Source organism: Balaenoptera ricei, chromosome 16 (genome assembly GCF_028023285.1).
Source record: "Balaenoptera ricei isolate mBalRic1 chromosome 16, mBalRic1.hap2, whole genome shotgun sequence".
Taxonomy (NCBI): domain Eukaryota; kingdom Metazoa; phylum Chordata; class Mammalia; order Artiodactyla; family Balaenopteridae; genus Balaenoptera; species Balaenoptera ricei.
The window spans coordinates 13,071,203-13,143,291 of record NC_082654.1 but is presented as its reverse complement, the minus strand read 5'-3'; the positions used below and the strand labels follow the sequence as shown (position 1 = coordinate 13,143,291).

The 72,089-nt window shown below is 39.0% G+C and overlaps 1 protein-coding gene across 3 annotated transcripts; it reads right to left on the bottom strand.

Annotated features, from left to right (window-relative positions):
• Positions 1-29,127: 29,127 nt before the first annotated feature.
• Positions 29,128-69,309, bottom strand: RAB11FIP2 (RAB11 family interacting protein 2). 3 transcript variants are annotated; one of them, XM_059900025.1, is made up of 5 exons: positions 68,290-69,227; positions 62,431-62,873; positions 61,252-61,720; positions 37,889-37,934; positions 29,128-32,106 (listed from the first exon to the last, which is right to left on the bottom strand). In XM_059900025.1, the coding sequence occupies exons 1-5, from the start codon at positions 68,640-68,642 to the stop codon at positions 31,879-31,881; spliced, it is 1,539 nt and encodes a 512-aa protein (XP_059756008.1). In that variant the 5' UTR covers positions 68,643-69,227; the 3' UTR covers positions 29,128-31,878. The 3 variants fall into 3 exon arrangements, with proteins under 3 accessions (XP_059756008.1, XP_059756009.1, XP_059756010.1); XM_059900026.1 differs by lacking the exon at positions 29,128-32,106 and adding an exon at positions 57,826-57,896 and having other exon boundaries at positions 37,900-37,934; positions 68,290-69,309; XM_059900027.1 differs by lacking the exons at positions 29,128-32,106; positions 37,889-37,934 and adding exons at positions 56,574-56,840; positions 57,826-57,896 and having other exon boundaries at positions 68,290-69,309.
• Between the last annotated feature and the right edge of the window lie 2,780 nt (positions 69,310-72,089).

Genomic DNA, 72,089 nt, shown 5'->3' with positions numbered 1-72,089 from the left:
AGAGTGGGCAGGTGGACGTGGGCCAGATCACGTGGTTCCCCTTCCACGTTGCGTAAGCTCTGCTTACCCAGCACATGGGTCTAAGAGACAAGTCAGCTCCTTCCTCCTGTTCTTGCCAGGTGACTTGGGCCACCATCAGAGGACCAATGCTCTGTTTAGACTTAGAGGGGCTCACTGGCCCGTCCTTTCCAGGCTGTGCTGCAGGAGGCTCACGCCCAGGACACGCTGACTTCCAGGCTGATGGAGACGGCCTCCTGAGTGGTCCTGTCAGCCCATTCCCAGACCAAGGGCACCCCGTAGCCTTCTAGAAATGTAATCTGGGAGCTGCTATTTAGGAAAGGTGGGTAGGTAGGCTAATCCCCATAGTCAGCAGTCCCCCCAGCTCCTAACTGCCCATCATCAATTCCTCCTTATGGGAACTGAGTCATCCTAAAGCATCCCATCATCTCAGGCCATTCAAGTAGCCTTGCTCTTCATAAAACCCAAAGGAGGCCCAGCCCAACCGCTAATCCATATGGCCAGCTGAGGATTAGATAATTCTGAGAATGCAGAGCTGTGAACAGAGGGAAATCAAAGGGTCTGTCTGGCTCACAGGGCAGATGGAGAAAGCAATGCTTTTCCAGTCACACACAGCCCCCCTCCTGTTCTCTGGGCCTGTGGCTAAAATCCAACAGTCAAACGATGGTGGATGAAGGGCACAAAAGCTAAAAGTTCTCTATGAGAACTTTATAAATGCTTAATGGCAGCTTTGACTTTTCTACTATGTTTTTTCATTATATATAAAACATATATATATATATATCTCATGCCATGAAATAACATGTAGAAGATTTTAAACCACCTGTAATTTCACTACTTCAACATAAATATTTTCTTCTTTATATAGTTACTTCTAGTCTTTGCCCTTAAACTTTTTTACATAGTTGTAGTCATATATGTACATACTTGTGGTTTTAAATTTTATATTGTACCATAAACACTTTTCCATATTCCTTCCACCCTTTGTAGCTTACATTTTAATAACTACATTATTATATTACCAAGTAAATGGACTATAATTTATCTAATCAATACCTTTCTTTTGGAGATTTATGTGATTTTAGTATTTTGCAATCATGAATAACCATGTATTGATATTTTCATGCGTATAACTTTTTTATTTCAAATTTTGTTGGAAATATGATATTATTAATTTTAAAAATACATTTGTTCATGTATATATTACCATATCTTCTTTTCAACTGTCCATTATTTTTCCTAAAGATACTCCCAAATGAAAGCAATTTGGTGTGAAGCTGCCTTTTGGTGAAAAATTGTCTCTCATAATGACCTGTGATACTAAAGATTCAGATGTTGCTTTGGTCAATTTCCCATTCAGACTCAATTCAGGATGTCCTGTGCTTTTTCTTCGTGGAAGAGAATTTGGGGCAGAGGTCTTATCTAGTCTCAGTTCTTGCAACAACTTTTCCCCTCTTAGATCTACATATACAGCTTCACAGAATAAAGAAGTCCCCCTCCCTTGGGAGAGGGGAGAGGACAAAGGGGCCTGTCCTTAGATAACAGTGGCCCATCACCAGGAAAGGAGCTCTAAGCCAGAGAAGAGTGATGCCCCACGCAAGTCAGAAGTCCCTCCAGCAGGGATGGTGTAGCCTTCCCTGCGAACATCTTACACTCCTTCTTTCTTAATCTGCTGAGTTAGAGGCATTCTCCCTTCAGTGTGATTCTGACACTGCTGAGCAAACTTCCCAACTTTCAAATCTGTGTTTAACTAAATCCTTAGCACTTGCAAACGAGGGCACCAAACATAGAAGTATTCTCTTAATGGGGTTGCTTAGGGAAGAATTTTCTCTGAAGATTTTTTTTTTGTTTTTCTTGTGAAGGAAAGTGTTAAAAAAGGAGGTGGGAAGGAGGTTAATGGGCAGAAAGTTTCCCTTTGACAATTCTGTTAAGATTACCTAATCCTATTTTTAGCTCTCCTAAACAGATGGGGCAAGAAGTTACAGCTGTGGCAACTTTGATAAATCTAAAGAGGGACATTTCTGAGACTGACTTTTATCAAACTATCCATAATTATCAATGGAGAATTCATGTTACTATAAAATAAAAAATGCCATGGAATTCACTTCTTTACTGTCAAATTGAGATTTGATGGAAGAAACAGCCAGGCAATTAATTATATTTAGGAACCATGCATCTTGGCTTTGAAGTTAAATGTATTTCCCTGTGGCTTTATATCGAGAACAGCTTTTATTAAATTCAATTATGTTTCCCTCTGGTCCGCTCCATAAAGATGCACTCGTAGAGAAGGATGGTTCTTAACGGAATTATTTCCACTGGAAAAGGTGATGATCGAGTGGGGTTGGTCATTAAAAAAAGCTGGTCCTTTATAAGTAAAATAACAGATGATAGGCTGTGTTCCTAGTGGTCTTCAAGTTCAACTGCTTTCTCATTAGCCAACAAAGCAAAGAAAGAAAAGAAGAAACGGGAGGGTCTCCTTATTTTCCATTTTGCTTCTTTCTTGCCTATATCACCACCTAACGCCTTACCATTTCGCAGAAGAGATCAACTCAACTCATCTATGAACCCGTGGACCATAAGATTCCTCTCAAGATGCTCCCGGCATTAGAACATTGTTGGATTTGGAATGAGCCAAGAACACACAGTCTGGAAAGATCAGTGGAATGCAAGTCATCAATTCTAGACCCACCTCTGTCTCTAGCCACATAAGACTTAATCATTTCTGTTCCATGAACATTATTTTCTTCATCTGACCAGTAGGCACAGTGACTCTTGCCCTCCCCATCCCATATGGTCATTATGAGGATCAAGTGAGATGGGTGAGATAACAAGTGATAGTTGCAAAGCTTTAGCACCATTGTTAATAATAATGCATGAACTAGCAAATTTCTGTTTCAATGCCGTTTAAAATAAACTGTGGCTTTGTTGAGTAATTTTCTTGTCCAAGTGTGCTCAGTTCTATCTTACTATATCTAAAGAATGATTTTTCTCTCCCTAAGCCACACAAGCAAAGATGTTTTAAAAACCTGATATATTATCTGCTTAGAAAGTGACTGCAAAAAATGACTGCATCATTGACCAGTCACAAGGCAGCTCCCAAGGAGGGCATTTTCTAACCAAAAGAATAATGCATTTCTGTAATAAAATGACCAACTTTACAAGTCCCAGGCATTGCTTTAAAAATGGTTATATTAGGATCAAAAGCTTCAGGGCCACCTGGGACCAATAAGTGGTCTGTTTCCTTCAGAAACATCATCTACTTTAGCCCCAATCCTATGGTTCTGGCTCAGTGAAATTAAGAAGCATGAAAAACACAAGGTAAGCCCAAAGAGTTCGTAGAAGAATTATGTAGGTAAAATTCAATATTATGGGTAGGGAATTTTCCTCCAAGTTTGTCACAGAAAGGAGCCCAGGTTATAGCTACAATCAGCGTGCCTTCTACCAGCGACACACTTCCAAAGCTGGATTCAAACGCTTAGCAGCAAAATCTACAAGTGGCCTGGCTAAACGCCACTGAACTTGGTTGTTCAGTCATGCTGTCCTCCCTCATTTTTCATTGCTGATACTGTTGGGGACATGAGTTCCAAGCAGTGTCCATTTCACCAGGCGTATCATTACCACCACTTAGGGAAAACCTCCTTAATGACAAAAGATAATTAAACTGCCACATCAGGACATCAGGTGGATGGAACGTATCTCCTGGCACTTTCTTTGGGTACACTGGGCTCGGCTGTTCTGTTGGCTTTAAAAGAAATGAAAAACTTAGACGTCCAGATGTGCTGACATCACAGCACAGTGATTAAATCTCTGAGAAGTTTTATGCGTGGTTTAGTCAATGGGATCAAGGTGGGACACTGGAGATGGTTCTGAGCTTAATGTGCTTGGAACATAGTATGATCACCATGGAAGGGTAAGCAGTAACACAGGTGGTGTATCCTCATTACCAAACTATCATGTTGATTGTCTACCATATGCAATGAGTTTATCTAGGGTCCTGGGGAAAGACGCAAGAAAGCTGCTGGCTTGCAAGCTGCATTAGGCAAAGACCGTGTCAGTCTCGTTAACTTATTTATCCATAGGGAGAAACATAGGGCCCAAAATGTACTGTTTTCAATGAATGCTTTATAAATAGAAGAATGAACAAACGACTGATGTTTAAGATATTAGGGGTAGGCCTCCAATAAGATGATGGAGTAAGTACAGATGTCTAACCACACTCTCCCAAATCCAATCATCAAAAAACACGGAAAGAAGTAAACTTACTTCTGGAAGCTAAGAAGGGTGCCATTTCCTTACCAAACATTTCGAGGTCCCTTTCACATAGATAATTTTGTCTTTGCAAGAAGACTCTGTAAATGTGTTCATTCAGTATGTAACCTTTCGAGATTGGCTTTTTTCACTCAGTATAATTATCTGGAGATTTCTTCAGGTTGTTGTGTGTATCAATAATCCATTCCTTTTATTGCTGAGCAGTGGTCCATTGTATGGATACACCAGCATTTTTTAACCATTCACCTGTTAAAGGACATCACAGTTGTTTCCAGTTTGGGAAATTACAAATAAAGCTGCTATAAACATCCATGTACAGGTTTTTATGCAAACATACACTTTTATTTCACTTATTTTTTTATCCTAGAACCAAAGACTTGAGATTACCTTATGCAACCAGCTTAGGCACATGCCTTCTTTAGAACCAGTCACTGTGGGGAGAGTAGAAGGAGAAGAAAATAAGTGCTGATTGGCTTCACCTGCATCAGGAGCTCCACCTTGGGGTAGGAGGCTGGGGTCAGCTTCCCTAGAATCATAGGAAACCCCAAACTGCATATGGATGGTCAGGAAGACGGCAACATGGAGAACTGACCATGGTAACATCACTCAGTGTGGATTCTATGCTGTGAGCAGCTCACTCTCCCTGTGAAGGTCTAATCTCAACTTCAACCTTTGCTCCAAATTTCTGCACATGAAATTTGAGAGCACGTGGAGACCAGTCCCCTCTTGTTCTCCTTCTCCTCCTTCCCACGACTACCTTCCTCAGCACACACCGAACTGTCCTTGATCCTTCATTCCTGTCCCATAACCTGTGTTCAATGGTCCATCAGGGTGAACCTGCTCCCACCCCATCTCCTTCTGCTTCCCACCCCAGACACTATCCTTTCTTCTCTGCATGACTGCATACTCCATCATCTGCAGGGGCAGACTGTTCCAGAGGGCTGCCAGCCTCTGCCTTGTGGATCTCAAGGTGCATTTCCTTAGAGAAAGAAGGAGCAAGAAGGAATGGGGAAAACCAGACCATCACCAATAGAAACTCTACTAAGAGCCCTGCCCCAGGCTTCTTGGGGACAACAGCCCATCCTTAACTTACTCTGACTCAGTCTCCATTCCTCCTGCCTCCCATCAACCTGGTCCCTTCCATACCAGCAGCTGACATTTACCAAGACTACATCTCATGCCCTTTTCTAGGTGTATCACGTATATTTCATTCTCACAATGACCAATTGCTCCACTTTAAAGATGAGGAAACTGAAGCTCTGAGAAACTCACCGACTGCTCCAGGCCACACAGCTAGGAAGCATCAGAGTCAGGATTCAAACCCAGGCCATCCAGCTCCAGAGCTCATGTTCTTAACCACTATGCTGGCTTCTCCATCATTCGGAGTTACCATGGCTCATCACTTTCACTCAGATTTTTGGGAGCTAACCAACTCAATAACTTCCCTCAGTAATGCAATTAATGATGAAAGAAGATAACAAAAGCCAGCAGTCATGGAGCACATACTCTGTGCGATAGGCTCTACACTAAGCACGTTGACTATAAAGCTGCTCGTGTCACACAGAAATACTGTGGGGAAATGAGGCTTAGAGAATGTAAGTAACAAGTTCAAGGTCAATTCAACTAGTTAGTAGGGGAGCCTGGGCTTGAACCCAGGTCCTTTGATGCCAGACCCCATAACCTTGGCCACTGGCCTGTGGAGGGGCTACACTTCGGTCCCTTGGTCAGGCTTAGGTCCAGGGGGATCAGAGTTTCTCTCTCAGGAGGATTTTCATTACCCACAACCCCAGGAGTTCATGACACCAAAGCAGGGCCCTGGTTGCTCAACACTTCCCCAAACGGACACACCAAGTGGCTGATTTATTTGAAGTCCAGTGTTTTAGATGGCACCACCAAACAGACTGGATTAATTCTGAGCTCAGCTCCTTAAGAGCAGGGCTCATGTTTATTTTATTCATTAGTTTATGCTCAATTATTACCACAGTGCCTAGCATATAATAGCAGCTCAATAAATACTCAACAAATGAATAAATGAGTATTATTATAGCCAAAGGGTTAGCATTCTCTTTTTTTAAAAAAAAAAACTTCTTCCCAGGTTATGTGGCAGGTTTGCACCTTGCTGAAAATACATGTCACAGACCAAAGCAGGAGAGTATGGAGTCATAATCCATTTAGCTCAGTGATTAGACCTTAACGTGACTAAATTCAGCTGATGGAGACTAGGTGTTTAGTAACACTAACGCTACCTTGATGCTTTTGCAAATGATGAAACCACTGAGAAAAATAAAATAGGAGGAAAGCCAAGGAGAAAGAGATGCATACAGGAGAACCCGCAAGAGCAGAAAATTCAGGTCAGAAGTTCAAGAGGAAAGAAAAGTAAAGACTAAGACCAATAAAACAGAAAACACAGAGTAATCCCAGGCAAGGGGGTATCCCGAAGAAGCTCACAATGCTGGGGCCAAAGTAAAGATTACAGAGAAACTTTGGAAAAGCAAAACGTCAGAAGAAAAGCAAAAGTCAAATAAATAAAGAAACCTGCATGAATAAAACCTGGGCTGGGGCCCTGATAAATGTAACTTGTCACATACAAAGGAAAGGTTAGCAAAGGAGGGTGCTAAGGAGATAGCAGAGACAACCTGGGGAAGAGTTTTGCTTTCAGGATTTGATTTGCTTACTCATTTTTAAAAGGAAGGTGAGCACAGATGTTCAGTGACATCAATTCCCCAGGAGTGGCTGGCTCCTGTTTGCATACCCACAAATAAAAATAAAGAAAACTCGCTACATTCCTGGCCTATTTTACTGTGGTTTTTAAGACGGAGCAAAAGATGGGCTTTCACTGAGTATTGATGCCTTAGAAGGTCCCATCAAACACGTTGATATTTGCCTTTGAAATACTCGTACCTGTTCTCTGATGGATGTGGGGTTGTCAGGGTTGTCTCTGTGGTCCAGAAATGGGTTCCGTGAAACCCATACAGGGGCCTGGCTACTGTGCATTGATGACAACTTATCTCTAAGAAGGAATTTGGCCAAGGTCACCTGGAGGGTTCACTGCAAGATGTGGCCCATCTTGCCCCCCACCAAGCAGGCTGGCACAATCAAACCTCATGTCTTCACTGCCTTTGGGGTTGCTTTGCTTCATTGATAAGCAACCAACAACACTGTGTTGTAGCGCCATCTGAAAAAAGCATCTGTCGTTTTAAGGGGTATTTTTCAAAGGAGGATATTCCCTAGGAAGGTGTGGGGTTAAGTCAAACCCCACTATCCACTCAAACCACACCTTTCCCCTCTTCCCGCTGGGATTACCCTGATAAGATCCAGCCATAAGAAGACCAAGAATGACTTTGAGTAACAAATGCAGTTACCAATGGCAACCTGGGATGAAAGGTGTGGGTGTGAGCTCCTTCTCTCCAAATGGCTGTCTTTCTGAGTCTCCACCAATCGCCTTCACCCTAGCCAAAGCACTGAATGAGAAGATTCGTCAAACTCTTTTTCTGCCCTTCACCTTCACACGTGCTGTTCCGTCCGCCCTTCCCCCGTCACTGGGCTCAGTCTTCCGTCTTAGGACCCACATAGAGGTCACCGCCCCAGGGAAGCCCTGTCAGGTTCCTGGTCTTAAGTAGATTCCCTGACTTTACAGACTCACAGAGGTCCATTCTTTCCTTCCCAGACGTACTACTACTTGTAATCGCGAGCTGGGTTATCTGATTGTGTGTTCAGTGCCAGCCCCGGCGTCCCCCGGACTGGAGGCCCCATGAGAACAAGGGCTTTGCGCTCATCTCTACCACTGGATCCTCAGAGCCCAGCAGCATGCCTGGAGCATGTAGTGGGCCCATCGCACATAGTGGGTCTCCAGACACTTGCTTCACAAATGCTTGCACAATCCTAGAAGTGACACTACTCACAGATGTATCCGTGACTCTGTGAAGCATTCATAAAGCTGACAAAGCAAAGCAGCTTTCAATTAAGAAAATTGTAAGGTTAAAATATAGAAAACTACACATTCACTCTAAAGAACAAATTCATCAAGAATTTACTATCAAGGATCTATAACAACATCTTATGCAACCATTTTGTACTTGTTTATAAAGTACTTGTAATAATGCCCAGCTCACACAGCCATCGAGGGGCAGAACTGGTTTTGAACCCAGTAGTGTGGCTCCAAGACCCACTAATCTAAGATTCATAGAGTAATCCTAATTAAAGCATTCAGTCTGGATTTAACCTAAAATTGTGGTACACCTGTATTTTGAGGTTGGGAGGGAGGGCAGGAGGAGAATGGAAGTAAGTGTAAGATAAAATTGACCTCATCCTGCACAAGAGAAAAGTAATCGAAAATGCCTAAAAATCATGATCTGATGGAGTGCACTATACATTTAATAGAGAGAAATGGAGATCCATGTCGGAAGAAATAGAAGAGGCCTCTAGCTAAAGTAGGATTCGACAGTGGGCAAAGAGGGCATGGAACTATTATTTTTAACTTTTTCCCTTTTAGTAATTTTTGACATTTTAAAATTATTTGCGGGCTTCCCTGGTGGCGCAGTGGTTGAGAGTCTGCCTGCCGATGCAGGGGACACGGGTTCGAGCCCTGGTCTGGGAAGATCCGACATGCCGCGGAGCAACTAGGCCCGTGAGCCACAATTACTGAGCCTGCGCGTCTGGAGCCTGTGCTCCGCAACAAGAGAGGCCGCGACAGTGAGAGGCCCGCGCACCGCGATGAGGAGTGGCCCCCACTTGCCGCAACTAGAGAAAGTCCTCGCACAGAAACGAAGACCCAACACAGCCATAAATAAATAAATAAGTAAATAAATAAATAAATAAACCCAAAGTTTAAAAAAAAAAAAAAAAAAGCAAGAGCAGCCATTTGAGAAGATAACATACCCAGATTTAGGGGTTTGGAACACAAGATTAAAAAAAAAAAAAATTATTTGCATTTATTACTTTGACAAAAATGCATTTGAGGGAAGAAAAAAAAAAAACTTGCACCAGCAATAAAAGACATGTTGAGTGACCTGGTTCTTAGTTTGCTGAGAATAAAACAAAGAATAATTTTGTTATTATGTGCTGTGTTTGTTTGTTTACTTGTTTGTTTATTTATTTAAAGGAATTGGCTCAAGAGTCTGTAGAGGCAGACGTCTGCTGTTGGCAAGCTGGAGACCCAGGAGTGCTGGAGGTGTAGCCCAAATCCAAGTCTGAAGGCCTGGGAACAAGGGGCGCTGATGGTGTAAATTCTAATCTGTGGGCAGGACCAATGTCCCGGCTCAGATAGTCAGGCAGGTGAAGTTCCCTCTTACTCAGCACTTTTGTTCTATTCAGGCCTTCAATGAAGTGGTTGATGTCCACCCGCATTAGGGAAGGGGCAATCTGCTTTACTAAGTCTACCCCTTCAAATGTTCATCTCATCCAGAAACACCCTCACCAACAGACCCAGAATAATGTTTGAACAAATATCTGGGCCTCCCGTGGCCCAGTGAAACTGACACATAAAATTAACCATCACACATGCCATTAAGAGTTTACATCTACTTTATACATAGATTGCTGTAGTTGAACTACTATACAGATTTCCAATATTCCCAACTTCATCTGCACTTTCACTAAAACTGCTCAGTATCATATTTATTTTTAAAAATCTTTTTAAAAATCATAAAAATAAAAGAACATTAGAGATCGTTACAGTTCTGTGGCTCCCCTCCCCTGCCCCACTCTCCCTGGTCCCTCTCAAAAGGCTGTGCCTCATAGATTCATGAAAAAATACGTTGCATTGTTTTGCATATTCTTTTCAATAAACATGAATATTCTTTTCAATAGTCATAAACAGTACCATACTACACAGGCCATTCTGCAGCATGCATTTTGCACTTAACGTGATTTTTTTGAGCTCTATCCAATTGACTATTGCTCTAGGAAAAATATAAAAGTATGCTGCCAGGGAATTCTCCTAAATTTTCATATTTCATTCACATTCCCCCTCTCAACAGAGATTATTTCATACCTCCTTGTTTTCTTTTTTTAAACCTCCCTCCCCCTCTCTATTTCTGCACTTTCCTTGGGTCATCTCATCCAGTCCCAGAACTTTAAATACCACATTTCTGTTGATGGTGCCCATTCGTTTTCCTCCAACTTTGACCTCTCACCTCTCCCTAGAACTCCCCATTCACACAGCCACTGTTTATTTAACTGTGCCCATCTGGATTTCCTAAGGGCATCTGAAACATCTCCTGATGAAAAGCGGTGGGGGGGGCTCTTGAATTTCCCCTCAAGCCTGATCCTAACTTGGTCTCCTTCATTTCAGGGAAAGGCCCACACCCGCCCAGCATGCTTTAACCAGTTTTAGGAGTTATCCCTGTTCCTCCCTTTCCTTCACTTGGTCTGGTTGAACCAAACCTCTGAGAGGATATGGCAGGAAAAAGGACGTGGAAGGCAGCTGACATCTATGTCAGGCAGCACCAGCTCAAGGCCAGGCAGGAAACAGAACGGGAGAAGCGTCTGGTTTAGCACATAATGCAAAGGTGATTGGGAGCTGACCCTCATCCTCTGTCAGGGATGCGGTGGGGTGAGGGCTGTGATGGCCTGGAGACTGCAAGCTTATTTTAGATGGGGCAGTTTCCGGGCACAACTGGGAACTGAGACCCTCAGCCCAAGCTGGCTGGATCTTTTAAGAGTAGTTGAAAAGCTGGATTTTAAGTCTTAGTAACTAATCCAAACCATTTTTATGTATTGCATAGGCCAAACGAAATATATCCGAGGCCGTGATTTGGCCCACACGTCACCACCGGGCAATCCTGTGTGTGTGTGTGTGAGAGAGAGGGAGTTGGCGGAGAGGCGGGACTTGAAATGCAGAGGTCTGAGCTCATCATCCTCAGCTCATAGTACACCATTACACCATACGGTATTTATTGTTCCATGCGTGACCCCCTTTTTCGTATTTTTTAATTACACTGTTTATTTATTCTTTATTCCCTACTCCTACTGCCCACCCCTACCATATGGAATCACTCCAATTGACTCGAAACTTTTGTTTGTATGTGTTCTTGTAACATGAATACTGTTTTGCATGTATTTTTAATTTACATAAGTAGTGCTGTTATATAGATCTTACTCTGTTTCTTGATTTCGTCAGGACTATGTTTCCAAGTTGACCCATGTTGCATTGTAGATATCTATTCTGTTACTTCCAATTGCTGCAGGGCATCTGTGGTATGCCTCTCCTCCTCTCCACCCCCCCACCTCCCACCATGCCCACTCTTCCCAGCTGCTTCCAAGTCCCACTATGAGAAACAATGCTGCAATGAACGTCCTTGTACCAGTCCTGGAGAAACCTGTATGAGCATCTGCTTGGGACATACCTTGAAAGGCAGAATTGCTGAGTCATAAGGCACTCATGCTTACTGTGCACGGCACTGCCTTCTGGTCTCACAGGTGGGGTAGGAAGATGCAGAGATTCCTACATCCTCACCAACACTTGGCATCATCCAACTTTCTTCTTCCCAGCCTAGTGGAAAGTGATACTTCGTTGCTCTGAGTCCAATGAGTACTTGCAGAATTAACACAATCATTTTTCTTGGGGACCTCAACAGACTTTAAAAACTCTTTGTGTTCATCCTCAGACCTGAAAGGTAGGTGATTCTCCCCATTTGATAGTTGACTCACTACACACCAAAAGGCAAAGCCAAAATCTTATTATACCTCTTAAATTGTGAATTCCACCTACTGGCAAGGTGGGATGGGTGAGAACTGCCTTTCTAGCCATTGTATTCCTCCATCTATTCAGCTCAGTATTCCAATCACTAGAATGTACTTTCTACTATGATGTGTTTTCAAATTCAAAGAAAAATGAGTTACATAAGTGTTGAGTTGGCCAAAAAGTGCCTTCGGTTTTTAAGTAAAAATAAAAAGAGACGTTTTTCATTTTCACCAAGAACTTTATTTAACAACGTATTCACCCTTTTGTTCCACTACCTTGGGCCATTTTCAGGCAACTTCATAATTCCATCTTCCCAAAACTTTTTATCTTTTTGAGCAAAGAACTGTTCCAGGTGCCTTTTACAGTATTCCAGGGAATTGAATTTTTTTCCATTAAGAGAATCTTGTAAAGACCGAAATAAATGGAAATCCGAAGGTGCAATGTCTGGTGAATACGGCGGATGAATCAGAACTTCCCAGCCAAGCTGTAACAGTTTTTGCCTGGTCATCAAAGAAACATGCGGTCTTGCGTTATCCTGATGGAAGGTTATGTGTTTTCTGTTGACTAATTCTGGAGGCTTTTCGTCGAGTGCCACTTTCAGTTGGTCTAATTGGGAGCAGTACTTGTTGGAATTGATCGTTTGGTTTTCTGGAAGGAGCTCATAATCAATGACTCCCTTCCAATCCCACCATATACACAACATCACCTTCTTTCACTGAAGACCGGCCTTTGGTGTGGTTGGTGGGGGTTCATTTCGCTTGCCCCACGATCTCTTCCATTCCACATTATTGTACAGTATCCACTTTTCATTGCCTGTCAAAATTTGTTTTAAAAACGGAATGTTTTCATTACGTTTCAGTAGAGAATCACATGCGGAAATACGGTCAAGAAGGTTTTTTTCATTTAACTTATGTGGAACCCAAACACCAAAGCAATTAACATAACCAAGCTGGTGCAAATAATTTTCAGCACTTGATTTGGATATTTTGAGTATGTCAGCTATCTCACGCGTGGTATAACGTTGATTGTTCTCAATTATTGTTTCGATTTGATCGCTATCGACTTCAACTGGTCTACCCAACCGTAGAGCATCGTCCAGAGAGAAATCTCCAGCACGAAACTTTGCACACCACTTTTGACACGTTTGATCAGTCACAGCACCTTCTCCATACACTGCACAAATCTTTTTTTGCGTTTCAGTTGCAAAACGCAGTTGCAACTTTTTCAGTTCCGTTTTTACCTTTCTTGAAATAATAAAGCATAATATGCCAAAAATGTTGATTTTTTTCTTCCATCTTCAATTTTTTAAAATGGCTACACAAAACTTCACCAATTTTGATGTCTCTTTTTAAATGCACGCTGATATGACAGCTGTCACATACAATCTAACAGAATTGTTTCAAATGAAGTTAAAGACAACTAAGTGCTACTAGAGCCATCTTACGGAAAAAAACGAACAAACCTTTTGGCCAACCCAATAGAAATCCAAAGCATAGTCTGTAAAGTGAACTTTTTCAAGTGACTTAAAAGAAAAAGTCACAGTCCCAATTTGAGGTGAAATACACCCTGGACACAGAGAGGTTACTCTAATAAGAGCATATTATGATTATCTGGTCCAGAGTCTTTACTGATGTTGCCTTGTCATTACAGAAGTTGTTTTTTTCCTATTCAGTATGGCATAATATAATCCCCCAATACTTAGAACTTAAAAAATGTTTTCCCTAAAGCAGCAGGGGTGATTATCATGAATGACCAGTAAATTTGTCAGCATTAACACACCAAAGTAACTTGCATCAATCTACATGAGACTTGTCAGAAGGCTGGAAGGGCATTGCTGACACACAGGCTGTCAGCGCTGGAGCAGGGCTGCTTGGGTGTGTGCTGTGTTTTGTTTTCCATTCTGCCATTGCAAGAATATTATGGGTAATTTAATATTTTCTAAAATATTGAAAATCCTTTTAATTGAATAAATTTACTGAAAAGCTTCATAGATTTAAATGGTCTTATGAGTCATTTACTAGGAAAGATTGATTTCTTTAAGAGGATCCAGCTGTAACTCGCCTGGAGCATTGTACAAATTCTTTAGGGGAACTGACGACTTTTTTCTTGTCAGTCTAGTTGAAAATGATGCTCAATAGTTCTATTTATCAGTGGGGAAAACTTGTTTAAACACATTCAGAATGCTGCTCCTGTTTTTACTGAATCTAATCCTTCTGTTTCCCTCATTAAGAACATTTAAATATAAACACAATCAAATTTGTTCTCTGTGAGCTGTTAAAACCCAAGTGTAATACAAAGAGGACCAAAATAGCTCTGCCGTAATTCACATTAGAAACGCAACGCCGTTTACTTATTTATAGGACACAATGATAACACCCAAAGAGATAAAAAAAAAAAAAAAAAAAAAAAAGAGTGAGGAAGAACCCCATCCACAATAAACCTAATGAAATTGAATTTCATAATCCTAGACTGCAGATTTCTCAGGACAAAGACCAAGTGTTAGCCTTCTGTATAGACTCAGTTCCTGGAAATGAACCTGGGTCCCTGTAGGTACCTATTGAAATTGCAGCGACCACAATAAATAACACCCCCTTCTTCCCTGCCTGAGATACACAGAGGAGTCAGACAACTGGAGACCAAAAAATCAGCTTTATTCAAGATAAAGCTAAATTAGAGGGCATGGCGGCACTGTGAATACAGAGCGGGCTTCTGAATCCTTCACCCTGAATTAGATGGAGTTGGCCCCCCAGTCATAAGCAGCTCTGGCCAACTGGAAGTCCCCCTACAGATGTGAGTCTGTGAGCTCACTGCGTGACCGAACGCCCCAGAAGGCAGGCAGCCTGCGGCCAAGCTGCCTCGGAGCCAAGGACGCGCACCTCCCTTCCCAAACCTGTCAATCAGGTAAGCCACGCCCCCTCTTGGCGGGGGACGGGGGCGGAGAGAAGCTGGAAGCTTCCAAAGGCTTTTCCTTCTGGAAGCAGAGTGGGAATTGTTGCCTTTCTATAGAGACATACACCCGTGGAGGTGAATGCTTAGTAAAATAGAGGGAATGTGGTGTTAAAATGATACCGGCTTCACTAGGGCTAGAATTCTCAACTCTCTTCTTATTGTGGTAACCAGAATATGTGTTAGCAAATACCCCTCCAGATTTCAAATTCACCTCATTCCTTAGATCCATGTTTTAAATCTGCCTTCTATTTAGATTAAATTATGTAATTGTCAGAGGAATTACTTGGTCATACTTTTCTTTCTACCTTTTCATTTTACTTCTGCTCTGTTTCATGACTTAGTATACTCTTTCTGTAACCTGTTGCTGGGGAAACTCAGTAGTTCTAAGCATAGGCAGCTATTTGAATCAGGACAGTGCTCCTTAATGACCTTAACAGACTAGAAAGAAAACTCCTTGTTATACTGCTTTCTGTTTTGGGTTTTAGAATTTCCGGATGTGTGACAATTTTAAACAAACGATCACTCTGATTTGGGATTTCGGGCTTAGATCAAAGTCACCATCGTCAAACACTTAGGGAGAGGTGATGAAACCAGGCAGGGCTCTGTGGTGTAGAATGCAGACACACAGGCATGAGGGTCCAAGGGTGTTTGCAGAGTCGCTCCCCTGAGCTTCCCATCAATAAGGAAGACACCTGGGTGTCGATGCTCTGCAGGTTTCTCCCACACACTGTGGTCTTTGATTTTCACAGGGTTCCTTTTGTATCATCTTAGCCCTGGGTTCAGATCAGGGTTGACTGCTCAAAACTGAGCTTCTCAAATTACAAAAAACAGTAAGACCTCCTCTCCGAGTTTAAAAGGCACTTTGTAAAAAATAGAGGGGAAGAATGTAAAACTCCAGACGTGGACTTTTAAATCTGGGGGAGACTTTGGAGATCATCAAATCTACCAGCCCTCCAACCCACTTCCTCTTTTTATGACATGGGGAAACAGAAGAAATCAAGTTTAGGAACTTGAACAAAATTGCAAAGCTCATCAGTGGCCAGGTCAGGGCTAGAACTCAGTTTTTCGGATCCTCCATCCATCTTTATTCATCTCTGCTTCTCAACTGTTGGAAACTTTAAGGAAGAATATCCAAGAGTCAAGAGAAGAAGGCAGTGTGACTGCTACCTCGTTACCTGTAGCTGTGTTTACTGCTCATTTGCTTAAGTATTTCACTAAGGTCAGCAATAAGTTGTAGATTGCACGTTCTGGCCCAAAGCATGACTGTCTCTTGGTCCCCATAATTTTCCAGCCTTCATTTCTCTTCACAATACACTTTATACTATAGTCACCGTACTAAGGGTCCAACCCCATCGGCCAGATCACAGCTCAAATCTGGGAAATCCAGGTAAGAATTGATCCATGAGTTGGCTTCCTTGCTTGAATGGACCCAGAATGTAAATCATTAAATTAGCCTTGACTGTTTAAGATTTATTTGTTTTGGGTGTTGTTTTGGGGGTCCTGGGGATTCCAGTGGAATGACAGGAAAGCTTTTGGCATTAAATTTCAAAGTGTGAAAGTGAAAAGGTCAACACCAGGGTGAGAAGGGGCAGGAGGGCCCCCAGGGAGGAAGAGACAAAGGCACCCCTTCCAGCCACATAGGCTGACACACACACACACACACACACACACACACACACACATACACACGTGCCCCAGCTCGAGCAGTCAACCTAACGGGCACCCATGTTTGGAATCTGTGTCTGCAAAGGCGTGGAGGCTGTCCCAATCGGGTCTTCCTGGTTTCTGAAAAGGCCATCAGCAATTTCCATCACAGCTAAGAACCAGACACCTGGGGCAGCCACAGGGCCAGCTTGCGGGGAAAGGAGGGCAGGAAAGGCCAAAGATGCTGACAAGAAATTCATGACAGCCCCAGAGGGGGAAAAAGGGAAAACGCACCCAAAGAGGCCCAGGAAGGAAGACTTGGCCAGGTGGCACCACTTCAGTTTAATTAGACAAAGGCAGGAGGAGGGGCCGAGGTCTGAAAGAAGAGACACCTGGGGAGCCGAGGGGGTCGGGGGCAAAGGTTGAGAAAAACAAGCCACCTGGGACCCTGATAGAAACACTCTCCACTGGGATGAGGTGTAAAGGAGGCAAGTCAAGGAGCCTGGCAGAAACCAGAGTGCAGAAATGGAGGCCGCGGAGGGGCGGGGGCTGCCCATTAGGCAGAACAGGCCAAAGGAACTAGGAGTGGCAGGGACGTTACCAAGAGAACGTCCTCACCTGGTAACAATAAGGGATAAATGTCAAATCAGGAGGATGGCACAAAGAAGCCTAACCTAAAAAAGTCTTTTTTCTTCTTTTATTTTTTTTGTTTTGCTATAACTGTTTACGAACAGTGTGATTTTTTTAAATTGAAGTATAGTTGATTTACAATGTTGTGTTAATTTCACAGCAAAATGACTTAGTTTTATATATACACATTCTTTTTTATACTTTTTTCCATTACGGTTTATCACAGGGTATATTGAATACAGTTCCCTGTGCTATGCAGTAGGACTTGTTGTTTACCCATTCTATATATATAATAGTTTGCATCTGCTACCCCCAAGCTCCCACTCCATCCCTCCCCAACCTGTCCTCCCCCTTGGCAACCACTAGTCTGTTCTCGAGTCTGTTTCTTGAACGGTATGATTTTATGAGTCAAATTAGATTTTTTTCTCTCCACTTTTTTCATTTAAAAATTTCAAACTTTCTTAGAAGAGTTGAAGGAAAAATACAGTTTACACCCATATATCCTTCATCTAGATTTACAAATTGTCAACATTTTGTTAACATTTGCTGTAGCTTTCTAGCTGTAACCTTTCCCCCGAGCCATTTGAAAACAAGTTGCAAACACCAAAATGCTTCATTTCTAAATATTTTAACATGCATTTCCTAATAATAAGGCCATAACCATCACATACCTGGGAAAATTAATATTAATTTTATTTAATAATATATAGTTCATATTTAATTTTCTCAATTGTCCCCCAAATATCTTTTTCTGGCCTCTTGTTCCTAATCCAGAATCTAATATTTGGGCAATAATATTGACCAATACATTTGGTTGTATCTCAGGAAACTATTTTAATTTGTAGCAACCTTTTTTTGTTGTTGTCTATTGTTTTTCATGGCACTGAGGTTTTATAAGATAACTGACTGGAATAAACTAGGTTCTAGATTTGTCTGATTGCTTTCTCATGATTAGATTCAAATTAATTTATCTTTGGCAAGAATACTATGCAGGAGATACTGTCTTTCCTAGAAGGAAAACATACCTTAAAGGTTTCATCTCACCTACAGGACAGAAGAGGTTCTAGTCAGAGTAGCATTAAACCTGTTCTTTTCTTTACAATTTACACTGATGTCATGGTTTCTCCAAAAAAAGATTTTCAATAAATACCTTGGTCATAAGCAGATCATTAAAATAGTTATCAAAAAGCCAGTTATGAATTGAACACTGATTTTGATGCTAAGATTCTAGGCAAAGAAAGCAATGTGGTAAAGAAAGTCAATTCTAGAACTTCACTGTCCAACTCCTATAGAAAATTACAAAAGAAATTCCTGGGCTGAATTCTACCAGAAATGTATCATAAGAAACATGATGGGCAGCACCTTCCACTGTGGTTCTCCAGCAGAAGCAGCATCAATCTTCATGGAGAGCCTGGGTCATGGGGATTCTGTTTTCTAACGGGAAGGGCCCCACGTGTTCTGGATGCCAGATGTGTGAGTGGGAAAGCTGGCGGTTTTGCAAATGGAGGAGCCTGGCTCGTCTTCTTGACCACATGGTGAACCACTCACCTCAGCAGGGCAGTGGTTTACCTGAGGCTCTGATACAGACCCCCAAATCATATAAGGGTGGCTGAAGTCTAAAATCAGGCTAAAAGTCAAATATTCCTAAATTAATCAAAAGATGTGTCTTATTTAATTCTGAAAATGGCACAAGAACATGATGAAAGACTAAAACAAACCAAAAGGAATTTATGAGAAACTATTTGTCTCCTCTGCAAACCCAGCATATTCTTCAGAAATAACCACCATCTCAGTATTCTTCCAGCAATGTTCCTACAAATGCATACATACCCATACGCATTTTAAAATGCAAATTACTGGGGCTTCCCTGGTGGCGCAGTGGTTGGGAATCTGCCTGCCAATGCAGGCGACATGGGTTCGAGCCCTGGTCTGGGAGGATCCCACGTGCCGCGGAGCAACTGGGCCCGTGAGCCACAACTACTGAGCCTGCGCGTCTGGAGCCTGTGCTCCGCAACAAGAGAGGCCGCGATAGTGAGAGGCCCACGCACCGCGATGAAGAGTGGCCCCCACTTGCTACAACTAGAGAAAGCCCTCGCACAGAAACGAAGACCCAACACAGCCATAAATAAATAAATAAATAAAATTTTAAAAATAAAATAAAATGCAAATTACTAGAGCACTCTATCTGTATTTTTCTGTTGCCTTTTTCTACCCCCTTAACAAAGTAATTGGGTATTTTGGCATACCAGCTTATGCATGGATCTTGTGCTTTTTACTTGCTTCATACTATTCCATTAGACAACATAAAGTGTTTGACTAGAGGCCAGTTTCTAGTATTTTGTTACTATCAACAGTGTTGCAGTCAACATCCTGACAAATACATGTTTGTATACACTTTCCAGAATATTTGTAAGATAAATTCCTGGAATAAAATCGCTGGATCAAAAGGGATGCACATTTAAGATATTCATAGATATTATAAAATTGCCCTCCAAAGAACTTGCTTCAAGTTACACCCCAAATGACCTAGTATCCGTGTCCCCTTTTGCTGGCAAGCCTGTGCTTTAACACAGCTGAGCAACCTGATAGGTAAAACATGGCATCTTCTTTGTCTATTCTAATTTGCAGATGTTCATAAGGCTATTTGGATTTTTCTTCTGTCTACCTTCTGAGTATTTTCCTAGTGGTCTTTTTCTTATGGGTATATGAGGGCTTTTTATATTATAGAGAAATCAGACCTTGTCTGTCATTTGTGCTGCTATCTATTCCCCTTTTTGCCATTTGCCTTTTGATTTTGTTTATTGGATTTTTGGGTGGTGTTCAAATGTTTTAAAAGTTGTCTGTGGTCAAATATATCTATCTTTTCCTTTATAGCTTTAGGTTTTGTGACTTGAATAGAGAGGTCTTCTCTGCTGTAAACCAAACAAAACAGAACAAAACTCCCACATTGTTTTGATACATCTCATATTTTATGTTTAAAATTTTAATCCATATAGAATTAATTTCAGTATAAAGAGTGAGGTGTGGATTTGAACTTGTATATTTTTCCAAATGGAATTCAGTTGCCTTAAGTCTATTTATTGACTGACCCACCTCTTCCCCATTGCTTTGATGTTTGTTTTTCGTCTTTTGAAGGTAATTACTCTCAATTAAAAAGCTAAATCAGACTCATTAGATCCTGGGTATGAAAAATTTTCAGTTAGTTTATTTGATTTAGAAGCTACTGGCAAAAAACATCCTTTTAAATACAATTCTAAATCCATTCAGCAGCTGGTACTTATTTTTCTCCAAACCAAAAACTCACGTGTCATAAATGTTGATGAAGTTTTCTTAAATACAATTTACTTTCATTCATCTTTCATTTCTCAGTGATACGGCTGCAACCCAAGTGGTGAATGAAAATGAGTTCTCTGCAATGCAGAAAAGGATAACATAGACCATTTGCATCATTACCTTTAATTATCCAAGAAGTGTCCCTATACTGGAGATAATTCTGTGGTTTTTTTGTTTGTTCCAATCTTGCTTGGAACACCTCTCAGGTTTCAACTATATTTTTAAAAAAAATTAAACTCATGGGTTAACAAAGAGAATCATGGAAAAATTGCATATGAGCTCATCATTAGTTCTTCATGCTACCAGATACATCTACCATTACCTCATTGTCTAGGATCAGTATTTGTCAGATGACATGAAGTTCTACCCTCACAAGAAGGTAACACTCAAGTGCAATCAGTTGGTGCTGCTATGATTAACTTGAGAGTACTTTACTGGTTACTTCAACTTGAATAGGCCTTAAAAGATTCAAAAATGCTCCTTAAAAAATGGGGCAGGGCATGGACTTCATGAACACTTGGTAGACATCACTGATGGATCAGGGCCCTGTTTCCGTTTGTCCATCTTGCTCAACTCTATCATTAGCATTTAGAACAGTGCTTTGCACATAGCATGTATTCAGTTTGTTGAGCTGAAGGATGGAAAGAAGGATGGATCAATGGGGTGGCTGGGAGAGCCCAGAGGAGGCTTCACCAACTTCCTTGACACAGCAGCTGTTGATTGAGCAGTTAAACACTCAAGATGAAATCTATTTACAGCGCTGCACTAAGGCTTTATTCTGGACTCATTTTTCCTGACTATTCAACGAAAGACATGTATATTAAAGAAAGCACTTCAATTAGAAAAGCCTATCTTGCTTGGTGTTCTTATCGAAATGATTTATTTATTTTTGTATCATGATATAATTAAGAAAACTGTTTTTATATCTAAACTTTCCATAAGACTCCTAAACAAAAGTGGATCAATGTATTCTCTGTTTTCAATTAGGGACCACTCAAGGTTTCTTTCTTTCTCATTAATGACAAATATAAGCCAAATTAGAATGAGAACTCCTCCCTTCATCAAGGACAATGGAAAGTGTTTTTATAATAGCCATGGTTGCAATATTTTAAAGTACAGATAATTAAAATCTCAGCATGCTGCCAACCAAATCACATACAACGAAAAAGTACAACCTTCTTACACCATATTTCAAAGCACCAGCCACTGAAGTCCTCCCCCCTCTCCATCCTCTAACAGGCATTTACTGAGGACCTGGAATGTGACACGTGAACTCTAAATGGGAGGGCAGCAAAGGTGACCAGCTAGCTGGTTCTGTTGGGCTTGCATACAAATGAGCAGGGCGTGTAGACAAGTGAACAAACATGAAGAGTTGCAGGTGACCAGCCCCCACTAAAGTAAAGGAAGGAGTGAAGTTGACTAAGCATGCTTCTTAAACTCTGGTAGACGGCCTATAATTTAAGACGAACATTTATTTCTGCCTGTTCCCAGTTTACACTGCCAAGGTTTTGGTAGCAATCATGTCTCCTCTAGATCCAACTTCCACTGCTTGTTAAAAACCTTTATTTTTATTCATTTCAAAGGGGCTGGCTCCCTTAGAAGATAACATCACTGTTGATAACAGATGTTCGTAACAATAATATGGATTTTAATAAAAAATAATCTGATCACTCATTCAACAAATGTTATTGAGTACCAACTAAATACCAGGCACTGCGCTACGCATCGATGTTGGGGATACAATGACTAAAGGCTCAAAGTCTTTGCCAGGAATTCTTTGTATATAGTTTTTAAATAACTAGTAGACTCAAAAACAAGGACAAATAAATGTACAAGACGGTGGTTTGCTGGAGGTCAGCAAAGATCAGTTGGGGCACTTTGCACGCAGTGGAATGAGAAGGATTGGAAGAAACGCCAAATAAAAAATTTATTCATACGATGCCCCATCCCACAGAAGAGCTGAGGTGATTTACAAACATACATACAATTCAAAACGATGAAATAAATGAGTCAGGACAAAGAGAAATATGGGTATAAAAATAATAAAGGTAGGAGTAAGTTTACTATGCATACTGAAATGCATTCAGCTACTAGATAGTGCCGAACACTACTGACTGCCAAATGGAAGAGAAACTTAGGTGAAGCTTGTTCAACTGGTTGATTCCCTCCACAAATAGGAAGAACTCAGCACAAAGACAACTGAAAGGCACTTATAAAATGATTGGCCACTCTGTGGAAATCAACAGAAGGAACAGTCCCAAATTATTTTAGGTGGATAATGATAAATACCTAGGGTGTCTGTGATAAAAAGAGTAAGGATCACACAAAAGGTTGAAATAATATGCTAATATCCCCAAATAGTGAGTTCTATGCAATAGTCAATCAGAAATTAAGATGTGGTACATAGCTGTGGTCTTATTAAGGCTTTTGACAGATGTGCCTTTGGGGTTTGAGGTCCACCCAATGAGTGAGGTTACTCCTGCTATTGTGAGATCAAAAGGTTAACAATCACTAAACAAAGAGAAGGTTTGATTCCGAGGACATCTGGTTTAGGCATCAGAACACAAGAGTTGAAAGCAGTTAGAGAAGGCACCGCTAAAGGGTGAGTACCAGGCTTAAGACTTACCGTTGGCCAGACGTTCCCGTGGCCTGGTGGGAACTAAATTTTGTCCCACGTATATACCATTCTGGCCCATTCTTAGAGGCAGGAGGCATCATGACAGGTGTCTAGGCTACAAGCTCATCAGGTGGTGTGACCCTTAAGTGACAACAAGCCTCCTGGGAGTGAGCGAGGCTCCTTAGAATCACTCCCAACTAACAGGTGGGTGGACTAATAATCCAGGTGTCTACATGCAGCTGAGTGACTTAGGAAACCTTTCAATCTTTCACAACAAGGTCCCTTGCTCTGGGGAGACCCACCCAGGGCGCCAACCTGCCCCCATCCTCCACCAGTTCAAAGGAAAGAAAGAAATAGCTTCAACCTCCAACAGGATTAAAGTACCCTCCAAGGCCTAGGATTTCGCTGAACCCAGCTCAGTGTTTCCAAGACTACCAAATTCAACCTGATGCTCCCCCCAAATCCGTCCTCCAGGGATGACCCCGAGGCACCCAGGTGTCCTAGTCCCAGCCTCCCTCTTGGGCCCGCTTCACAAAACAGCCTGCTTATCCTGGTTCCCATGCAGCTGCCGCCGTTACTCTGCAGTAACTTCTCACACTTAATGAGGGATGTTCAGAAGGACAATTCTAAGCAGTACTAATGCCAATATTTTTATTTACGATCTATTCACTTAAAGTCAAAGTGACATCTTAAGGCCACTCAGCAGAGCAATTTGCCCAGAATAAGAAAAGAGCTTCAGTTTTGGAAAGACTTCCTGCTAGATTTCAGACCACATTTTTTTTTTTTTAATTAGAATGCAAGGATTGTCTTCACAAACTCTTCCTGAATATTTCATGTGTTTTCTGCTTTATTTGCTGTACATATCTTCACAGTGTGCATATTATTCAAGTATTCCTAACAGATGGTCTCAAGTGCTACATATTATATAGCATTAAGTGAATAGCTTGGTAAAAAAATGAGTCAAGGATTAAAATATTTTATAGCTTATAAGTCATGAAAGATGTTCAGTAACAGTATATTAATAAAAAATCTTTAAATGTAAACATAAAAACACTAAATACTGCTATTGGATCAGTCAACTGTTTATGACAAATGACTTATTTCTTAAAAGTGCTTGTCCTATATGGTTTCAGATTATAACCTAAATTAATCTGAGGTTGGCAACTAGTTTTCCTGTGAGCCTGGCCCACTGCCGCCTTCCCCACCCAATTCCCCAGGCTTTTCCTGCCATTTCCCCCTCATTAATGCCTCCTTCATAACTAGGAAAGGAAATGAAATTCATAAGCCAATGTTGTTACTCTTTGTCTAACTTTAGTAAAATTTTGCTGAAAGAGGCTGAAAGCACAGGGTCAAGTTGAGGATTCAGAATCAGCCGTGATTTTAATGACCTGTGCTCTCTAGTTCCCTTTCTGCGAGAGGCTAATCTAATGTTTGGCACTGAAGTTTCCACTGAGGGTTTGAGAGTGATGATTGAAACAAACAAGACAAGAAAACCCAACAATTTTGCCAGTGTTCAGATGTCTCTGAATCCATGTTACACTGTTAATGTTCTAGCCATTTTTCCACCGAGGAATAAAAACCAATAAAATACTCTGCTATCGGATGTTCCTCTCTCATACCACCCTTATTTTAAATTATGTTATTTTTAACCTAATGCATAATGGTCTTTTCCTAGTCATCCAGTGTTTCTAGTATCTGATGCAAGATCTAACAAGACTCTTACATTTCATTCTAGATTTCCCTAGAAACGAGAACTCGACTCAGTTTTGATTGTGAAAATAATGTAAGATTTTTATGAACTATTTGACAAAATGATTGTAACTAGCAAAGTTACAAAGTGCCTGTTAAACAGAACCTCTCACTTCAAGTCACAAGTTGGCTTCACTTGTTATATTAAGGTTCATTGCCCAATTTCACACATACATTCAAAAACTTTATTCTACCGCATTCCATATGTGGCTGCATTTTCTGTTTCCTTTCTACACTAATATCTTTTACCTCAGTTTTCAAGGCCTCTGTGAGGCTGAGAAAGACGCCCTCCTTAATCAAGCTTGGCCACCACATCAGAACAAAGGAAGACATTCTGGCAGTTTCGCATTAAGGCCCATGTGCATTTTTGCCTTCCCCATCACAACAGCAAATCTTACTGCACAAACAAAACATCATATCAAAGAATCAACGGTATTAACTATGTATCTACTCTGCATAACGCATTGTGCATTATCTTACAAGCATTCTATCTATATGAAGTTTCATCAGACTTAAGTTTCTTTAAAACACAAAATATTCATTTTATCAAAAAACTAAAAAAACAGGTTCATAAATAAATTCAGGACTGGCAAGGAAAATTACATTAAGTTAAAAAAAAATTCTCTAAAGTACATTAAACTAAGAAAAAAGGGGGGGTGGGTCTCTATCTCAATGGTAGTCAGATTTGAATGTGCATTTGAAACACCGGGAGGGCTGGTTAATAGAGCTCTCTGGGTCCAACCCCCAGAGGTTCTAATGCAGTAGGTCTGGAGTAGGGCCTGAGAGTTTGCATTCATTCTCCCAAGTTCCCAGGTGATACTGCCATTGCTGCTCTGGGGACAACACTTTGACAACCAGTGATCTAACCATCCAGCTTTCCTGATCTGACTGGCGTCCAAAAGTACAGTAGACTTTTAAATGGTGGATGTACAAAATCAAAGAAACTACGGAATCCATGACCATTATATTTCAATTGAAATATGTATTTTATACCCTAAAAACACACACACACACACACACACACACACACACACCACCACCACATTGACTTTAGATGACTGGAAGTTGTCACATACCATACGTGATGTGACCTTAACACAGGACAGTATTAAGTGCTAAACTGATCTTTGGGACACTAATAGTTTTTATACAGTTTTTTACCAAAAGGCAAGACCGTCATAAATAAGATACTGAAAAATCATAATTACCACAAAAGGGTATGTATCAGATACTAGATAACATTCTAAAAGGCTCTAAACACCAGAGCGGTGGCCCTCGGGCTGTAACTCAGATTCACTGTGCTGTTCTCCCTCTGAAAAGCATCTAGACTGCCAGGCTCAGGTGCAGGCCTACCTGGGAAAGGCTTTTTCTTTACTGCTGTCAGAACATTTCAAACGAGCTCTACCCTCGTAACAGATTTTTACATGCACAATACAGTATCATTAACTGTAGGCACCATGTTGCACAGCAGACCTCTAGAACTTATTCATCTTACATAACTGAAACTCTATAGAGTCACTGAATACTTACTCCCTATCCTCTCCCCCCTCCCTCCCAGGAGTCTTGAGCTGTAATTCCGTCTTACACATCACACATGCCCCGCACACCCCTTGGCCAAGTCAGGTTTTGATTAAACACAAGATCGTCTGTGGGGGAAGTAAACAACTACACTCTGCACTGTTCTGATGATGATGACGATGATGGTACATGAGAAACACTGACTAAGGAAAAGACTGCGCACTAGTGGCCTGCGGTTTTGTGGGTTTTTTGTTTGTTTGTTTTTTTAAAGAATCAGTTGCTAACACGTGGAAATCATATTTCACATAAAATCTATATTTTCAGTCTCTGAGATGATCGGGTTTAGCAACCCTGGCCTCGCTTTCATTTCCATCTGGCCTTTCTGAGAGAGGCACGGCATTAGAACAAACCTATGTGGAAAACAGCCACTTTAACAGAATAATAACTCTCTACTCTCAAATTACCTCAAATATCTCTGTCTCAGTAGACTAAGAAAAAATAAACGTGTGTGCTGCAGATAGGCAGAAAGGGGAACAATCCAGCGAAATACCAGGGGAAGTAAAAAGACACAATAAATGGGCCTCTAAAATTGAGGGCAATTAAGGACCAGGAAGGTGTTCTGGCCTGCAGAGAACTCCCTTGTTCCAAGAGTGTATGACTTACCTTCAGGACCACTACGTGTGGATCACGTCTCATCATCTAGAATAATGCAACTGCTTAACACTCTGCCACACCCACACCCACACCCACACCCACACCATCGTCCCAGGCCCTTAGATTCCCGCTTCCCTCAGACAGCATCTGGGATGGACAGGCATATACCTGGACTGCAGGCTCAGAGGGCTGGAAGTGGCATGAATTAGTGGTCTCTGCCATGAGCTGGACACTAACAAGTAGTGAGAAATGCCATGGCTTTGCCAACTCTACCCTACTCTTGAGTTCCACAAATAGCTGTTTTGTTAGCTGTCTTCAATTTCCTCTGAAAGCTTGTACAGTCCTTACCGTAGAGGGCTGTTGTGAAGAATAAATGAAATAACACATAAAGAGAAAGCACTCAGCATAGGTCTTAGCCTCTGTATAAATACGCAGATGTAATTTGCTACCAAACAGTAAGTTCTGTCCCTGTGAGGGGACATCTTATACACAAAGGGCTGCTAAACAGTGTCCACGCTAAACCTTACTTCCCAAAACTATTTTCATAGTAAAGTGAGTCTGTAGGTCTTACAGAATACTTGCTGCCATATATCAAATAATAAGAGGCATCCTACTGTATTTTTAAAAGACAAGGAGGGCTCATGTACAAATGAATATTCATGCTGTTTTATCTGTGATAAGAAATTATGACAACCAAATTAAGATTAAACATTTTAATCAACTATAATAAACCAATAATCATATATAAAAATTCTGATTCATGCATCCATCAGATTACATAAATTATACAACTGTCATGTTACATAATGCTTACATACTTTGGAGTTTGTACCTGCAAAAATGTATACAAGTTACTAGAGCATTTTACTAAGTGTAATACTCTTCAGTTATAAATAACGCTTGTATCTTTCAAATACCTGCTAAATATATACATTTCTAGATCTGCAGCATTTTTTTTTGTACCTCAAAATCAAACCACCCCTAAGATCGAAGATTGACAGGCCCAAATGTATCATTTGTTACAGACTTCAATTCCATTGTAAGAGTGTATTTTTTGACATGGAAAATAAATGAAATAAAATGTCAACTCCAGTTTAATGCTTGAAGAGCTTCTATACTTCTTATTAAATACACCAGAAAACCCTTCTTATGCAGATTAATTAGTTAAGATGCTACCTATTGCATATTAAATACCTCTAATGATTGCATCTGGATTATTAAACTTACAAATCTGTGAGAATGGGGGCTTTCAGTGTGTGCTGACAGACCCTTCCAGGTACAATCATGAACCAGCAGCACTGCGATCCTTTCCCTTTTACTTCAAAGAGATCGAGGGAATGAGCATGCTTCATATTTCATTTACACACACACAAGTGACACCAACCATATCTATAAGACATATGGGCACACAGACATCAGAAAGTTTCACCTTGTTTTACAAATCCAAGGTAGGCTGCTTTTCCTAAAAACCTAAGAGGAAAAAAAAGTTCTAGTGTAACAATTTCTAGATATATTAAAGACAGCAATTCTTTTTTTTTTTTTTGAGATTCTCCTTGCTAAAGAATAAGCACCCTTATGGGGGTGGTAGGCAGTGGGGTGTGAGGGTGGAGGAGTTGGTGAAGGATGTGAGGAAAGCAAGTCTGTCACTAGCGAGCTGAGTCTTACTTAGGTTTCCATTCATGAAACCCTTTAAATACAGGCAACATTTTCACAGCCGGAAAATTACAACGAAATCTTCACTTACTGCTAAAAGCAATAGATGTAGTTATGTATAATCTATGGATAATACTACGTTCATGGGAGGATGGCAAAACTAGGCTCAATGCAGAATACAGTAGCAAAAAGCAATACTTAAATATTTTTCGTGAATGGGTGACACATCATTTTATATACAATTCTAAGATTTATTCCCTGGTATTTAATAAATGAACTTGAAGCCTAAGTGGTAGGACAGTCATGTTCAATACTTTGAAGCTGAATTTTAGAACTGGGAGGGGAGCTGGTTGTAAAACTATACTGTTTTAAAAATATTGGCAGAAATATTTTTAATTATGTAACAGAAGTATGTTAGCTTAAGACAGGTTTGAGACTATTATAAACTCTGCAATTTAAAAAAATCCTCTTATTGGTGGAAATATTTTTGAGCATGCCTTTTTTAAGCGTAAAAGCAAAAGTAAACTCTGTCTATAAGTCTATTGTGCTGCACTTTATTTAATGAGTACATATGTTTTATTTCCTTGTCTAAGTTACTAACGAAATATACCATTAGAATACTTAAAAGTTCTAGTTTGCAAAAATAAACTAATGTGATCTTTTGGCCTTTTTTTCTACAACGCTAAAAATTAAAACTACTCTATTTGCACTTCTGCCCACAAACACAGGAAACACTGTTATGTTTACTTAGGAACTCATTTTTACTTTTTGTTTTTAGTTCCTTATATTGACCGATTGATTATGAAAATATATATATAGTCAGTTTGATTCCAGGTCACGAGTGAAAGAAAGTTCATAAACATCGGAACAGAACATTTCGGGCAGTGATAAATGCAGATTCAGTTTTCAATACAATTCTTGTCTCAGAATTAAAGATAAAAATACTGATGCAGTTATAACCAAATCATTAACGTATGGATAAGCCTAATCCTTAATAGTTTTTATACAGGCAAAGAATCCTCCTTAAAAATGAATTTCCTCATAAAAAGAACGGCAGTCCCTTAACCATACTTTTTCATGAGCTCTATTTACATAAAACATATCCCCAGTACAACACTGGCATCGTGGTTCATTCTATAACGAGTAAATTTGGCCAAAGCATATTAAAATATCTGCAGATAATGTCATAATACTGCAAACACATGGACTTTAGTACTTTTAAAAGTATAAGAAGAGCCTCAGTTATACTAACAACAGAAAAAAACAAATACTATGAACTGTGCAACATTTAATAAATGTTAACTAAAAATGGCACCATATTAAAAAGAACTACCAAGACCTCAAATGGGAAAATAAAATTCTATACCAGATTGTGAGGTTTATTACAGAAATTTAGAAGTGGAGGAAAAAGTTGGTGAAAGCTATTTTTCCTTGTCTCCTATTAAAAATTATTTAATTTTTTGTATTTCAGAAGAATTTTCAGAATTTCAAAATTTATGCTCTCATAGAAAAACTGAAGAAACTCAGAAAAATACAAATAATACGGGATTTTAGCTTGTGAATATAAGCCTGGCCAAGTATTATCTGATTCAAAATATTAAACTGAGCAAAACTATTATATGTGCTTTGTATTTAACTCTCAATGAAGTCTTAGTAGAGATAAACATTAGACAGAAATGCATTTGGTAAAAGATTGGGGAATATATGTCTCCATATACAGGTGAATTTTTCATCTTAAATTTCCTTTAGAAAACACAGATTCAGTATTTCATAGTATGTATTTCAGACTTTTAAAGTTAAAAAATCAGCAGATGATTAGTAATATTTTTATATCATTTTCACTTTAAAGACTAATTTTGTACAAATATATAAAGAAAATTCATGAGAGTAGTCAACATTTTTGGGGAGCAGACTTAAAAACAAAGCTGACACAATTTTGTGATATTGATTTATTCTTCCAGGGTGGCTGTAGAATAGTGTAAAATGTCGTGCTAGTAAAGATCTATTCTAAAAACTCACCCCTCCTTTAGTAACTCTTATTTTGGTTCAGAAACCAAATGCAACCATCTGTTCCATTATTTATGCAACTTGAAACCAAGCCTAATTCTTCATTCCTAGAATTTGTTCATTGCTTTGGATTATCAGGCATCAGAATGATCACCTACTTTCCGCCCCCCTCCAAATTATCTTCAGATATAACTCCCTAATATTTTCTTTGCTAGTACTGAATATTTTAAAGACATTCAGAATCTCAACAAATCACGTTTGCTTATCTTCTGCTTATAGCTCAAACAAAACTCAAATATTAAGATAAAAAATTAATTCAAGAAATTCATGCTGTTGCAAAGTTAATGAAGTTTCCTAAAATACATCGTTCTTTAAAAAGGGGCTTTAGATCATTACTTTTGGAAAAAGAGAAAAGATTTGATGCTGGAATAATATATAGTAGCAGCTTATTTTGAAACCAAGGTTCACATAGTCAAGAGTGATTTGAAGCAGCTTCTGTGTAACAAACCATCATAGTAGCAATGATGATTTGTTTTGCATTGATAGAGCACACATATATTTTCAAATTAAGAAATCCTAATTGGTATCCTAATTTTAGAGGCAACCAGTTCTCTAAAAACACATGTATATATGAGGTATATGCATGTATTTTATATACAAAGATACATGAACAGATTATTCATGTACATATATGTATATAAAATATGAACTTTTTTTTTAGTAGTGTTTATAATGAGCAGTATTCCTGCAGCTTAATCTGTACAAATTGACTTCTGAGAAACCAACCACAGTATCAGTTCTGCTTGATGAGAAACCTGTTCCTGAGGAATAAGTCATGTACTTCTGAAGATACTTCTAGGCCTATGGCAGATTAGTGGGCCGGCACCAGCACCTAAGTGAATCCTAAGGAACTGCTTGTTCACGAGAATCTGGCCCATTTTCACTTGAAAGGTTTAAATTATTTAGCTCACTTCAAAGGTCACTCTTGATAGTCCCTGATAATATTTACAGGTGAAACAATTCTTCACAATGAAGGAGAGTATGTAACAAAACCTGATAGTGTGGTCTCTCTCAGTAACAAGCTTTTCTTCTATTTTTTCTCTCTTTCTTCCTTTCTTTTTTCCCCAATTATAAATGCAGTACCATTGGCTTATTAACTATTGGAGAATTTGCCAGCTTTCCTGGATGGTTCGTATGGCACTCTGAGAATACTGGGCGTTTCCTCCATTACCCTTACAAGGAGGTTGTCGATGTAGTCCTCCAGCTCCCGGATGTGGGAGTCTTTCCTCCTAAGGAGCTCTTTGTGTTTTACCAGCTCCTGTAGTACCTCCTCGTAGGTCAGACTACGATAGCCTGCAGTGGCATCAAAAGGGTTGCTGTCCTAGAATAGGATAAAGACGGTCACTTTAATAGATAGCACATCAGGGGCAAATTATGAGTTATTCTGAAGTTCAACTGTTTCAAACCCTCATCCAACTTTTCTCTATCCTTGGCTAGAACCAATGTGACAGTTCACAGAATGGCTAGCCAGTTCTGAGGAAGGGACTAAAGCAGATGCACCAAAGCCTTGATCACAACTCTAAATTCTTAAATATAAGAAATTGACCATGTAATTTAAGATTAAGTTAAGAGATAAAATGTTCAATAATAAACATAATTAAAATAGACAAAATCAAAAGATCTGCAAGAATTAACTTTAGGAAATATTAGAAGCTACTGAAAACTATACATTTGGATATTAGTCTAGTCCTCGTGGAATTGCTCCCTCTGAACTATAGTTTAATGTTATGCCTTTGCCTTTTTATTGAAGATGGTAACAAGAAACAGCAATATCAACTCTGCCTCTCCAGTTTGCTATGAAATGTTGATGGCATTCAGAATTAAATCCATGAGCATCCCTTATAAGAAGCTCCATGGGAGTAACTACTCTTTTAACTTATAGGCAAATAGAACCTTTTCTCCTCTGAGTAACTAGTCTATTTTCTCCTCCTAGTACTAATACCTATACAATTTATTTTATTTCCCTTTTTGCCTTGGTTGTCAGGAAACTCAAGAGTTCAACTACAGTCATGCTAACACTTAAGATTAGTATATCTGCATTCTCTCCCATTTCACTTACTTTATTTTGTTTAACCTTATTCTATTGGTGAAAATTCTCTTAACACAAAGGTACAAACATAAACCAAAAAAAAGGCATTGACTCAATTCATTTTCATTACAAAGCATTCTAATATTAAAAGAAAAATATTTCTCAGAAATTTAATCAAAAAGGCACTGTAACATCATCTATTTAAAGTGCATATTTAGATGTTTCATTATATAAAATATAATGCCAAAATATAAAGTAGCAATCTTTATGCCTTCTTATATATAGTTCTATCACTACATTCAACAACTTAAAATGGTTTTCATCACTTTCTTTCCAAACATTTCCACTTGGCTTTAAAGAAAATATACTAAAATACTGAGGAAATTGGCCTTGCTCTTAAGGACTAACAGTATCTAATCTATTCAGAGGAGGACGGAGAACGAGGACTGGTGAACGTAGAAAGGTCTTTTTTTTCCTTTTTTGTCATAAGAATTAAATTTGTCTGTATTCATTTTCAGGATCTATTTTAATTTGCTATGCATCCAGGAGTTTTCATCAGTAAAGCCAAAGTGTAACTTTTTATCCCCTCCTCCCCAGGCCCCATGACTCTGCTGCACCAGAGAAACAAGCTAGAGCACAGATACCAATTTGATGTTTGTGTTACCCAAGCACACTCCCTTCTCTAGGATAAAGGCAAAACAATATTCCTGGCTGAAAACTTCTCCAATCCATAGAATCTCTCAGGTTTTGCACAGAAGATATAGCTTGCACTAGGCCTTCAAAGATTTTGCCAGGCAGAAATGCGTAATGGGCATCTCAAGCAGTGGCTCTGCTTGTTCAAAGGAGGAAGCAAGGCTCAAGGCACAGTGGCCAATAAAGGTGATCAGTGGAGTACGGCTGGGAAATAAGGTTCAGGGCAGGGCACAGAGAGAGAGGCTGAAACAGTGGGTTCCAAACAGACCATCAAGGATGTCTGATGCTATCACACTTAGTGTTATGGGAAACAGAAAGCCCACTGAAGGTTTCTAAACAGAGGAAAGATGATTAAAGCTAAGCTTTAGGAAAATGGCAGCAGTGGGTAAGATCATTTAGAGGGACCGCGATTAGTTACAAAGCTATTTAAATAGTAAAGACAAAAGTTAGGAGGAGCCTCTACTAGATTAACAGAATAGAGAGGATGCTAAAAGGAAGTTTAAAAATGACTTATTTTACCATTAGAAACTGGGTATAGATACAAACAACTTTATGAATTAGATTACCTTGTCCCCCAAAACATTTCAGAATATTGCTTTACGACAACTAAAGGACAATTCTGGAGATATGTGTTGGTTTACTTTTTATTCTCTTCTCTTTCAGATCAATTAACTTTTTGTTAGAATAAATATACACACCTATTTACTAGTTTAATTGGTCATAAGTAGTCTAGAGATACAAAACTTAGATTTTCCTAAACACATTCCTATTGACATTTATTATACTCAGCAGATTTCTGTAGAAAAGATAAGACATACCATAGAGCTAAGTACATTTTAAACATCAATTAAAAATAAGCTAAAGTTTCTTACTTTAACCTAAGTAACTCTGCACAAATTTGAGACAGAAACCCACCTAAGTCTCACTTTCCTTCTCTGATAAATGAGATGTTCTCTAAGGTCCCTTTCAACTCTAACATTTCCTGGTCTGCAAAGAGGTTTTTCAGAACTGCATTCTAAAAAAGTGATTATGTCCAACTAACGTGATTTCATTTTTCTAATACAATATTTACTGAAAAATAGCAGTTCTTGTGAGAACTGCAGGGATTAATGAAATTAAACTAAATGGTATTCATTACCAATTGATTGTTTTACTTTTTTTCTTAATTTAACATAATAATAGCATCAGACTGGGCCTCTCTTAATCAAATTATACATATATGAACTGATTTCTCCAAACTAATTAAGTGATAATATGCAGTTAGAAAATCATTTATATTGTTACATTTAACACTATACCAGTGCTACCACAGAATGCAGTTAAAATAATTTTTTAACATTTCTCTACAGACAATGAGGATGGAAGACATGTCAAAAAATTCTTATTTTGACATAAGGGGTTTAAATTAATGCCATGATACAAATCAATCTAAAATTTAATCTCTCAAAATAATCAATTATTATCCCACAATATTGTTCAACACTTAAGATATAAGCCATAATCTAGAATATACAAATCCATTATTTGGCTTATTTTTCCCCCTCACAACCGTCTAATACTTATGGATAAACAGATTTCTTGGAAATACAGTTCTGACCTTTTCAATAAATTTTCCATTTGTCCTTTTATGTGAAAAATTTACCCCAAATTTCTGCATCGAGTTTTTATGCAAAAAAACATCTTAGAAACACATGTACTATAAACTATATTCTGGAAAAGAATATAAAATAATTAAAAACAGTTTTATGCTTAGTTCCAGATTTTATCCCATATTTGAAAATCATGTAAACCTTCTAATTTTAGGCATAAGATTCTTAAATTGACTAATATACTCAATAAATACATCTATCCTTCTGTTTGTTGATATAATTCCAAATAAAATAAAGATTAATATTAACTAATACAGTAGGAAATTAAAATATTTTCTAGTTACAAAAATTATTTTGCTTAAAGAGGAAAACTCTCAGGCAAATATAAAAATGAATTATTTTTTCAAAAGATCCTTTTAATACTATTCTTGGAAAAACTAAAATTGAGAAATCTCCAAACTGGTAAAGACTCAAATAACCTAACATGGGACTCCTAAGTACTCAATAGTTTTTCCTCTAGCACTTGATATAGATGGCACATATGTTTTTAAGATGTCTTCTTATATTGAAATTTAATGTAAATTTTTCTTCTCTCTTCCCCTTTCATAACCAATCCTTTTTCATTCCTACCCAAACTCTGTTAAAAATTTCCATATGCAGATATAAGAAAATAAGAGTTGGGTGAGTGAACAGAATTATTACATTAAGTTGTCTAACTGGAATTTTAAATAACAGTTGTGCAAAATACTTTGAGAATTACTAGTGATCTATTTTTACTTTACTCACAGTCTAGCCTTTTAAACTAGGAAATGTGTATTTTTTACAATATTTAAATTTCAACAAAAGCAAATTATCAAGACTCAAAATAACTGAAGATTTAAAGAAAGGTTGTCCTGGTAACCAAATATTGGTGGGGTACTAACTGACATCCAAGGCAACTAGAGGAGAGAGAGAGAGATAAGATGAAGGCTTGGCATTCTCTGATCATCTCATTATTGTTCTAATGAGGAACTTTGCTCTGGGAATATCATCTCAGCTACTTTCACATCTTTTGTGCTACTCCCTTCATCTCCCTTTCAGTTCTTAATTAGGCCTTAAAGAGCTCACGCTGCCCTTTCAACTGGCTACTGCTCCTGTTTAAACACTGCTTTCACAGACAGGTGTTGGCACTAGCATATAAGACATACAAACTTAATTACAAAATACTATGTTCAGAAGGGGAAAAAAATATAACTTGGTGGACAGCTATTATTGAAGAACTTAACGTAAATTACTTCAAACATCTTATAATCTTCAACATAAAACTTGTTCAAATACTGTTTTTCAATAGCGATCAGTATGAGGATGAGCTTTCTCCTCTTAATTGTATCTTGCAGTAAATTAACAACACCTAGTAATCCTTTAACTGTCATTTAGAATAGTTAGTATTCCAGAGAAAAATAATCACACATCAAGGATTCTTTTATCACCTTTAAATCCCTTAACTAAAACAATTTTCACATTTTATTTCTTTAAAGAATTCTAAGGATGCTTTTACAGCAATAAATTACAAGATTTGGAAAAGTACATTTACAAGCACATAGAAATTGTAATTAAGGTTACTTAATAAACAATAGCTGCACATTAAATCGATTTTTTGATGTCGCATTTTGTTTGAGATTAAGTAACCGCCTGATAGAATTCATTTTATTATCTGATCAAAGGCTGACTTCATATATTCTGACGTTTCTCGCCAGTCTGCCATAATATAAAGACTTGAGTATTTATGAAACATCAAAACGTACACACCACGTACATTAAAACAGCAAAAACACAGTACAAAGTCCTCTGCCTCTTAATGTTTTCTACCATTTTGAAGACAAACGACTGCATTTAGAACGGTTTACACAACACCATGGTTTCTTCTCAGCCTATCACACCACAGAAGACTGTGATATGTTATTGCTTTGAAAAATTCTTATTATACATCTGGATCACACACATTAAGGACAGATGGTTCAAACAGCAACCACCAGCCTCTTGGAATAAAGGCTCTATTTCTGTTATTCAGTGAGAATTTAGTTTCCTACCAAGACATGTGACCATATTTTTGTAAAGCAACTTATTCTCTCTAGGCTTAGTATAGTATTTAGAATAGACTGAAGATGTACTGAAACTCGGAACAGAGGTCGAAAACCGGACTTCAAATAACAATGAAATGAAGTTAAGATATCTGAATAATCCTTGCAAAATATGTGAGTTAATTTAGCTGGTCGCTACAAAGCCTGTTAATATATTTGGTTTTGTTCTGACTTGGAAGGTAAGTGTCCTAAAGGATCTTTCACACACACTCCTGGTTAGATGGGTCTCTGGCCAGGAAGCTCTTCCTACTGTTAAATGTTCACAAGCAGGTTTATTCTCCCCTCAACATGATTTACAACAACAGTAACAAAATGCTAGCTTTCTCCACATGCTCTTATTTCACAACTATAATGTTGACCTGACATACAGCTTTCATATCGATTTTTAAACAGTCTGCAAACAAAATCTGTATATTCTGAATTGGCTTCAATTATAACTATAATGTTTGCGTACACTTCCATAGATCATACATAAGTCACACCCTATGGTATATTAAAGATAAAGTTTGAATTTTGCTTTTTTTCTTTCTCCCTAAATCATCACACTAAGCTATAATCTGTGGGTAACTGAAGGATTCAAGGAGACAGAGGCCGTTTTAGAAATGTGCCCCAGACAGAAAGACAGCTTATGGCTTGGTTTTTGGTAATTCTCTAACCCCCTCTGCAACTTACCGGGATTTTCCTGAGGTCTTCATTACTCGTCGGATTCATATGAAAACTGAGCAATAAAAGACAAACATAAATGTTAAAAGCGTATCATAGTACACGTGGGAGGAAACATAAAAACAGAACATTTTAACCAACATTGCAATAACAATTTCTAAACTCCTATATTACCTGAGTGAAATTTAATCCAGGATGTAAAAGAAAAACAATATTTACTAAACAATCTAAAGCAGCTACAATTTTCAACTTTGAAGGAAAACCCTTCAGTATTATTAGAACTGAAGAACTGTACCTCTAACATGTAGTTTCTAAACATCTTTAAATATAAGCGATTTTACCTAGTGAGATATTTTATAAAATTAAATTCTATAATGTTATTATTCATTTTATATACACACACCCACTTACCTTAGGCCTTCTGATATAAAACTATAGAGACTTAAATAAATTTAGGTTAGGAAGACTGTAGACTAAAAGAGTTGAAGCAATCTTTTAAAACAATTATTTCTATAGGTATTAGAAAAATTAACCTTTAAATGTTATCCTATCAAGGAGAATGAATTCGGAGCTGTGTGAACCATTTCTGTCATTAATGAATTTGTAAGTAGCTGGTCTTCAAAATTTAAATACCCAAATGGACCAAAACAAAATGGATTTCTTGCATGCACACAGGACGAAAACATCACAGCTGAATGCTATAATCGTTTTCTTCTTTGAAACATGTCCATTAGGAAGGCGACTGGAACCAAAAAGAAGCTAAACTTCAAAGCCATCTGGTGAGTAAATATTTCATCGTTGCTATTCAAGTTTAATTTTTACCCGGCACTTAAGAGTATTAGCCATTAGAACCTCTACAAAGCATTACTGTCCTAGGAACCTTTTTATTCCAAAAAAAAAGACTTAACTGTAAAATATATTTTTTCATTATCTGTGCTTTATCAGCCAAATAACTGGAATCCTTTGAAGAAATTCACTTTTAAAACTTTTGACTGTATGCACAAAAAGTCTGGACACTGAGAAGTACCTATTATTACAAGTACATATCCCAGCTGTAAACCTACAGGGCATGCAGGCATGTACAACCACCTCAAGAGAATTTCTCACATATCCAAGGTTTCATTTGTTATGACTAAGATTTGTAGTACTAGCTTCCAGAACCGGTTGCTGACCTTTTCTACCTAGAACTCCTGTGGATAAATTTGGTACTTCAGTAGAGCTGGGTGACACGGTAGGGAAGATTGAAACATGTTTTAAATACCTACGATGCACCATTTACAGGCCGACTCGGCTGACACATTTTCTCATTCCCTGTACCTCACCGTCTTCATGGTGTTCTGTATGGTCCCAGACTAGAGTCACTGTACCGGCAAAGTCTCAAAAGCCTGACAGAAAAGTGGCTTAAAAGAAAACAAATACAAACCCAAAATACATTATCCTGTGGTACCCCTAGGCCTAGAGTGCCGGGGGAGCAGCTGATAACACGCACGGTTCCCAGCCTCCCTGATTTTCAGTCCAAGGAGGTCAACATCAGGGACCAGTGGGACTAATCTCTCCTTGCCCCGTGATCTCACAGCACGTTGCTCTCTAATAGGTCAAGAAACGCATTCTGCTGCATCTCTCTCCATCCGACTGTGACATTCTCGAGGACAAACTGATTTACATTCAGTGTAACGGCACACTGTACTGGTTACAGGCAGAGAAGTGCTTGAGGGCCCTGGAACCAGGTGGTGTGAACTCAAATCCTGGTTCTGCCCTCTACTTACTTGCCTTTGAGTGTGTCTGGGTTCCTTCCTCTGTAAAATGGGGATGGTAACAGGATCTACCATGTAGGACTACTGGGAAGATTAAATGAGTTGACCACATGTAAAGCACTCAGCACAGTGGTTAACGGACAGAACATGTTCAGTAAATTATTTTATTTAATAAACATCTGCATAGCACTTAGAAAGTGCCAGATACTGTGCTAAGCACTTTACCAAAATTAACTCATTTAATCTTCACAACCCTTAAGGTAGGTATGATCTTCATTTTCAAAAGAAGGAAATGAATCACAGAGAGGTTAGGTAGCTTGTGTGAGGTCGTCCAGTGGGTGAGTGTTGGAGGTGACACAGTCCTAGCCCTGTGTTCTGCTCACAGATCTACCTAGTGAGCACAGGCCGCACTGCTGAAGCCCTGCACACACAGGACACGCGGATTAATCCGATGTTTTGAGTAAGCACACAGGAGAGGTGCCCTTGTAGGGCGAGAGCACTCCTGAGAGTTAAATTCTTAGACCACCCAGAGGAAGGAAACGTTCTATCGCAGCATTAGTCAAGGAAGGTCTACTAAGTCAAGGAAAAAGTAGAACTTAAAATGACATGACGGTTAGGTTCGGCAGGCCAGAGAAAGAGGACTCTGAAGACACATGCTGTCTGGGGCTGCCGGACAGCGGTGCCACTGCAGGACACGGAGGAGCCTGGCACGCAGGCAGCAGGATGGGAAGGAGCCCCTGAAGGGCTGTCATGCAGAAGACGAGGCTCTTAGAGCGGGTCCATAGAGCAATAGGCCATTTTTGACAAATTTAATCTTTCATAAATGTTATTTAGATGTTTCGTATCTATCCTATCACATCCTTGAAGAGTAAACAGTATTATGACTGTATAAATTTCAATATATGTCTCAGGAAGAAATTATTGAACTGAGAAATAGAAATGCTGGTATTATATTTATTATTAATAAGAGTTTTGAAGGAACAGACATTTAGGACAAAAATTTTATCAAAATCACAAACCTAACCGTATGTACTATCCAACGGCTTCAGCCTGTGGGACTAAAGTGAAACTCAGTGACAACCTGCAAAGTGTCTGAGAATTCTCAAGAATGGTCACAACTGTAAGGGAAAGAGGTATGGAGCACAGCGAGCCCCAGCTCTTTGCCATCGTACCTGGGTGTAACCTAAGCTCACCCACACTCTCCAGCAGCCCAGTGCAGCGATCTGAGGCCAGGGCTCTGGTACTGGCCATTGTCTGGAATCTAAAGGCAGAACCCCTCCCCTGTGTTCGGCTTTATACTCACAAACTGACGTGTCAAATACATGACCAACTCAGTCATTCACAGCTGCTTTTTTTGATCTGTCCTTAAGTGGGAAAAAAGAGTTAGCTGAACTGGATGAATTAGCTTGGGGAAAAATGTCTCTATCGAAGTGTGGCACCAATTTGTGCTATCTTTCTTTTTGGACTGCTTCCTCATGTCAGACAAGATACTGAATAACGTAGTCTGCTCAACTGAGTTGCTGACAGGTTAAGGAAAACGGTGTTTTTAATCAGGTATAAAAATAAATTTAGACATGCTCACACTGAAAAAGTCTACACAGATTTAAACTTCAGAATTCAAAAAAATTAATTTTTGAAATCACAACTGAAAGAGTTTGGTGGCAGCAGAGGATTTTAAAGTAACTTTGAGACTGATAAAAATATTTTTAAATTCATATTTTTAAAAATAGTTTAAACTAATAAAATGCTTTTACCTTAACATTCTGAAGTTTTTAGGTTTAATAAAAGCTTATTTTTTACCTTGTGCTATTTCCAAATTTTAAAGAATTTTTCCTGGTAAACTCTAAATTTTAAAATTAACAGTACTCAAATGTATTTCAAGGAATCATTAGTATCTCTTCAATAACGTCACATTAATTTACTCTGAAGTTAGGATAAATACTGAGTAAGTAAATTGGTGAAACTTGAAACTGTCCTTCAATTTCTGCTATGGACTGGTCTTCCACAGATAAGCCAGAAAAGCAAACCAACATTTATAAAGTGATAAAACTGACCACTAGAGAAATCACTAAAGCATTTGTCAGTGATCAGAGTTTTCTTCTATGTCCTTCCTTTTCTCTTTTTAAAACTCTTTTTGCTCTCTTTTGAAGCAAGGATACCTAAGAAAGGGAAGAGACTATTAACAGTGAAAAAGTCCATCATGACAAAAAAAAAAAAAAAAAAAAGCCCACAGAAGAAGAAAGATCTTTAAAACTAGCTGCCTTGTCAGTATAAAACAATGCAAACTGTGTAAATTCCTGGCTCTAGGATTTTAAATCTTTCAAGGAGAAGTCACGTACCACCACCTGAAGTTCTTTCCAAGGCATTTAAAAACAACTATTATTACATCTTCCATGTTACCTCTTTCCAAGCCCTGTTACCGCTGGAATTACAAAGCTAAGTCCACTTTGGCCTACAACTTGACTCATTTTGTATTTAATAAGTCAATTCAAGTTATTTGCAAAATTCAGGAGGTGTCCTGCTTGTCTGGGAGTGGGGGCAAAGAGAGGAAAGCGGAGTGGAGGAGTAACTTTCTTAAACACCATTCAATTTCTTATGGTGTATAGGAAATAAGTATAACTTTATCACAGAAGAACTTTGGACATTAATTCTTTTCAAAGGAGAGTATCCTACTGATCTTCTTGTTTAGCTGACAGAGTGGGCTCTGGAGACCTGGAGCTTCACTTTGGTGACACATGTAGTTGAGGGGGAGGGGTGTAAACTGAGAACTATAACATAATACAAAACCTTTAATGAGTCTGAAAAGAGGAAAAGAAAAATACACCATTTACAGCAAAGCAAGGGCAGAGAGTAATGACACTGACCTAGCAACGACTGGTATTACTGGACTTTAACCATGGTACCAAGCACCTTTGGGAGGACTTCGCATGTTAACCCACTTAATCCTTGAACAGTCTTACAATGTGAATTACAGAAGAGGAAACAGGCACAGCAAAGTCAAGAAGCTTGCTCAAGGTAACACAATTACTAAGGGGCAGAGTCAGGATTCACAGACAAGCAGCCAAAGACCACCATCCAAGCTCTTTAGCCATAAACTGCACCTCTCCCACACGGGGGTTCCAACATCCTCAGTCCTACTGGGAGCTCAGAGACAGCTGGATTCAAGGAGGCCAACACAATTTCCTGAGGATTCTTCCAATCAGAATGACTAAGAAAAGTGCAAGACTTAGACAATCTTAAAGAGATAGAACAAAGGCTGAAAAGCAACAGGTATTGAATTTTTTTTCTGTTTGCCCCTCCTGCTCCATTCTGCCCCTCCCTGCACCCCAGAAGGCTGATCTCTGGAAAGGGCATCGCCTGGGTCCCCTTGCCCATTGGCTTCCAGTTGTGCTCTGCCACTGGGAGGCACCTGCAAGAGACTGGAGGACAGAAAGAAGGGGAGACAGGGTATTTATTCCAGCCCCATCCTACCAACCTCTTCAGTCCCCCTGCTGCACGGCAGCTTTACCAGTAGCTTCTGTACAGACAGCCACAGCGGCTCCTTCACACCGAAGCATGGCAGCCCCTTCCAGACACTGCCGGTCCCTAGTGCTCTACTATCCCTTCCTTGGTGTCCTAACCCTGGCCACCCCTCTATAAATGATATCTTCACTCAACTTTCTTCAATTACTCGTTTTGAGTGTGTCATCTGTCTCCTGCTAGGACTTTAACTGATACAAGAATATATAATAAATGCCAAAAACTATTCACTTAATAATTTAAAATAGGCGAGAAACAAAGGAAGCCAAAGAAAAACTGCAGTTTTGAAATGGTATAACCAAAGTGGCTGGGATTTGAATAGTACCACTGCACGTTTATACACTGCCTTACAATTTATAACACGTCTTCACAAACGGAGTTTCTCTCAACTGAGGAACAGCAATCAGTAAGGTGGGATGCGATCACTCACAGTAAGACCTCATACAACTGAAATTCCACCTGATCCACCTCACCTTCCGATTCTCCCACTCCCTCGCCCCATCAGACCTGCTCTGTGGACCCCCGCTGTCATCCCAGTTGTTTCCTAACCTGTTTGCATTTCTTCACCCGGCTCACCAGAGCATACTTATAGCCATTACCCCTCAGATGTTCCACCACTTTTATTTTGCCCATCTCTAATCCCTCCCAGGTCCCTCCCAAGTAACTCCCGCTGTCTTCGATACTTCACTGCCTCACCTGCTATAACCTGAAACACGTCCCCCGCCACCGATACTCACTGCCAACAAATGACTTTTACTTAAGGTAACAGCCTCATTCTCTTTAATCTCTCAGCTCCCTTTGATGACTGTTCTTTCTGAGACTCTCCCCCTCTGTGATATGTGGTGGCCTAAATTTTCTCCTATGTTTCTGATTACCTGTCTTCTTCCCCGTTTCACCCTAGGTGGGAAACACTAGCTATTTCTTAACGTTCTGTTTTCAAACCTCTTTTTCCACTCTATCTTGGAAATCACTACTTCAACTGCCACCACTATATGGACGGATGACTGCTAAATCTTTAATCTTCAACCACAATCACTTTATCCTTTGCAATACCACCTTTACACATGTCTGTTTAAAGTCTCAGACTGGATATCTTACCTGCACTTAACTTACCTCGAAGTTCTCCCAAACCAGTCATCATCTTGACGTTTCTATCAGTTCTGTCTGATTTTCTTCCTTCAGGTACAACCAGTCTCCTAGTCACCAACGGTGAAGTCTCAGAGGCACCCTTGACTCCAGCCTCCAGCGTGTAGCCTCATCAACAAGCTGCCAGATTCTCGCCATTCAGCTTCTGGACGTGGGTCTCTCACCGTTTCCTCACTACTCATTCTCACAGCTACCTTTCTGCTCACGAGACCACACGACCACCTGGACTGACAGCCCGGACCACTGTGACAGCCTCCTCGCAGTCTCTGTCACTCCTCCTTTGCCCCATCCAGCCTATGCAACATGGCTGGGTAGGACATTCTAAAGCTGAAGTCTAACCTCATTATTCTTCTGTCAAAAAACTTCTGGCCTCCACCTTCCTCTGGAGCAATAACAAAATTTCTTCGCCTGGCTTTCAAAGCCTATTGGGCTTGACTATATTTATCTTTTCAAACTTACTGCCCACCATCCAGTACCCAGGTACAACCTATTAAATTGCTCTAAATTTCATATTTTATTTTTAATCAAGAAATAGAAATTTCACCACCTGTTTCAAAGAATTAGGATTAAAAGAGAGTTAAAATGGAATGTTTTGTATGACAAAGTGCTATTCCAATGTCAGATATATGAACCTAGATACAGACCTTACATAAAAATCAACTCAAAATTGATCACAGACCCAAATGTAAAGCACAAAACTATAAAACTCCTCGAAGATAACACAGAGAAAATGTAGATGATCTTGGGTATCGTAATAATTTTTTAGATACAACACCAAAGGCAGGATCCACGAAACAAAGAATTTATAAGCTGGACTTCATTAAAATGAAAAATTTCTGCTGTGCGAAAAACACTATTAAATAGAATGAAAAGACAAGCCACAGACTGGGAGAAGATATATGAAAAAGACATATCTGATAAAGGACTGTTACCCAAAATATACAAAGAACTCTTAAAAGTAAACAATAAGAAAAAAAAATCCAATTTAAAAATGGGCCAAAGATCCCAACAGATATAAAGATATACAGATGGCAATAGGCATAAAAAGGTGTTCCACATCATATGCTATCAAGGAAAAGCAAATTAAAACAATGAGATACCACCACACACCTACTGCCATGGCCAAAATCCGCAACACTGACACCACCTAATGCTGACAAAGATATGGAGCAACAGGAACTTGTACCATAGGATCCAGCCATTGCACTCCATGGTATTTACTTAAAGGAGTTGAAATTTATGTCCACACAAAAACCTACACACAAATGTTTATAGAAGCTTTATTCATAACTGCCAAAACTTTCAAGCACCCAAGATGTCCTTCAGTAGGTAAATGGATAAACTAGTACATCCAGACATTGGAATATTATCCAGTGCTTAAAAAAAGAATGAACTCTCAAACCATGAAAAGACATGGAGGAACTTTAAATGCATATTACTTAGTGAAAGAAGCCAATCTGAAAAGGCTACAGACTGTATGATTCCAACTATATGACATTCTGGAAAAGGCAAAAACTACGGAGACAGTAAAAACATCAGTGGTTTCCAAGGGTTTGGGGGGAGGGACCAGTCAATAGGCAGAGCACTAAAGATTTTTAGGGCAGTAGAAATACTCTGTATGATACTATAAAGATGAACACACACCATTATATTAATACATTTGTCAAAAGCCACAGAATATACCACACCAAGAGTGAACCCTAATGTAAACTATGGACTATATGACGTGTCAACATAGGTCCATCAATTTTAGCAAATGTACCACTCTCGTGGGGAATGTTGCTAATGGGAGAGGCTATGTGTGTGCAGGTAAGATGTATATGGGAAATCCCATACCTTTGCTCAATTCTGCTGTGATTTCAAACTGCTCTAAAAATGAATTTTTTTTAAAGTTTGCATTTTGGGTCTCTATCCTAATCCCTGGCCTCCCCACCTCTTTCTACTACAAACTGCTTAAAGGAAGGAATATCTCAATCTTTTCAGTCCTAGCATCTGACATAGTACCTAGGGTATGGCAGATGCTTAGCAAATGTATGCTGAACAAATTAACAGCCAGTGCTTAATAAAAATTGGGCTAATAGCTGACTGAGTAAATCAATAGTAGGTCAATACAGGTTTCAACAACAAGGTATCAAGTCCCCAAAGAGCAGAGGATATCGTTTTTCTGAATAACAAAGATCACTTTTATCTAGACCTGACAGCATATTAATGGAATATTTTTCCATTCTTTTTAAGACAGAAAGAATTACTCTGATACTTAAAACTGCCCATATGAATTGAAATAAGTTTCAAATTGGTGACTTCTAATATAATCCATTCAACTAGCCAGTTTATCCAGTTTACCAACCAGATCTACCAGTTTAGGTATTTGACCACAATACAGATTCAATTGAAAATTTTCTGGTAAATCCTGAAAACATTTATTCCATAGAGGTTCAATGTTAAAGGAGTTTAAAGAAATGTTCTTAATGATTCCTTTTATAAAAGCCCTAAAAAATGAAGTGTCCAAAGAGAGATTCCACTAGTAAACTCAACCTTTAGCACATTTCAATTATGTCTATTACACATGCAAATAGGGCTTAAGAGCCACAGTGCAACTCAATACTGCTTTTTTCCTTTCTGTTTTTTTTTGGGGGGGGAGGGGAGGTGAGTGAGTACCAAATCAAATTAATGCTATTATAGATTAAAATACTCCATTATCTCTCCTGGGACTGGGCATGCACACTAATACCGCGATGGCAAAACAGAACCTAACTCATAAATGTCTATGGGGATTAACAGTAATTTACTTATTATTATTCTCACAGGATATCTTTTATGAGATCTTGTAGGCAAGACAATTCGGAAATTGTGGTCAGTGACACCAAAGATCATGGACAGCAAATTCAGACCTAGCTGCTTTTCCATCATGAAATGGTAATGACGATACTGTTGACGAAGTCCTAAAACTTGAAGACTGAAAGATATCCATGAAATTAAGGCATGTTTCATCAAGAATATCACGTTCAATCAAGTTTAACTTACTATTTTCCCCTGGTGAAGAAAATAAATGATTATTTAAAATACAGTCAATCAAACAATTCCCAAATTTCCAAACATAATCTCTATGAATTCCAAGAATTCTCCATTTCTTTAAAACTAAGCTTCTCAAACTTTGTTCTCTTTAGTACCCCTGATCCATGAGAATAAATCGGACAACAAGCATAAAATTGCCTTGACATCTCAAATTTGACTTAAAAATTCAGGTAGATTTTTACGTTTTACTCCCTATCATAATTGTGCTTCTCTTAATAGAAAAAGAATCTTTTCTCCTTTAATCTTTAGGAACCTTGTCACTCTGGGAAATTGTGTTGTGATTATCCTGTTGCTCTGAGTAGACCCTGGTCCACTGTCTGCCATATATCCACTAGAGTCTATTTGAGGGTACAGGAGAGTAGAAAGCAAGTTCTGTTTACTTTGGAAGCCAAACAGTGAAACTGGACAGAAGCGATGAGAACAAGGCACCAGGGCCCTTGACAGGGCCTGACGGAGCACAGGTTCTGTCTGCGATCAAGGCCAACCCAGCATCCTTGATCAGCCTTTTCCCGTGAGGAGAGGTTGAGGACAACCTGGGCAGAGGTAACTCTTCCAGGAAGGTGGGGGGTGAAGCAAGTTGGCCCACAACACCCTTGGCCAAAAGTACCACAAGCTGGCTCTGTACCCAGGACAAAGCCAAGTTCTGGAAAAGAAGCCTTGGTGCCCTCTGGTCACCAGGAAGGCCTCCAATGTTCAAGGACACCCTGCAATGAGGCCCCTGGCCAGAAAGCAACTGCTTCCTTAACCTGTCATCTCTGCAGACTCTTCAAGGAGAGGCACTCAAGGCAACCAGACTTCCTGGGGCCACTCCATTGGGTGACACAAACCCCAAACTCCTGTGTATCCTCCTTGGAAGCAGAGCTGCTGGGGTGACTGGGGGATTTCTGGCCATGCTACATCCTAGGCTGAAAAGCCCAGCCTTAAAACATTCTTGGCAAGTAAGAGCTGGTTTCGCAGGGCTACAAAATTAATAAAACTTTCCTAGAAAAGAATTTAGTGTTTTGTGTAAAGATACACTCTCCAGCCCCCTCCCCAAAACAGATAAGTACAATGATTTTACTGGAAATTGTGCATTATACTATCTCTCAGAACGTTGAGCTCGGAGACTACTCAAGTAGAATCTTATACTCTTGGTTAAAAAACAAAGACAAGGGCTTCCCTGGTGGCGCAGTGGTTGAGAATCCGCCTGCCAATGCAGGGGACACGGGTTCGAGCCCTGGTCTGGGAAGATCCCACATGCCGCGGAGCAACTACGCCCGTGAGCCACAACTACTGAGCCTGTGTGTCTGGAGCCTGTGCTCCATAACAGGAGAGGCCGCGACAGTGAAAGGCCCGCGCACTGCGATGAAGAGTGGCCCCCACTTGCCACAACTAGAGAAAGCCCTCGCACAGAAATGAAGACCCAACACAGCCAAAAATAAATAAATAAATAAATAATTTAAAAAAAAAAAAAAACAAAAAACAAAGACAAAAGAGTGTACTTTCACTGACAAAGAAATGAAAGCGCCAACTTCTAAACCTTGGTTAGAAGGGATATACTACTGCCTACTAAAGGGCAGGGACCCTTTTCCCAAAGGGGACTCTGAGGAGTTTTTAGTAAGCGGCATTTATCCTTCTTACTACGATAGTTTTGAACAATTTAATTTGAACTCAAGTCATGTGAGTTTATGAAAACCTCATCATGCTTTAAGGTAAAGCCACAGCTTAGATATTTACCCTGCACTGTCCTTATTAGTGCTATGCGATAAGTTCTGAACACAGGATTTTATAGCAATACTGATTAGAATACCTTTGCCTTGAAAGTCATAAAATAAATTTTCTACTTAATACAGGGAATACTTTTACTTAATTTCAATGTGGTTTAGTTTATTTCATCAAAGATTATTACTGAACATACATCTTGAAAAAAACTTTTATCCAGTTTATTGTTTTCTACCAAATGTATGTCCTTTATCAGTCAGTGAAAAACATGAGCTCCTGAGTTCTTTTATTTACGGTTTTTTAAGTTGAGAATATATTGTTACTTGTAAATAATTTCATTTAACTTATTTAAAGCAATTGTTACAGATTCTGTAGATGCTTTGTAATAAGATCATAGCAAGAGCTACCATTTCCAGGTTCACGATGTGGCAAACCTACCTTCAGCACTTTATGTGCCTTACATCATTTAATCTCTTCGACAACACCAAGGCTGTTATTCCATTTTACAATGAGGCTTAGAAAGGCTAAGTAAGGTCATATAGCTATTCCAAAGACTCAAATCCAGAGCTGAGTCCTAAACCTGAATTCTTAAACCTATCCTACACTCGCTTTAGGATATTCTACTATTACTGTATTTAGATATTCTATTACTATATTTATACTTTCATGTAACACTGAAAAATCCTCAGGTAGAAGTAGTTAATCAAATATACCTTCTGAATCAAATATTAAATTACGTTTGGTATGATTTCCATTTTAAATTTATTTGGGGCATTTAATTTCTTTTAAAGTGAAAAAAATCTACATGAAACAATATATTGTACACCTCAAGTAAACAAAATATGTGATTAACCTGAATACCCCCATTCCCACACCAGGCTCCATAACAAAGAGGTTGTTATATTTAATGCAGAGCTGCTGCAGGGCACTCACTAATTGGCTCCTGGTAGCCTAAAGTATAGCAAACATACTTCCTCAGGAACCTACCAGGCAGGGAATGACAAAGACTATAGCTCCAACTAGAAAAGCAATGATAAAATTACTAAGTAGTTAGCAGACAACTAATGATATAATAGTACACAGTCACAATTTATAAAACATTCCTTCAAAACGCATCTCACAATTTTTAAAATAAGCTTTCTTGCTATTTACTAAAACAATTGTCTATCTACTCATTCCCCAACGTAAAAAATCATGTTCAATGGTCAGGAACAAAAGTTCAAAGGCCTCTTCCGTGAAGAAGCATTTCCCCATTTCTAGCAAGCTGTTCCTCTCGCTTCCCGCAGCAAATGCTGTGTTCAACCCAGTTCACTCTGCCTGGATTACAGGTCACTGCTTACACATCCCTCTCCCTAGTTTATGAGGCTACTAGTAACCTATGAATCTTATCTTCAACCCATCCACCCCTAGCCCTAGTAGAGTTTTACAAACATGTTTGTGAAAATAATTTTAAAAATTGGCAATTTGAATTAAGTTTTATCCTGGACAAGTTGATCCATGTAATTGCTATTTAAGTGGTATTAGCACTTTTGTCAGAAAGATATCTAAGCTTAAAATAAATATATAAAATACATAAAACATTTTTACTTGATGTATAATATATTCAAAAAGTTACATAATACTGTAGTTTAATATTTATATTAATTCTTACACATTTACATTATAATTATTATGTCATATAATAATACTGAATTATATTTAACGCATCAAATAATCAGGTAACACTACCACCATATATTAAATATATAGAAACAGCACCCGTATTTTAAAAATTAAAGCTTTATTGCTATGAAAAAAGGTAACCATAGGTGATATGGTCACAGGAGTCCAAAAGGAAATGTTCTAAACATAGAAGCAGGAGGCCTGGAAAAGTGGTATACAGAAGTAAGGGAAAAGTATAAAAGAAAGCAGTTATTCTCTTAGTGAGGAGCTAACAAAAGGGGGCAAGGTTTGGTAAAGCCAAAAACCACTGGAGAGAAATACATGGAGTAATTACAGTGTTAAGGTGAACACATTTTAAATGCATTAAGTCCACAAGCAGTTACAGAAATTTGCATTCTTGGGTTCAAAGAAGCCAAAATATTTTCCAGCTTTCAAAAACAAATTCTCAAGAACTCTTATTATGTTGATACTAACTTGCTTGTCTCGAATAACTCAAAACACATAATTCCTATTCTCTAAAAACAAAATTCTAAAATAAACAAGACAGCACCTCATTAAAAACACAAAAAAAGTAACCATCTCCATCAAGACTGAAATGCCAAGTTTGATTCAAGACTACATATTGATCTACTATGTAGATCTGACATTGCTGTAATACAGTTTTTACAGTACTGTGATTCATCAAATGGAAGACACCGATTGAAGACACATCATTGGAAAAATCCCCCTTGTTTTTTCTCCTTTACTAGTCCCCCACCATCCCTCCCCTCCACACACACACACACACACACACACACACACACACACACAAAGCAGAATGGTTAAATCCCATCTATATTAGCCCAGAGATGTATCTCAGAGATGTTCCCTTCTTCTCCATCCTCTCACTGTCAAGTGACCTCCATCAACTCTCACCTCAACAATCATAGTAACTTCCTACCTTGTTCTCTTGCCCCAAAGCCTCCTCCCTGTCCCTACTCCTGGCCCCAGCAGACGCCGCGCCCCCCCATGCTACAGAGTTATCTAAGATATTACTCTGATCATATCACAACCCAACTGAAAAGTCTTTCATAGTACCCCAATGCCTATACAATGTCCAGTCCTGAGCATGGAATTCAGACCTAATATTTACATGCCTGCTTTTATGAGCTCTAAGAGCAGGATTTATATCTTAATAACCTCTGCTGTCCTTGTCTATAGCAAGTATTGCTCTATCTTATTCAAGTACTGCTGTTCATCCAAAAATAATGAAAATGAAAATATCATTTGATTATCAGATCTGAAATTCGGAAAAAGTCATACTGATGGCCTGGAGCAGCCACACACCGGAAGCAATGGAATGACTCAGACCTGCAGGGCTTTCTTCATATTCTTAATCTTCGGAGTATAACATGTTTATAGTAAAGGTTCGCTGACTGGGAGTTTTCTGAACCAGAACTCGATTCATACCTCAACAATTTCAAATTTACACTGGAAATAATTAGACCAAGTATCTGAAATTGGGACTCTCGAGTCTCAGACTTAAAGGTACCATAAGAGCATGACCGGAGGGACCTTTGCATATTATGTAAAAACCAAACTGAGGAAGGACAGTCTTCTCTCTGCCCTAGATCCTGACAGTCTTAAACTGGACAAGGAAAGTAGACTGCCAATTTGGAATAGACAATTTTAGCCAAGAGGCCACAGGTGAAAAGTAAACGGAATAAAAGTCTAAATTTAGAATCACGTAATTTATGTCTCTCCAATGTATTGCTCTTAAAATATACATGTTCATTAATGGCAATTAACGAAGATTATTAATCTACATGTAACAAGCTTCTCTGCTTGTTGATTTTACAAAGAAATAATCCTCTCAAATTATACCTTAAACCTAAAAAATTATATATGATTTACAAAAATTAGTTCACTAAGGTCACTGGAATATAATCTTAATACTCTATCAGAAACTTCAAGAAGACTTACATACTACATCTTGTATTTGATCATATCATAACAACCTGTTCTCTTTAACTACTGGACTCGCTATGTGCTATCCTGTGTCCAGTGCCTAAGAGCTTGTTAATTACCTAAACTATATCTCCATAGGTCTTGTTAATTACCCGTCTCCTGTCTCAGAGGACCTTGTTAATAACTTGTACAGTCTCTCTAAAGAGGTCCTAACAACACATTAAAATTAAAGATGCTTTTCTTTTAGCACCTGTCAAGTGCTGTAAATTGAGAAATTTTCACATCAGTTTATTAGCCTACAGTAGTTTCTGTGGATTTTTTTGGCTTGTTTTCTTCTCTCACAGATTCTCTGTGTATCTCAATCTCTCAGCTCAAAATAATAATAATGATAATAACTTAGCAAAGTCTGTCTTTTTGTTAGAGCTTTTATTGTTTTCAATTTTGAAGTCTATAAATATCAATTTGCATTAGTAAGTTAGCAAAAGGGTGGCATGGCTGGTGTCTGCAAATTAACCCACGGGGATATGCACCAATTAACGAGAGCTATTAGAATGAGCATTAGGATGACAAAGGGTAAAAAAGTTTCCAGTAGTGTCTGGGGAGTTAAGCATAAAAGTTCTAGTTAGTGTTAAGGGAACTAATCACATCACATATTTCATGCTCCTAGCCATTGTTTCATTAGATACATTCTGTAAATCCCTGGGCACTAATGGATTAATGGCTCCAAAAATCATGTCAAGTTTTTGTTTTCTGTCTCATAAATGAAGCTACAAATTTTCAGCTGTGTAAGAGTTATAGGCTGCTATGAGTAACAGGGAGATTATCTTTAATATTAGACAAATAAGGATAAAAAATAAATATTGCTATTAAAGTAAACCTTATGCAGGATAAGGTTTATTAAGCCAAAGACTGAGCTTTAAACTTATACAGGAAAAAAAAAAAAAATGTCCGTAAGGAGCATTATAAAAATGAAGGTTTTAAAACTATGAATAGGTCTTTTCTTTAGGATCATCTGTTTACTATAACTTTTTAAAATATAAGTCTACAGTAAAGTCTTTTTTATGGACATATTATACAACTTCATAATAATGGTTACATGCTTAAAAGCCTATGGTGACTTTTGATTTGAGAAAATTAGAGACACATTTAAATATACATTCTAGATAACTAATTTTTTTGCAGCTTTTAAGAAAGGTATGGTACAATCATCACTGGAATTGATTAAAGAAAGCAGGGATGGAGGAAGGGAAAAGAGAAGCAGGTTAACCTGATCCGGAAAGGAAAAGGCATACTGTCACGCAAAACTATAAAATATTAGTGATAAATATGAGAGCGTCACCTCAGAAACTATTTTTTTTTTTTTTAATGAAAGCTTCTTTGTTTATTTATTTATTTTTGGCTGTGTTGGGTCTTCGTTTCTGTGCGAGGGCTTTCTCTAGTTGCGGCGAGCGGGGTCCACTCTTCATCGCGGTGCGCGGGCCTCTCACTGTCGCAGCCTCTCTTGTTGCGGAGCACAAGCTCCAGACGCGCAGGCTCAGTAGTTGTGGCTCACGGGCCCAGCCGCTCCGCGGCATGTGGGATCTTCTCAGATCAGGGCTCGAACCCGTGTCGCCTGCATTGGCAGGCAGATTCTCAACCACTGCGCCACCAGGGAAGCCCTCAGACACTATTTATGTACTGCCCTAAAAAATACCTGTTTGGCCTAAGTTCAGAGCAAAGAAGTAGACAGGTTCTTCCACAGCAAATACTGCAAAAGGAAATATATGCATACATGCTCTAATAAGATCAATGATACTAGGCATGTTATTATACAACATACCATTAAGTTCTCGTAGCACAGCTAGGAGTTTGCTATATGGTATTCACAACTACAACAAGGCAGAAAATAATGAAGGGAAAGTGTGTTCTTTGTGCGGGTCATAAACAGAAGGATGTTCCCAAAACAAAATTCTCTGGTAAAAATATCTCCCGTAAGGTCCTGCTCTCTGATGAGCTACCTGTACCATCAAACATTAGCTCCTCCTACAGAGGATGCTTATATTATTGACTATGTTTTTTTAAATTTCAGAATAAGACGTACACCACAAAGTTTCTCCTTATACCAATGAACTCTCTTAATTAACCAGGAGGTATTCTTCCGTCCTAAACTGGAACCTCAGAAGAATATACCTCACAAATGTAGTCTCTCTTCAATTTATTATAGGTAGCATACAAACACAAGCATATTTTTAAAATGTTGTTCATCACTACTGATGCCTTGGTGTTACCTGAATCCTGAAAAACAATCCATCCACAGATGCCATAAATATTTAACAGTCAGACATTTCTGCCTGGTCTTCAACGCCTAAGTGAATTTAGATGTTTCTTAGCCATTCAACCAAATCCATACTCTTCTCCACACCCCTGTTTTAGTCAAGCCGATCTCCTCACTGATCCCTTTACTTAGTTAGGGCCCTGTAGACAAAGCTAATATGACTAAACTGTCCATTCAACTATGACTTTACCAGCACAACTCCTGATTCCTATTCATAAATAAGTACTTACTGAACTTTTATGAAATAGATGACATAATTTAGATCAACAATTTTTAAGCCTGAGAATCAGCAGGAAGTTTTTTTTCTTTAAATGTTGACTTTTATTTCAGGGCCTACTCACTGAAGATTCTAATTCAGTCTGAGGTAGGACCCAACAAACCGTAGTTTAAAAAACAAAATCCCCAGGTGCCCTCAATGATCAGCACTGATGACATGCAGTGATCTAGGTGCTGCAGGCACCCACAAAAGAAGATTCAGCACAACTGTTCAGCAGTTGATACAGGTTAGTTGGGACAACTAAAACTGAGACACAGTGAATATCGTACAGCAATTATGTTCTATATCAGCAGAATTCCACAGAAGGGAACACTATGTTATCAATCAAAATAGGATTAAAGAGTTTTCAACATCAAGGACAGCTAGGCTTAGGACACTCAGAGATGAGTGAAGAGTGCATTCCACAGCTGAGCCAAGGAATAGAGTTGGCCAGGCTTATAGGGACCTCAGGGTAGAGAGGTGCAGTAAGGAAATGAACTCACCTGGCACAGAAAGGTGAGGAATTGTAAAAGAAAAGTTGGGTAGTTAAGAAAAGCCTAAAATACAATAATCCTTGAAAATTAGGAACAGGAGTTTGGATTTGGTGTTGCACACCAGTGGTTCTGAAAGGTTTTTGAATTAGGCTTTCTTAAAAAGAACAAGAGGCACTATGGCCTCTGTGCCGTAAATGATAAATAATAATGATGCTAAGTGCTATAATAAATAAATGCAAAAATCACAGTAACTTAATATTCTGAAAATTTGTCATTCAAGACAAGGTTCAACAGTTATTCTTGTTTATCAGGTGGCCTTCCACATGCATTCGGGGACCCAGGTTGTCCCTATCTTATGGCTCTGCCCTTCTTAAAGACCTCCATCCAGCGAGTACAGGGTTCAGCAAACTATCTCTGTAAAAGGTCAAATAATAAATATTTTTGGCTTTGTAGGTCATACAGTCTCTGTCATAACTAGTCAACTCTACCATTATAGCACAAAAGCAGCCATAAACAAATGGGCGAACTGCACTACAAGAAAACCTTATTTGCGAAAACAGGCAGCAAGCCAGATTTGGCAACCTTCAGCCTAGGGTATGGAGGAAGACAGGCAATATGGAGGACTGTATAGGAGGTTTTCATGGGACTAGACCTGAAACTGGTATACAGTCATCCCTCAGTATCTGTGGGATACTGGTTCTAGGACCCCAGGAAATTACTCAACTCTCTGGATGCTCAAGTCCCTTTTATAAAATGGCGTAGTATTTGCAAGTAACCTACACACATCCTTCCCATATACTTTGTTAGTCACCTCTAGATTACTAATAACACCCAATACAATGTAAGTGCTATGTGAATACTGTAAATACAATGTAAAGGCTATGTAAGTAGCTGGCAGCATGCAGCAAATTCAAGTTTTACTTTTTGGAACGTTCTAGAATTTTTTCCCCCAAGTATTTTCGACCCGAGATTGATTCCACGAATGCGGAACCTGGGGATATGGAGGGCCCACCGTACATCTCTTCCACTAAGTCTTCAATAAGCCAGAACTTGGTCACATGTCCCCACCTAAGTGAACGGTCTAGCTGCGTCTCTGTAAAAAAAGGGAAATCTGGTTTGGTGAACATATCCACCTATTTCCACTTTCCAGAGTGAAAATAACCCAGTATTAAAGAACTGGTTGTGAACAAATTACTGAAAATGGTATAACAAACATTCAGGAATATTTGTTTTTGGAAAGTTAATTACTGCTGATGCAAAAAATCATTATTTTACAAATTATAGGGTTAACCACGTAACAAATTAGTTGATACTGATTCTGCTAAACTACCTGTGATTTGTAATTAAAAAGCAAGAGGAACAGCAATTTTAAAATACAAATAACTCAATACCAATAGTAAATTAAGAAAACATTTTCCTGAAAATTATAAGAATCCCAGCTACCCTTTCACATACATGTGTAGTAGGACTTTTACAGCATGCCAAGTGTTAGACAGTGTCCAGACTTCTTAGGACTGGCCTCCAGGACACACACAATACGGTACACTCACCACACCCAATTCAGTGTTCTCTGGGTCCACAGCTAAACCATGTTTCTTAACTGGCTGCACTCAGGTTGGGACATGACTGAGCGCTGCCCAATGGGACACACGTGGAAGTAACGGGTACCACTGCCAGGCCTGGCACATAAAGACGTCCCACATGTGACCCTCCACCCTCTCTCCCTGCTGCACGGCCTTGGAGGATGGGTGTTGAAGGGTGGCATCACAAGAAGAAAGGCGCCTGGTTCCTGAGCAACTGCATGGAGCTGAGCAATAGCACGGAACAAAGCAGCCACTTCTTCCAGCCCCGTCTCAGAGAACTCGATTGTGACAACAAGGAAAAATAAGCTTTTACTGGAACAAACCAGTAAGATCTGAGGTTGTTTATTGCAGCTGATAACCTGTTCTAATTAATACAGCGTTCTTAACAAACTCCAGAAATATGTTAATTAGGATATGAATATTAAATTTTGGTAGTCCCTTAAAACTCACTTAGATTTCTAATCATGTTTAGTTGTATATAAAAAATGCACACACCTGTCTTTATGGATCTGTTGTTGGTCTATCAGAAAGACCTTCATAGCCCACACTGAGCTGGAAGCAGGAGACTAAGGGAATGAGACAATGAAAGTAGCATTTTAGGAAATCCATCTGCTATACCGTGTTCATTTATTCAAAAAATGCTTTCCAATACCAGCTACCTCCCATCATGCTGGAGATGAAGGGTTGAAAGATGAATGAAATGCAGGCCCTGCCCTCATGTTGTTCATGGAGGTGAGAGGGAAAAAAAGTGGCTGGTCACATTAGTGAACAATGAGATGCCCACAGAAAGGAAGATCTAGGTAGGAACATGCTGCAGCACAAGGAACAGCTACCTCTTCCTACAAGAGTAAGAGAGGCTTCAAAGAAGTGGGGGTAGGTAAGAGGAAAGAGACTGAGAATTAGTAACTGCAGGGAAAAGTGTTTCAAAGAGCCCTGCTCTTTGTTGAAGTAACCCAACAAAAAGCCTAACTCATTTCCTCTCTCAGTTTTGTCTAAGACTATGGGATCTATTCCAAGAACAGAACCAAAATGCAGTAATTTTTGTGATTACTACGTGATTTCTTCAGGTGGACTTTACTTACAAAGAAATAAAAACTCTAACTTTCAAGAAAGTGTTCCTTAGTATTTAAAATTTTTTTGGCATAAGGAAAATTCTCTGGTTGTAATCATACACATTATTCACCCAGAGGGTAATAAATATGGTTCCTGTGTACCTGCAATCACAGCGGAGATAGTTCACTAAAGAAAAAAATCCAGTTCCACAGCTACATATTTTACCCTTCACTTTGTTCAGCATTCTCAAAAACATCAGTCACAAGTGTTCAGAAGAGGACTTCCCTGGTGGCGCCAAGTGGTTAAGAATCCGCCTGCCAATGCAGGGGACACGAGTTCAAGCCCTCGTCCGGGAAGATTCCCACATTCCGTGGAGCAACTAAGCCCGTGCGCCACAACTACTGAGCCTGCACTCTAGAGCCCGCGAGCCACAACTACTGAGCCCACGTGCCACAACTACTGAAGCCCGTGCGCCTAGAGCCCGTGCTCCACAACAAGAGAAGCCACTGCAATGAGAAGCCCACGCACTGCAACAAAGAATAGCCCCCGCTCGCCACAACTAGAGAAAGCCCACGTGCAGCAACGAAGACCCAACACAGCCAAAAAAATAAATTAATGAAAATAAATTAAAAAAAAAAAGAGTCCAGGAGACTCTGTAAATGGATCTATTTAGCACTACAGAAAAAAATAATTCACAGCATGTGTCCTAGTGATGTGAGTCTATAGCTTCAAAAGTGCATTTGGTTTAGATGTTAAGGTGAGAAATATAAAATGTCCCATATAACTGAGGAATGATACTGGGAGGATAAATATGAATAGACCAAACTACCTCAGACTATATCCTTCCTAATTCCACTCGAGACAAAGTTGCTTTCCAAAAATTTGAACTGCACTTTCTTCCTAGATCTATTTATATTCAAGCCTTCTTTTTTTATGCTATTAATTAGACCTACCCCTTTATTGCAAATGTTTTACATTTATCACAAAGATGGTTTGTGACACAAAAAGGAAGAGTAACTTCGCAGGAATCTACAAATGTTTTTGTCCTCATAGCTGGCATCTCATGAATATGAAGAAGAGAAATTCTTAAAGTTAAAAAAACCTATTGTTTTTCACATATTTGCAATCATTTTATACAAACATCATGAAACAGCTCTAATTTTGATACAGTATTAATATTGAAGTAACCCAAAACAAAGCCTGAATTTCACAAAATGCCACACTCACTTTTAAAACATTAATTTTTAAGTCCACGTAAATAAGCCCAAGTATAAGACAATTAAAAATTTGGGGATACCTATTTTTCCATATGCTGCCATAATTTAAAAATTATTTTCCTATCATTTCCCATTTTTCTTGCTTTTCTTTGACTCTAACATTATGTAAATTATCCAATCTCTAAGTTATCTCAGTTCTTTACAGTAATCCTCTTCAAAAAAAGTTCAGTTAAAGAAGGGAAAAAAGCAAATACATTTCTATTTACCTCTGTAGTTTAAGACTTAACGCAATATGTGAAGTACACTATGTAAAATACCAAAATGAAATGTCTGAGAATTGCATAACAAAACCATGGACTCTTCAATAAAATATTAATACCATATGATAAAAACATATTTCTTTGGAGGACGGTCTATAAAGAAAACTGAACAATACTTTCTAAAGCCACAGCAAATACCCATTTATTGATAAAAGAAACACAAACTTTCCCTGGAAAACTCTAAATGCATGTTTTAGAAGATCAGAAGACAGGCAGGAGATCACAAGCCTAAAAGGGCAATTGTTAGTACTATTTTCTGTTTATAGTGGGACAAAACAAAGCACTGTTCTTGAACAAAGTATGACATGGCAATGTAAACAGCAACCACCATTTATGGGTTCCCTATTTGGGGCCTGGCTTTGTACCATGTACTTTATCATTTATCGTCTCCCAATCCTATCAAGTAGGTATCATTTTCTTATTTCAAAGATGGAGATGCTGAGGTTGAGAGAGGTCGCAGAGCTACTAAGCCAGGTATCCCACTGGGGTCCGAACATCATACGTCCTTGCCTTGGGAAAGAACGTCTATGTTACATGGCAAACAGTCTACCATGCTCTTCCATGATGACTGCTTAAGATTCCAATAAATTCATCTTACTCTTTGCTTGAGGTTTCCTTAACCAGCTATTCCACCATTCACTTCTGCAAAATCTATCACTTTATTTAAACCATACAGTTCCAACCTGTACTAAGAAATTAGAAAAGTACTATTACATAACTGAGAACAGATTTTGAAAATCTAAACCTTATCATGATAGATTATTTCTATAAGTCATCATTACAGATACTCTTTGATGTATTTATAGTACCTACAAGGTTCACTGAATTCCAATAAACATTCACAAATAAAAACTACTCTAACTAGCCATTTAATAAGGATAGTTAACACCTATTATGAAACCCATTAATACTTAAGCCAGCATTTCTTAAAGAATAGTCCATAGGCTGCTACTGGTCCATAACTAATCTCCAGAAAATAACATCTAGAAACACAACTTATCACCTAAATTTCTGGCTTGAATTAACACCTACTGGTGATTCACTCCCACTACGTCTCATCAAAAGCTATGCTGTTTTCTCTGTAAGTTTCGGTGAGCTTCTGGCTAACATAAGTAGAAATAAACTACAGTGGGGATTAAGAATCTTTTATCCTTCTAAGATAAAAAGTTCAATTCCAAAGATGTATGCAACACTGCCCGGCTACAAAATTAATTATAAAAATAAGATAAGAATTTTTTTTCAAGTAAAATAAAAGGAATTTAAAAAGGATATTTGATACTTTCAAGTACAATATTTTCCAAAATAGCACAATTTCCCCCCGTTAAGCTTACCTTGAAGATGGCATTATATTTGAAGCCCTGAATTTTGTTGTAAACGGATTAGTTGACTCATAATCAAAATAGTCCTGACGATTTTCACTAAATGCATTAGGTGATTTCAAGTCACAAGGGCTATCAGATCCCCCATTGTTAAGTCTATCAGATCTTCTGCTGTCTTTTTTTCCAGTCACTCTTTCAAACAGGCTAACTTTCTCCCTTTTTTCTCTTTTATTTTCTTTTCTTACTTCAGTTGATTTTGAAAATAAATTCATGCTGCTGTCCCATGATTCGCTGCTTTCTTCAAATGGATTTTTCTTCCTTGGCAGTGTTGCAAATTTTTGGGGTAATGAAGCAGTCACATTTGTAAATGGGTCATTTTGTCTTCCGAAAGACGATTCACCTTCACCCACAGTGCTGTCAGGTTGGTTCATTTTAGAAGTATCAAAGCTTAATGTTCTTCTGTGTGGAGATCTGAGACTTCCTGCAAACAATTTTGTAGTTAGTACATAATCAGTGACACATTACATCACACTATTTGACACGTTCTGTGTGCATACTGCTGTTTTTAGAATGAGAGCAATTAGCTATTTAAAGATATTAACCTTTTAAAATAATCAAGGAAAACAACCTTAAAATGCTAAGGTACAGCGGTATGTAGGCCAATAACAATTAGTATCTTGCTAGACAATTAGTAATTTACTCAGCTCAGAAAGAAACAATCACATAAACAAATTATAATGTCAAAACTAAAGGTTCTGCTTGGCATCATAGTGCTATAAATTCTCAGACTTTTTTCATCATTAGCATTAACTTTACTTTCTTACTTCTGAACATTAAAGGTTTCTTTTCTAGGAACTTTCTGATGAAACGGAATATTCATTTATGCTTCAGGCTTTTGATACAGGAGAAACGGCAGTTAAGAAAAAGAAGCCTGGCCATGAAAAGAAACCAAGACTCATTTTTATTCTCTAATAATGTAAATACAGTACTGAATGCAGACAAGCTCTGCCTTTAATAAACTTACCAATTTTGAGTACAGTAGGTACTCAATAAATATTTGATGACTAAATTTAGAAAATACTAGCAAGAAACTCCAATTTTTATTCTCTAACTTTGAAGTCAAACTTTAAAAATTAAGAGGGTAGTTCAAACCACGGAGAATCAACAAGAAAGAATGTATGAGTCACTTACCACTTTCCGGAACTGCTCCAAAGGAATCTATCTGGTGTCCGAGAAGATGCGTTTGAGCAATGGTGCCAGACTTCAGCTTCTCCGAGGATACATGGGCCCCAGTTAAATCAGACATTGAATGCGCTGAAGAGAGTCGCTGAGGACCCAAAAGGAAAGGCTTTTTTGGTTTAGATTTCATCTGTATTTCACTACTTGAAAATTCAGTATTGGCATCAGGCATGTGAGAACTTGGAATGATTGCAGAAGATGTATCAGAAAATGTCCCATCATTTTTTCTACCTTTCATCTTATCTTTTAATTTTGCAAAAGGAGATCTTGTTTTGTCCTTCATTGATAAGTCAAACATACTTGCTGTCATATTGTTCCTCATAAATTGAATATTGACCTTTATCTCACCCCTGTTTTTGGCTCTTTTTCCTTGTCTGGATTCTAAACTAAACCACCTTAAAGAGAAGGAAAAACTGGGTTGTAACATGTAATGAAGAGAGGATTATTCAGCTCTGTTGTATACATATAGCTTTTTAGGTAAAGTTACTCTACATCAAGGCAATCTAAGCACTAAAGGAGAAATTGTCAGCCAGAGTGCTTCTGGTTTTATTCAATGCTTCATTTAAAAAACAGGTAAGTCTCTGTCATGTGGCATATACAGAAGGAATCAGTCTTTTTTGAAAAGCTACTTAGACAACTTTTTCTTTCATGATTTGAAAATCACTCATCATCGAAAATTCTTACCAACCATAGCCTATTATGTTTCCATCTGGGATAAGTGTTGCTAATGGCTGAAGAACATTTTTTAGCATTAAAAGACACTAAGATAGAGACCCTGAAATAATTCATCAATACAAACTATTCTTGAGCACCATAAAATGATAATGACTAATTTTTTAATAAAATAATAAATATTTAGCCTCTATCTCAAAATAGTTCCTCTGCAAAAGCTATTAAAAGAATTTTGTTAATATGGGAGACTACTCCATATAGTTTGCTAATCATGAAAATCGCATATGATATACTTTACATTCATATAAAATGGGTCAAAGCCTCTTCCTGAATAAAATATGCAAATTAAATAAAATGCAAGAAGTGACAAATAGTAGTAAATCTTGTAAAGCATTTTTGATGAAAACAGAAAGCTTACATGCTTCCTTTTAGAATCTATGTGTTTGTTTCATTAACTATTGCTACTGTGACAATACCAAATAAAACTTATTTTAACTGGAGCCATATCTTATGCTTTTAGTCACTTCAGTGAATTATACTGCCCATTTTTAAATGATGTGTAAGAAGCAAAGTTTATTTTGGTTTTGTTTACAGTATTTTTATCCATGAGAACTTCTCCAGCTGTTGGTGTCACAACTGGTCAGTCTACAGGGCAAACAGCCAAAAAAACTACAAACTCCAGCCTAGAAGAGAGTTTCCACAACGTTTTCACATTACTTAACAATGAAGTATATTATCCGTCCCTGAGACAGGTCATCATTTAAATACAGCTCTGCAAGTGTTAAATTTTCTTAGCTACTAAAGGAACTCTGATCTAATTTTACAGGATATACCAGAAGAAGCTACATTTACTATCAATTGGAAGACTGGTTCAAAGGCCTTTCCAGGCAAAAGAAAACTGGCACATAATATATATACCAGCTACATCTTAGCAAGTAACATGCAAGAGAAATACTTTCTATTTAATTTGAAGCAATTCAATCAATTAAGATCTAGTTGCATCAAAACAAGCAACTTTTTTAAAAGATAATATCTTATAATAGAAAGCATTAACCTGAGACCCTAGAGAAAATCCCTTATCTGAGGCAAATGGTGAAATCTGAAAACTCAGAGACTAGAAATAAAAAATTACAGCAATAAATTCTGTGGAATAGAGAACCTTCAACAAAACAAAGCTGAGCACTCGAAAAGCCTGGAAATGAAGTAAGGTTATATACCCAATTATTAACTCACAGTTTGGGGAAACAGAGCATTTTCCATGGGGGAGAAATCCTTCCGATGGATGGCCCATGAGAAATGCTCTATTAACAACTCAGGTTATATAGAAAATAGGTGAATCCACTTTGCAAGAAATGCACCCCCCAACCCCACGAATCCCCAAACAAAACGAACCAAACAAAAACTCCAAGCATATAGGGTTTGCATGTGTATAACAAGTCAAAGCAAATCTGAGGAAAAAATGAAGCAATAACCCAATAAATGTAAAGGAGTAAGGGTAATCGAAATTCATAGAATTTTAGAAATGAGACCAAATAAATCATCCAGTCTAACATCCTTATTTCACAGATGAGGAAACTGAGGCACAGAGAAGAAGTAACTTCTCAATGTCAGATTGGAGTCAACAAGGAAAATAGCCAAAATTGATGAATAACGGCTGCATGAAAATAGTAGTTCTTTTGTATCTAATGAATCACATATGTTAATAAGGTTAAACGCATACCAGGTTGTACCTTACAGGACACTGTATTTAATCAGGAGACAGGAGAGCCAACAAAGAAGGCAACGTAGGTTTTGTCCTGCTAGAGTGTAAGCTCCTTGAAGGCAGTTTGCCTTGCACTAAATAAATGTTTACTGAATTTTCATTTCTAGAACTATATTCTTAAAACAGCCATGCTACAACTCTGTGTGTGTGTGTGTGTGTGTGTGTGTGTGTATGTGTTGCACTGTTTTGTTCTTTGGTAAGGAAAGGTAAAGACTTAGGTAAGCTTTAATGGATAAAGCAAGTCAGTGTTTGAATATAAACTGTAAAAACAGTATTTTCCTTCCTCCTAGTCAAAAAAAAAAACCCTCCAAAAACCCAACTGCGAAGAACTTTAACAAATATACCAACTGAAAATATAGGCATGACAAATAACTCTAGCTGCTTTGTTTTGAAAGTGATATAATAGGGAAGTCTTAATGAGACCTTCAAGAATCATTCCAGAGATAGCACTTGTTTTCCCAGGCTTCAAAAAGATAAAATGAAGACATAGCATTTGAGGCTTAGTGGATTAATGCTGATTTTTTTTTCACCTCTGGAGTGCTGGATTTAAACTGTATATGGCCTCTGTTCAATTTTTAGTGGGCACAGGTCCATGTTCAAAAACCACCACACATGTGGGAACTATTCCCAAGCAATTGGTACTGTGTGGTCAGAAATGGGACAAGATTGGCAGTAAGGGTGCCAGAGGCCAGGACGCAGGTGCACTGCAGAGCTGCACACAAAAGTCCTAAAATCTGCATGTGTTTGAGTCATACCTAACTCTAGGGACTCTGATGGTTACTACTTTTCATGAGCATTTTTTAAAAAAATCAACATCACCCACTTCTGCTGTTAAAAAAAAAAATCAACATCACCCACTTCTGCTGTTAAAAAAAAAATCAATCAGTATTACATAACAGCATGAACTATTTTACCATTCTATTATTAAATACTGTATTGTTTCCTTAAATCTCGTGCCAGAACCGACCCAGACACCCATTAAAGTGGGAGATACAGAAGTTCTCTTTCCATGCCCCACTCAAAGTGTTCTGGCTCAGGCCCCTCTTCCCCTCTCCTTGAAAGAAAAAAAAAGGCTTTTAATTTCAAGGTATAAAAATAAGTAAAATGATAGTTTTAGCCACCACACTTCTTGGCCTATCATAACACAACTGGAAGACAAGCTGTAAATACTTGTCTTCAGTGTCAAGAGTAGAAAGTGTCACACCCAGCAGTTCCATGGGACTTCTAAATCAGCTGGTAGCCTTCATCACTCATACCGGTTTTCTAAAAAGCACTTGGGAATATGCTGACAAGGCTCAGCAATGTGCAGAATATTAAATATCTTTCCTGCAATACGCCGGTGACTTAAGTCTGTCTCTTACTGGGCCATATGTACAGCTGTGCTGGAAAAGGAAGCTATTAACTATATTAAAAAACTAGAAATATTACCAATAAAGAGATCTCATCAAATATGTGGTCCCCATTTATCCACAAAGAAAGAAAATGTTAGGGATTTAATAACATATGAAAATCACTTTGAATGCAATAACATCACAAGCGCTCTTGATAACATTTAGAAGCATTTTCCTCCCCGAAAGTTCTAATCCATTCCATATAGTAGCCAATAGAGAATTTCTGTAGGGAGACTATGATATTGGAGTATCGCTTACAGCCAACTTTATTGTAATTGTGATCCTGCCAAAGATAAGGAGTAAAACAAGAAGAAACTTTAAAAGCTTATTTCATCCTCAGAATCTCTGGGTTCACACAGTTAGGCCTACTTTCACTTGGAAAACTTATATTTCAGAGAAGGCCTGTAGTATATCATCCATTCACACTAAAAGTACTGTAAATGCAGTATGAAATTTGAAGATGCAATATACTTAAAAGTTTACATTCAAAACACTTCTAAATATTATTTAGTAAGGTCATCTAAAATTGGCAATTTGAAATAAATTATTTGGTGATTATCCATTTTTCAGTTTAAATTTGATGAAGAACTCCTCAGAAGTAACTGAATGCTACTTTGTAGGTACCAAACAGTGTTATTAAAATCATTGATATATATTCAACTTTACACTTTCTTTAAACCTTTTTCTCTCCTTTTAAAATATTTTCATCTCTTCAGTTAAATATTTACCATTTTCCTCCAGCATTCCTAGTATTACTTATCTCTCTACCCTTTTACCCTACATATATTAAACCTTAGGTAAAGACCTGATTAAAAAAAATTTTTTTCAATAAAAACTCCAATCAACAGAAGCTTGCAGGAAGATATGTACAGAAAGAACATGAGATGGCTGTTTTAAAATATAAGAACATGAACTTCTAGAAAGTTATTACAGAAGTTCTTCTTAAAAGCATAAATAAATTTCAGTTACAACTAAAACAGCAAAGCTATTTTGAAATCTGAAGTCCTCTTATAAATTCAACCTATATTTTTCTCACTAATTCCATCAACTTTAATGTTCTCTCAGACTAGAGAAATTATAAGTTTAAGCAAGGGGTGACTATCTCTATCTCAGAAAACATACTATTTTCAATTTAAGACATATATCCTACTTTTAACTTATATTATGGTTTTTTAAATTAGAATATATCTAACCTAAGTTTGGAAGTCATATTAAAAAGCCCATGTTTTTATTGAAGATGTCATTAAATCATTTCATCACAAGAATTTAATCACTGTCTCCGATCTGACCAGCATTTAATATGGTCTAAACACACTGGCTTTACAGAACTAACTTTGAAGTAATTGCATTCAAGGTTGAGGATATCTGTACATACTCTTAAAGCTTTTTTCTTTTAATAGCTTTAGACTCCATCAAGATGTACTGACCCTTAAATTTGAGCTAAAATAAAAGCCAACTGTGTTTATAATGATGAAATAAAATACTGAGTTCTAAATTTGGTAATTTACCACTTGACAGCTTCAGAATTCAATTTAAAAAAAAAAAAAAATATATATATATATAAAAAAGACGTCATATTGGCAGACTTAATTTTCTGATGTTCCATTTTCTGAAAAACTGTTAATGTTTAAAGATTGTAATAATTGACATACATGTTGTTTTAACTGGTCAACACTATGGTCCAGTCCTCTTATTAAGTAATGAAACAACGTTTACTTAAAATCCTGCGCAAAATATTCAATTATTGAAGATGTTTACCTCAAACAAATGAGAGAGTAATGGATCATTAAAGACTCCACTTAAAAAATGTTTCTTCACAAGGGCTATTTTTACTTCAGACTCATGCAAATATGGTGTTTAAAACTGGGTCATATTTCAGTCCAAAAACCAATGCCCCAGATAGACAAATAATTTCCAAGAACAGGAAATCCATAAATGAGATAATACTTAAACTCCCCCCAATTCAAAATAAATTACATAACTTACTCTGTTTTCCTTCTTTGTTTGTCCTCAAAGATGTCATTGAGATTGATGGCCACCTGCCCTAAAAACTTATCCAGACCCACCAGGGACCTGTGCATAACTACGAGGAAAAGGATGTATTTCTCTGGATTCCCCTGCATTAGCAAACCAGGCAGCTCAAAAGAGGCCTCTTCCTTCCAGACTGGCTCAAGGGTTTTCTCAGCTACCGAGGTGGAGTACTTCTCCTTGCCCAGCTGAATTATAGTGTACGTGTCATTGGTGCCACTTTTGCCTTTTGGCTTAAGAGCTTTGGCTTGGAGCACTGTGACCTGCACGTGGGTCGGAAACCACTTTTGGGCTTGCTCGGAAAGCATCATTCTGTCCTTTTTCTCTGCACCGAGTTCACCAGCGCAGGCAGGGCCCCTCCCGCAGGGAGAGCCTGACTCCTTAATCACTGCATCCTAAGGACACTTAACGGAGACAGGCAAACTCACAGCTGCCCGACTTCCCAAGGGCTGATGTCCAAACGCCTTGCTAGGGCAGCCTGGGGGCACAGCTGCTCTGGGGGTCCCCTTTCCTCTGGAGAAGCACAGGGGCCCACCATCACCTGGCCGCGCAGTCCAGGCCTCCGCGCGGAGGCCCGCGCCTCGCGTCCGCACCTCCACGCTCCGCCGGCCCCCGGGACTGGCCCTCGGCGGCGACTGGTGGCTCCCAGGCCTCCGGGCAGGTGAGGCCAGGCCGCCAAGGCCCGAACGGAGGGCGGCGGAGGTGGGAGGGCGCCCCCGCCCCAATTCGCAGCCCCGGGCTTCCCGCCCGCCTCCTCCGCGCCTCCCGCCCGGCCGGCGCTGATCCGCGGGCCCGGCTGGGCTCCTCCTCCCGACCCCGGTAATACGAACCGCCGGCGGCTCGTGCGGCCTCGCTCCCTCTCGCAAACCTCTCCCTCCTCCTCCCCCTCGCCTCGGCTCCTCCTCTCGGGCGGGCCTGGGGGCGGGGGCGGGTCGCTGTGGGGTGGAGTGGGACGGGGGGCGGGGGACGCTGCCGCTCCGGCGCGGGAGGACCGCGGGGTGGGCCGCTGGCGGAAGGACGGCGGGCGCGGGGTTCGGCCTCGCCGCGCCGGCGGCTCCTAGCACCGGGCGGGCGGCGGCACTTCCGGGTTGTCCTTCTCCATCTTGATCTCGGGAATGCGACGGGGCGGGGCAGGGCCGGGCGGGACCCCGGGGTCAAGGGTCAGCACCTCCCCGGTTGCCGTGGTGACCGGGGGCGTGTCGCGCGGGCGCTGAGGCCATGAGCTGGGAGTCCAGTGCTGGATGTTCCTCGAGCAGTTTCGTACCCGCTTTGGGCCTGGCACCGTGCTGGGCGCTGGGAACGTGGGGGTCTGCACGGGCCGGCAGGGGGGCTCTGGGGACAGAGAGAGGAGACTGCTCCGAGGGGAGGCAGTCAAGGCCCGGGGCACGCCCGGTCTTGGGAGAGACCCAGTTTCAATCTTTGGAAGCTGTCTTTGCTGTACCGTGGATGCCCAGTGCCTGGCACCGAGCGGGCGTTGGATGAATGGTGGTGAAATAAATCAGTCCCTTTAACTGGCCGAAAACATACTTTTCCCCAACCCCTTATCCACTCTTCTCTTTTGGAAACGAGAGAAGGCTGCTAATTGCCTGGAATGACATCCCCCACTCAGACGACAGGAGAAAGGGAAGCGGATAAAAGATTCCAAAGCTAACACAGGGCTTAATAAATTAGATCCCGGGAGGCACTGGGCTGGAATCAGAAGACCTGGTTCTGATCCCACATCTGCCACCATCGAATGTATGACCTTGGTCAAGTCATTTCCCTTCCCTGAGCCTCGTTTTCTTCACAGGTAAAACAGGTCTCCGGAAAGTCTGAGACGCCATCGCCACTCTGTGGGCTTACGCGTCCAAAGGACCCCCTTGGACACTCACAGTCTGTTAGTCTATCTAACTTCAGAAGCCAAATGCAGAGGTGATTCTGGTCGTATTCAGCTAAGTCAACTAAGAAAAGCAAACAGCCTCCCTCACCAAGGGCAACCGACAAGTTCCTTACCTGCCCTGAGGTCAAGTCCTGAGGGACACCAGCGCTGTTGGAATGCAAGGGACGGTGTTAAGAAAATGTGGATGTGTTAATACTGCATTTTTTCTGAAACCAGCCTGATCTAATGGGAAAAGTTTGGGTAATGGCTGATGCGTCAGGAGGCTTGCTTGATGTCCCGACTGCCAGAAATTCAGTACAAAGCTTGTGATGGGCACTTAGCTTCCTGAGACAAGAAACTTAGATTCTGGGAGCCTGGATTTCCTAGTCCATAAATTGTTGATAAAATTGCTACTATACAGTTGGGAGGGGTATTAAGAGATTATACATATTCATTTCCTGGCATAGTATGGAACATAATTCTAAGTCTCCCTTCCTCCCTCTATTTATTACAAGAGACATTCTATCTTTATTGTATTTATTTCTGTTCATGTCTTATCTTCCCAAGGAAAGTCTACCCTCTTTGGATTTGCCTTGTGTATCATGGATCATCCCTTCACAGTGTTTAGCAGGCAGGAGACGCTCAATTATTGAATGCCCTTCTCCCTTTACAAGACTAATTTTGAGAGTAAAACAATATGATAAGTGTGCATACACTTTTCCAACTTAAAATGACTATAAAAGTGTATTGTGTTTATTATTTTCAGGCAATGTTTAAAACTTTTCAATTTGGGGAGAACATTGTGTTCTCCATGTTTTCTCGCTATCCTCATGGATACTAGCTGCAGCACTTGAAACTCTTAAGAAACAAGGGTCTTTTCATTATTTTTTGAATGGAGGTATGGGAGGGACCAATGCATTTGTGTCAGAAGAGCAACCATACAGTTGGAAAACCTTAGGGGGAGAGGGGATAACGTTATATTTTATTTTAATCTTGTGGAAAGAAGATACTCTCCTGACTCTAAAGGACAGCACCACAAACCTCAAAACTACTCAGATTCCAGCACATTCTTTCAAGGACCCACTGACACTTGCTCGCATCTATAGATTTCATTTATTGGAAACCACAGTTTTTTAGTGCTGCTTACACACAGTGGCTGGTGTATGCTCTGCATGAAGTAGGCACTCTAAAAAGAGACATTAGATTAATTTACCACCAAGACATTCAGGGAACCAAACTACAGATGAATCTTGAATAATCTTGAGCCATCTAGAATGAAAAGACCTGGTTTTAGGTCATTCTGATGAAAGTTTACTATAAAATGTAAAAAAGAAAGAGGCAGAATTTTCCAGCTCTGAGAGACAGTATATGAAAAAGCCATGTGTAGAAAACAGAACAAAATCATCATACTGTTAATATTGCACCTGGATCCCAGAGTGGGCAGCTGTCAACCTGAAAGAAAAATATTCTCAGGGATTTTTAAAGGGTGCATTGGAATAGTCAACAGTGAAATTTCAACCAGGATGTCCAGGGAGAAATAAATTGACACCTGAAACTTACAAAAACAAGATAAACATCATGAAAAAAACTTAAGTGTAGAATTGTTATAAATGGCACTTTAAAAGTCCTCATGTCTCTATTAAAAGTTGTAATTAAATAAGAAATAGGCAACTATAATAGTGAATGTGTGTTTCTAAAGAGTTTAAAATTGTTTGGTAAGCTTTATTAATGATTATAAACTTGTTTACAAGTATCATTTCATCCATCTGAAATATAGCCATCTCTAGGGTAGAAGTTGGCAGCAATGGTTCACAGCAATGCAGTAACAGACTCCAACAAAATTCAGGGAATACTCTAAAAGCAAGAGCTGAACAAATGGAATTACTAACATCTCTCCCTG

Coding starts and splice junctions, on each gene's coding strand:
- RAB11FIP2 (XM_059900025.1), bottom strand. CDS start 68,642: ATGATGCTTTCCGAGCAAGCCCAAAAGTGGTTTCCGACCCACGTGCAG. Junction 37,935..61,251: donor AATATAATGCCATCTTCAAG/GTAAGCTTAACG, acceptor TTTATTGCTCAG/TTTTCATATGAATCCGACGA. Junction 32,107..37,888: donor AAGACCTCAGGAAAATCCCG/GTAAGTTGCAGA, acceptor ATCCTATTCTAG/GACAGCAACCCTTTTGATGC.